Source organism: Polypterus senegalus, chromosome 1 (genome assembly GCF_016835505.1).
Source record: "Polypterus senegalus isolate Bchr_013 chromosome 1, ASM1683550v1, whole genome shotgun sequence".
NCBI lineage: Eukaryota > Metazoa > Chordata > Cladistia > Polypteriformes > Polypteridae > Polypterus > Polypterus senegalus.
In genome coordinates this window covers 222,698,631-222,770,719 of record NC_053154.1, presented here as the reverse complement: position 1 = coordinate 222,770,719, position 72,089 = coordinate 222,698,631, and the positions used below count along the sequence as shown (strand labels likewise).

The 72,089-nt window shown below is 38.2% G+C and overlaps 1 protein-coding gene across 1 annotated transcript; it reads right to left on the bottom strand.

Moving 5' to 3' along the window:
• Positions 1-26,324: 26,324 nt before the first annotated feature.
• LOC120539356 (deleted in malignant brain tumors 1 protein-like) lies at positions 26,325-59,987 on the bottom strand. Its single transcript, XM_039769354.1, has 12 exons — positions 59,917-59,987; positions 58,503-58,535; positions 51,296-51,349; positions 48,813-48,929; positions 41,748-41,792; positions 41,124-41,274; positions 39,182-39,381; positions 36,050-36,237; positions 32,019-32,407; positions 30,722-30,981; positions 28,663-28,692; positions 26,325-28,513 (listed from the first exon to the last, which is right to left on the bottom strand). Exons 1-12 carry the CDS (start codon positions 59,975-59,977, stop codon positions 28,347-28,349), a joined length of 1,695 nt encoding a protein of 564 aa, XP_039625288.1. The 5' UTR covers positions 59,978-59,987; the 3' UTR covers positions 26,325-28,346.
• Positions 59,988-72,089: the final 12,102 nt, after the last annotated feature.

Sequence of the window (72,089 nt, the reverse complement as noted above, 5' to 3'; positions counted from 1 at the left end):
AAAGCATCAAAATTATATGAAAATACTTCCACTAGAAATTCTTACTTTGTATTTTTCTAATTAACAGACTTACTTACTCCACCATGGCTGCCTTTGTCACCCACAGTGTTCATATTTTTTCTAGGTGCAGTCAAGGGGTGAAGAGGGTTCAGTTTAGTGACCTTAGATTTGCATCTTTACTTTTTGCAGTTGATGTGGTCCCATTGGATTCATCGGGTTTTGACTTCAGTTGTGCACAGGGACAGTTTGTGGTGCAGTGTGAAGCATTTGGGATGAGGATCAGCATATCTAAGTCTCATGTCTTGGTTCTTAGCTGGAAAAGAGCGGAGTGCCCTCTCCAGGTTGGGAAGGAGGTTGCATTTCAAGTGCAGGATTTTAAGTATATCAGAGTCTTGTTCACAAGTGTGAGAAAAAGGGGGGCGAGAGATTGACAGCCACTTTGGAGAGGTATCAGCAGTTGTGCAGATGTTGTACCTGCCAGTCGTGGTGAAAATTGAGCTGAGTCTGAAAGGCAATGCTCTTGATATACTAGTTAATCTGTGTTCCTATGCTCAGCTTTAACCTTGAACTTTGGGTAGGGACCAAAAGAACTGCATCGTAATTTTCCTTCGCAAGGTGTCTGGGCTCTGTCTTACAGATAGGGTGAGGACCGCAGACAGGCTACAAAAAGGACATAGCAGCACTTGAAAAGGTCCAGAGAAGAGCGACTAGGCTGATTCCAGGTCTACAGGGGTTGAATTATGAGGAAAGATTAAAAGAGCTGAGTCTTTACAGTTTAAGCAAAAGAAGATTAAGAGGTGACATGATTGAAGTGTTTAAAATTATGAAGGGAATTAGTACAGTGGATCGAGACTTGTATTTTAAAATGAGCTCATCAAGAACACGGGACACAGTTGGAAACTTGTTAAGGGTAAATTTCGCACAAACATTAGGAAGTTTTTCTTTACACAAAGAACGATAGACACTTGGAATAAGCTACCAAGTAGTGTGGTAGACAGTAAGACGTTAGGGACTTTCAAAACTCGACTTGATGTTTTCTTGGAGGAAGCAAGTGGATAGGACTGGCGAGCTTTGTTGGGCTGAATGGCCTGTTCTCGTCTAGATTGTTCTAATTCTAATTCTAATTTGGGAGAAGCTCAAAGTATAGCCGCTGCTCTTCCATATCGAAAAAGCCAGTTAAGATGGTTCGGCAATCTGATTAGGATGACTCCTGGACGACTCCCTACAGAAGGCTTTTGGGTATGTCCAACAAGGATGATACATCTTTGCAAACTAAGGACATGCTGGAGAGATCATATCTCCCAGTTCACCTGGGAATGCTTCAGTATCCCACATATGAGTTGCAGGTATGTTTGCCATTTGCTTGGTATTTTTGCTTAGACTGCTGCCCCTGCGACTCAAACTAGATAAGCAGTAGAAAATGGATGGATGGACTAATGAATAGATGTTGTTCAGTATGCATTGACCCATTTTTCAAATATACAGTAAGACTATTTTTGCATTTTGCTTGACTTCTCATTACATCCATAATGACTAACATGGTAAAACACCCTAGTGCTACAGACTAGCGCTTATGAAATATTTTGAGCATAAACTTTAAAAGTTAAGTCTCTTAAAATATGCCTATCAGTATTTCATAATTAATTATGTGTATAAGTGTACCCAGAAATTAATTTCAGAGGGTGATGGGATAGTATATGAATCATAATTCCATCTATGATCAAACTAGACTTGTCAGAAAGTATATTTTCCTATGATTACAAAGTCTCAAAGAAATGTAAAAAAACCATAACTTCTTTCACCTTTGTGCATGAGAGGTGACTTTCAATTTAAAACTGTGTTTTATTACTACAATTGCTCCTTATTATTCACCCTCCATCTATCCATTTTCCAACCCGTTGAATCCGAACACAGGGTCACGGGGGTCTGCTGGAGCCAATCCCATCTTTCAAAAATGATTTTGTTCCATTTCTTTAAGAAGTGAAGTTTAATCGGCAATATTTATTATCATATTATCTGTTCTGATGTTTACTTTTATCTCGCTAGACATATTATCATCTTTGCCCACTATATTCCTGAACAGGAAATGTGTGTTTGCATACAAGATTTACAACAAATGACAGAGTACATTTTAATTACATCTATGTGTAAAAGAGAGGTTTAGAAAATGAAATGTGTTTATTGTAATTGTAGTGTTTAATATTATGCAGCTATTGTTTTTGATAACACGGGAGTGTAGTAAATTTTACAGTAGTCATTAGAGAAAAGGCACGGCTTTTCTTTAATATTCCAATGGTACAGGAGAGTATAACATATTTCGTTCATTACAAATTGAATTAAAAATAATCATACATTGAATAACTTTGAGTTAAATATCATTACCACTCAATGACATTTGGTTCCACCAAAGTAGAATTTAAAAAGTATTTGTTATACATTCCTACTTACTGAGCTGTTTACATTTACATATTATATTGAATAAAAAATAATATTATTTTAATATATAACCTTAGCCTCATTGTCCTCATTGTCACCAGAGTCCCTTACTCTGCTTTACAGAAGAAACTTACAAACTCTATACATGATCTTCATTTCAAGTGTTTGCATCCACCATATTAATCTTTCAGTAACTACTGACTGCATATGTACAGAGATGAGGGTGAGGATACAGAATAACCAATAAAATAGGGTGGTAATTCAACCAGTGCCCTATTTTGTTGATCCAGTCATCAGTCTCTTTATCATTTTCACTTTGTAACTACCCTCACATTCACTAGTCTTTATTTGGAGATGATCGAAACTTTAATTTGTAGTTGTTTATTCTCAACATGGCTGTTTTAAAATTTGCGATACAATTCTCTATTGAAAACCACTGATCACGATCAGAATGTGCATACCCTCCAACCCCCAGACTGAATGGTCCCCAAGCCTCGGCTGTGCCTTGATACTCTATCCAACATAATCACAAACATTAAAGTAGTTTTATTCCCTCTTCAAATGGCTTCAATTAAATGTCAGTCCGTCATTATCTAACTCGCTTTGTCCTGAACAGGATCATGGGGATGCTGAGCCTATCCCAGGTAGAATGGGGCACAAAGCAGGAACAAACCCTGAACAAGGTGCCAATCCATCTCAGGGTCCAATTAAATGTCAGCTCAAGAAATGCAGGGTCCAAATGGCACACAATTTCAGTGGAAACATCCAAAAGATATGTCAAAGTTAGACTTTCACCACTTTTGCAAACACATTAAGATAAAACTATCAGTCTCATGGTTTGTCCTTTATCTAGGAATGCATTCCATTTCTATTTGTGCAGAAAAGTCCTCATTTTCAAAACGTGGCCTTCTGTCTTCCTTGTTTCTAAACCAAAGTAACATGTTAGTCTTCAGTCCTCCTTGACTGTAAGCTGAATGTTTATTTAAACTCATTTGTGTATACATTGCAAATGTGTGAGAAGCAAGGTGATGAAGATGCTACAGAACCCTGGAGGATCAGCGCCCAAAGTTTAAGATCATTAATGTCATTTTGAACTTAAACTTGAACTTTATTGCTAGGCACCAATTGTTTCTTGGGATTTCTCTTGCTGTAACATCCATATACATAACAAATACACTTAATCAGCACAATGTGCAATACATAATTTTATCACAACATTATATACAGAAGTAATGAAAAATATGTTGCACAAAACGCAAGTATATAAAACAATATAGTAATGGAAAAATTGCAGTCCTTCTCAGTAATATATCAAGTAAGTCCTTATAAATAAACACAAAATAAACATAATTTAGAATTGATGTAAGAGATTAGATGAATCAGAGACAGTGTTTAACCATAGTAACTGAAGTAAGAAAGGAAACCATTTTTGCATCTAGTTGTTCTTGCCTTTAGTGACCAGTGTGAGTGTAGTCCTTGATTGTATTCCCAGCATGTTTTCTGATCCATGTTGTAAACAGGACGTTGATAAGAGTGAATTTTAGGACTACAATCTTTTTGCTGTTCGAATAACATGCCACAGTTTATGTTTCAAATAAGTAGATACAGTGCCATACCAGACTGCTATAGATACTTTTTAAAGACAGTGCTATAAAACCATATTAGAAATTATTGGGACATTTTCAACAAGAGCAGTTATATTTTGGACTGTGAATGATAGTTGTGCCCAGAAATTTAAATGATTCCTCCCTGTTAACAGTGATATATTTTTTAACTAGGGGTGTAGGAGGTGAGGAGCGTCTCTTAAAATCTGCAATCAATTCTGTGTTCAAGGAATTAAATTTGTTTAGGATGCATCAACTGGACAGCTGATCTACCTCCCTCTGATATGACATCTCGTGACCAGGCCAGTCAGGGTCAGCAGTTTAACAGATGAGTCATTGCAGGGGCAGCCATTAGCATACAGAGAGAAAAGGAGAGGACTCAGAACACAGCCCTGAGAGGATCTTGTGTACTGGGTCAGGAGTCGTGAATGATATTCACCCATCTTCACTGTTTGACATCTGCTCCTTCAAAAGTCAGAAATCCAGAAATATGTTGCACAGTCCACATTCATACTAAGAAGTTTGTTATGGAGTAGCTCTGGCATGATTATGTTAAATTAAGAACTGAAATCCACAAATAAGATCATGGCATAAGTAGATGAAATGTTTAAATGCTGCCAGATGTAGTTTAGAGCCATGTTTACTGCACCCTAAAGATACAAAGATGATTAAAATTGATGCAATTCTCATTTAAAACAACTACATTTTATATATAGTATGTGTATTGTGATAACAGCAACAGGTAACCCAAAAAGAGTGTTGGGGAGCCAGTGGGCCTCCATTTAATCCAAAGAGAAATTAAGGGAAAAGTGGGCAAAAAATAAACCAAAAAATGAGGGTACTAAAACAAGAAAAGAAAGTTGAGCTTATGAGCATTTCAGTCTCTGGTAGTCATCAAAACTGAATTGGTTTTGTAGTGCTGATTCTCAGAAGGGGCCTGTTCTAATTACGCAGATCTTGAGGTGATGTCACTTGCCTTCTGTTCAAGGTTTCCCAAAACTGCAGATGGAAAGAGAGATTATGTTAAACAGAGTGCCTCCTTTTGTATATTTATAGTATATTTTAGAATTAATAATTTAAATGAACTATTTTTGATAAATTGTTAAAGGAATGTATAAGCTCAGATAGCACTGTGATTTAGAAATTGGCACTGCTGACTAACACATCCTTCATTTGGTTGCTCTACATGTGAAATTTCCACATTCTCCCTGCATCTGAGTGGGTTTTCCTCAAGATCCTCAATTTGTCATCCCACATCCCCAAAGATGCAAATATCTGGTCAAGTGACAAGTCTAAATTGGCCCTGAGTGGATGTGTATGTGAACTGGATCGAGGCCGTGTCCTGGGTTTTTTCCTTCTTTATGCTCAATAAGGCTAGAAAAGACTCAGGCCTCCAGTGGTCCTGCATTTAAATCAATCAGGTTTAAACATATACAGTATGTTTAATTAACAGCAAGTTACTCACACCACGTAATTCATTCTCTCTGACATAAGTTCTGCGTGTAAATAATAAGTTATCCAACCATTTTCTGCACCCACTGTAGTTAGTCCAAAGACTATTTTTGGTCCTTTTTGTTCTAATGGTGGTTACTCATTTTCAACCCACACTGCATCAGAGTGCACTAAAATCTTTATGTGATAGCCAAAGCACACAAGGCACGTAGATATCACTTAATAAATGAAAAATCAATTTAAATGTGCTGAGGCATAAAATCAAAGCTCAAATTGTAGATCTTTGGTGCCTTACAATTGCAAAATTATTTTATCAGTCACGCAACTAAAGGTTTTTAAGTCTCATTTTCAAGAGTCAGAAGGATTGTTTTTTAGATTAGATAGCTGTTAATGTAAAACCTTCTACAACTAAAATAGAATATTTGCATTTTTAACTATGGCAACTCAGTTCTTGCAAGGCGTATGCAAATAAGTCAGCAGCTTTGAGTTTACTGGAAGTGTAAATGGAAAATCTGATTCTTCCCTGTTAAGCTGTGGACACAACCAACAATGATATGTGCCTAATCTGTGAAGCAGACTGAATTATGATAGCATGAGTGTTTTATTTTATGTTTTGTTTTAAAGTAATAATGCAACAATGGGTAATTGGAAGCCTTATAGGAAACTGGGAAATTGTCTAGTTTTCTTGCTTATTGTGTATAGTCATTTATTAAAACCTTTCATTTTTATGATGAATGGCAGAACGATGCTAGGGTTAGATTCGCTTGATACCAAACTAGCCTGGCATGAGGGTTTGTGTGAGTGTAGTTGGCATTGATGAGTTTGATATGTTTTAGTCCGTAGACCACCAGGGGCTGGCTTCTCCTTATGCTTGATGCTACCATAATTAGTTAAAACTTCTTGTCAACCTCTAATAGAAAAGATTTGACTATAGTCTATATATAGCGTCTGGTTGCCTAACTGTTACAAGGTTTTTTCTAAAACCACTGAAACGATTAGCTGATGTAGAAGGAAAATTTTTTATTAGCATAAGGAATAGTAAATTAGCATATAGAGCCATAAAAAGTAATTGAAAGCTTCTAAAACATTAGATTAAGCATAAATTAGAATATTGAAGCAAATACGATAGGTCTAGCAAATATTTAACTAAAAATCAGTTATATTGCATTATTTTATAGGCTTATATTAAAATTTCCAAAGTAAAGAAAAGAACAGCTAATTGATACACTGAGACCAGTTTTGGACAGGTTAAGAGTTTGAGAACACCTGTGATTCAAGGCTAGGAAGAGATAAAGATGGCTCTGAAACCAACTGGGTAGCTGAATCAGCAGAAAAACCTTTACTGCAAGCAGGGTCACGCTGATCTAATGCATGAAGAGAAAATCTTAGTAAATGTAGGCATTAGCAAAAATACTATAAGAATATATTAGCAATTAACTTTAGTGTAGAAATTAAGACAAATCAAGCATGCCAAGCAATGATCAAATGAAAGAACATACTATACTTCTTTTTAATTAAAGCTTAAGCTTCAGGTCACTATTGTAAAAAGTTTGGAAGGCTTAAGAGAGGAAAACCCATATATGGAATTGGAGCCTTGGCCAGTTAGAGAAAATGAAACAGCATAGAAAGATTACAAATTCCATAAGGGGGCCAGTAATAGGAATAGTAAGGAGATAATAAGGGCTCCCATGGAAACTCAAAGTCTGGTTAGACAAAGGGAGTCAAAGGAGCTAGGCAAACAAGCTCATTAGAGCAAGGTCAGAAAATATAGGAAATTACATAGTAAAGCCCAAAAATGGTGAAAAGGAAGTCTTAGACCAATCAAAATAAGCCAAACAGACACCAAGAGGAACAATGGACAGTAAAACCAGGTGCAGAATAAGCTAATTGAATGAGCCAAAATGATAAGAAATTGTTATAAAAACTTCAATGGCTGTAATGATAGGGGCTCAATCTCATTCGGTCGAATTGGGTTGAGTCCGTGTGGTTGATTTATTGCAATAAAGCCTTAAAACTCTGTCTGTCTATCTCGAGTCTTAATAGCCTTTATTTTTAGGTAAAAAGCCTTCTGATGATGAATGTTTCGCCACGACACTGACTGGATATTTTACACAAGCAGTTTTCAAGTCTGGGTGAAGGTCTTATAATGTATCGGAGCCAGACCTCTCTTTATGAAATGTACCAGAACAGCAAAGAACAGAAAATTCTCAAAGCTACGTATTTCAATTCAGAGTTGCTGGATCATTAGGTTTCATGGCTGGGCTGCAGTCTATTACTGAGTACATTCACATACAACTAACTGAACTTAGTTATAGATAGATAGATAGATAGATAGATAGATAGATAGATAGATACTTTATTAATCCCAAGGGGAAATTCATATACCCCAGCAGCAGCATACTGATAAGGAACAATATTAAATTAAAGAGGGATAACAATGAAGGTATAACAGACAGACAATAACTTTGTATAATGTTAGCGTTTACCCCCCGGGTGGAATTGAAGATTCGTATAGTGTGGGGGAGAAACGATCTCCTCAGTCTGTCAGTGGAGCAGGACAGTGACAGCAGTCTGTCGCTGAAGCTGCTCCTCTGTCTGGAGATGATCCTGTTCAGTGGATGCAGTAGATTCTCTATTTTTGACAGGAGCCTGCTCAGCGCCCATCGCTCTGCCACGGATGTCAAACTGCCCAGCTCTGTGCCTACAATAGAGCCTGCCTTCCTCACCAGTTTGTCCAGGAGTGAGGCGTCCCTCTTCTTTATGCTGCCTTCCTAGCACGCCACTGCATAGAAGAGGGCGCTTGCCACAACCGTCTGATAGATATAAACCGTCTGATAAATATAAAAGGGAATGTTTAAAGGAAAACCAACTCGGGCACAGGGGAAAATGTACAGAAAGAAAGCATGAACAATGGCTTACTTAATGCTGTAGGAGGTCTGTTACTGTTACCGTGTTTTACTTTGTCTGTTATAACTGATTTTGGTCTCCCCAGAGGTATATTTTCTCTTAAGAGTTTTTGTTTTCCTCTCCTTATTTGTCAACTGGCCATATCAAAATTATAGTATTAATGAACCTATCTTGTTAGGATTTGGATTTATTTACTTTAACCAAACTCAAATTACTCTCATTTACTGTTTGTTTAAAGTAATTTCTATTTTTATGTACTGTATGTACATCAGGTAAATTGTATTTTAGCTGTAACTGCGCTACAATACAATGATCCTACACTCAGTGACCAGCACTAAAATTGTTGGATTGACTTGACTGGGCACATGATCCAAACCTAGGATATTAAATCCATAAGGCATCAGGTGTTGATCACTGTGAGACTGTACTGCCCCTTAGAAAATCATAAATCTTTTTTTTTCTACAGCATAAGACAAAGAGACACATCAAGCCAACTACAGATATTTTTACAATCAGCGAATTCACATAAATTGCTCAAAAAGAGTATGCTCCCTCTGAATAAATGAGGTATGGAATAAAACATAGATTTTAAACAAGAATCTAAAACTGGGGATTAAAAATATCCCGATATTAATTCATATGTTCATTTTCTGATCCTATTTTCCAATTCTGGGTTGCAGAAATCCTCAGGCAATCCCAGCAACATTGGTTACAAGACAAGAACCAACCCACACTCGATCACTCTTAGCTGTCAGACTCTCTTCACACACAACTCATTCTACCACTTCAGGAAATACTTGGAATAATGCAGTCTTCCTCCTGCATATGCAATTAAGAAATAAATGACCTGTTACTTCAATGGTTACTCTTAAAGTTTCTACTGTCACTGGAAAACTCACACTGTTTTCTTATTAGTAAACTGCACTTCTACCTTAGAAGCAATTATGAACCATTCCAAAAAAATATCTACTGCATTTGTCTGCACCAAAATTCTCCTGCACAAAAAAAGTGCACTTTATAGATTTTGGTGTGCTGAATCCATTTCTCTACCATTTCCATGAGATATCAGATTCAGTAAAAACATTTTAGAAAAACTGATGATTTTTTAAACATAAGTTACATTTGTTTTTGGCAAAACCTTGCATTTTGGAAGCCTAGAAAGCAAACACTTCCAACTTATTTACAGCTGTATTTTAAAGGGAGAGACTAGAAGTTTTGTTCAGAATCCCCTTAATTTGCTAACATTCTAGAAAAGTAAATTTAGAAATTACAATTGGGGGCACATCCTTAAAGTGTCTGATAGTGCTGCTGCCGCCTCACAACAAGGAGGGCCAGAGTTCATGGAGTTTGCATGTTCTCTCCATGTGTGAGTGGATTTCCAAAGATGTGTAGGTTAGTTTGGATTGGCCTTAGTTTGTGAGCGTGTCTTTATATTTCTCCTGCAATCCTCCTGTCCAAGGATTGTTCCTGCCTTGCTCCCTGTGCTTGCACCCTATTCAAGATACAACAGGTCTAGAAATGGATGTTCTATATACAGTAGATTTACAGTTAAGCAGTATGTCTGCTTCAGTGTAGCTAGGGAAAAAACTTGGATATTACTGGCATTTCACATTCACTTGAAATATCAAAAGTAATTATATGATTTTAAAATTATCCTAAAGCATTTTCCTTCAAAATATTTGCATTACATGAATACATTCTAAGAATTAGGAAGCACTTTCATACTGAGCGCCTCCAGTAAATTAAATAAGTAAGTAAGAGTTCATTTTATCAGATGTAATATGGCCATACTCAAGTATGACTTTGGCCAGCTTATTTTATTTCTTTGCTCTATAGCAGATAAACATTGTTTGGCCATTCCCAATCTTCCACATTTTCAACTCTTCTGGATAAGATGCAGATAACATTTAAGTTGCAGCCCACATTTTCCAGTTTTAACTTACATCCTGATAAAATAGATGGCCTATATAGTAGACTAGCAAAATACCTGCGCTTCGCAGCAGAGAAGTAGTGTGTTAAAGAATTAATGAAAAAGAAAAGGAAAAATTTTAAAAATAACGTAACATGGTTGTCAATGTAATTGTTTTGTCACTGTTATGAGTGTTGCTGTCATATATATTTTGGTGGATTGCCGGCATTTTACTCCGGCCCTCACCCCCAGGCCACCAGGAGGAGCTCTCCCGACAGCATGACCATGCCCCGAGTTCCAGCAGGGCATCATAGACTATGTAGTGTTTATACACAGCCCTGCTGGATACCTTGGGGGCCACCAGGCGTCGCTGTAGGGGGGCTCGTAGGCTCTTATGTGCCCTATGACCCGGGAGTGCGTCACGGTCACGTGACAGGAAGAAACGACGTGCTCCCGGGTTGAAGAAAAGGACTGTTTACCCTGACCCAGAAAGGAATAAGGACTTGTGGACTGTTGGGCAGGAACACCTCCGGGTCAGGGAGTATAAAAAGACCATGGGAACTCCCAGACAATGAGCTGAGCTGGGTGGTAGGAGGGCAACGCGTCTGGGAGTGGAGGATTGTGATTATTGTTATTGGATTATTGGTTATTTATGAGTAGTGTGGAGTGGAGGGTGCTTAGTGCACGTAATTATTATAATAAAAATAATTATTGTGGCACTTTTACCTGGTGTTTGGTGTGGTACCTGAGGGTTCAAGGGAGCGCTAGCGCCCCTAGTGCTACACTGGCGTAGTCGGCAGGATTCTCTGGCAGTCTGTTGCCAGAGGACCTGAATTCAAAACAAATACTGTGTACGCAGACGACCCTAAGAAGGTCCCGCTCAAACACACGGAGGTAAAAAGGCTACCCTCTACAAAGAGCGCTACAACTGAAAGCCTCCATCAATATCGGTACGCCATGGGGAAAAATCTGGGAGGAAGAATGAGGATCGCCCAAGGAAACAGGCCCTAGATGATGCCTGCGAGTACGTGGACCTACCTGACGGGAAGTGAGGAAAAGCGGGCAATGATTGCAGCTGAAAGGGTCTGTGCGTTATGGCAGCAGGAAGGCCGCCAGATATCGGACACGCTGGATTGCCTAAATGAACGAGGAAAACGTCCTGTAAATATAGAGGTATGTGCGGACAAACGGCCGATCGCCGGAAGTTATTATTCCTATTTTTCAGAGGCCTGTCTTTTCGTTTCTGACAACGAGTCGGGAAGTACTTCCCACCTAGGCAAGATGGCGCGATGATGAAGAGGCTAGCCCATCTAGGAGTCAAAACGGGGATCCTATTCGACGAAGAGAGTCATGTGACCTATCCCGGAGCAGGCTGGGAAACTTCTAAAGGACTACAGTCGACCATATGACCATGAGGGTCGCCTTCCATTCGCCGAAAGTGGGCACGTGATTTCGCCAAATGGACTATGGGAAGGAGAAGGTTGACAACAGTCCGGAGGTGAGGTCAGCATTTCCTCGATGGAATCGAGCTCCCTGAAGGGAAGGGGGAGGCAGGCGAAGCAACGGCAGCAATAATTAAAGGTAATGAGGGACGGGACGTGACTGAACGATCCGCCGATAAAATAGAAAAGGCGGATCGCAGTCAGCCAGTGGCGCACCCGCCCTCTAAAAGAAACTCCAAATCCCAAGAGCCTTTGCAAGACCCAGCAGAACACGTGCCGGTGAGGACGTGCTTATTGGCTCCTGGCCGGCAAGTAAGGAGAAGGCGGAAGCAAAATTACCTCTGGCCGAATTAAAGAATATAATAGAACTGCGGGATCTCGAGAAACTGCTCGAGCCCATATATGCTTTATTACAGACTTTAACAAACGTTAAAAACAGGTGGAAGAGTTGGGAGCGACGACCAAAGCACCGCTGAAAAAATATGGGATTATCTACAGCGTTTTGGTCGGGAGGCTCCTGTGATGATCGATGCGGAATACAGGTGAGTCCGCCCGTATCGCATAAATATAAAGGACACAGTGCGAACCGCACCGCGTTAATAAGTAGCAGGTGTCAAAGCACAGTGTGCCCGACAAGAGAGCGTGGCATGGTGACTGACTGGGCGGGGAGGAAGCGATCGAGCCGAGGCATGCGTGTGGCGTGGCCTTCCGGAGCGAAGTCGCCACTCCAGACCCGACCGGTGTAATAAGGCGTTGTCGTTGGTTACTGGAGGGGCGGGGAAGTGCCGATCTCCCGGTACAGCTAAACAGTGCTGTTATCCGGAGCGATGTAATACTAATGACGCCGCCTCGACAACACAGAACAACGGGCGTGCAAACAGCAAAGAGGCTCTCTCTTTACATAGAGAGCCTCACACTGTACACAAGCCCCAGAGAAAGCAGGAGATCCCGAAATAAACCGCGGTCTCCTGACAAAGTAAAGAACGGGCGGAGAGCAGCAAAGCAGCCGTAAAACCCTCCTTAGCGGGGAAAGGGTGGAGCTAACCGAATTCCCGAGATGTTTCAGGTCTCGGGAAGAGAGGCAACCACGAGGACATCGGCGGTGCTGCAACTGTCGGTAACCGGGACACGTGTGGCGAGATTGTTCCCGGAGGAGAGGGGAGCGGTGGGATAGAAGATACACCATTCCCCATGGTTCGCTGGGAGGTCTAGACAACACAGCCAAGGTCCGGATGACGCCTCCTCCTGGAGGAGGATGTCCGTTCGTGATCGACAATCTGCACCAGTTGTCGCCGCTAAGGGGAACTGTGGTGGATTGCCAGCATTTTACTCCGCCCTCACCCCCAGGCCACCAGGAGGAGCTCTCCCAACAGCATGATCATGCCCTGAGTTCCAGCAAGGCATCATGGACTATGTAGTGTTTGTACACAGCCCTGCTGGATACCTTGGGGGCCACCAGGCGTTGCTGTAGGGGGGCTCGTAGGCTCTTATGTGCCCTATGACCCGGGAGTGTGTCACGGTCACGTGACAGGAAGAAACAATGTGCTCCCGGGTTGAAGAAAAGGACTGTTTACCCTGACCCGGAAGGAATAAGGATTTGTGGACTGTTGGGCAGGAACACCTCCGGTCAGGGAGTATAAAAGACCATGGGAACTCCCAGACAATGAGCTGAGCTAGGTGGTAGGAGGGCAACGTGTCTGGGAGTGGAGGAATGTGATTATTGTTATTGGATTATTGGTTATTTATGAGTAGTGTGGAGTGGAGGGTGCTTAGTGCACGTAATTATTATAATAAAAAGAATTATTGTGGCACTTTTACCTGGTGTTTGGCATGGTACCTGAGGGTTCAAGGGAGCGCTAGCGCCTACTGCTACAATATATATATATATATATATATATATATAATATATATATATATATATATATATATATATATATATATATATATACACAGACACACATATACACATATATATATAAACATATATATATATATGCACATATACATATATACATATACATATATATCTACATATATATTGTCACAAAGATGAGACATCCTCAAGATAAAGGTTTGGGGCAGCCACCGTATAATCTCGTATCCCGGCTGCAAAGTCCTTCTTTTTATGAAGATACAGCACTGAAGTGCATACAAACGAGTCCAAGACAAGACTGAGGGAACAGGGAAAAGGGACAGGCTTTTAAAGGGGAAGACAGGAAGTGAGGTCATAAGGATCGGGCACGTGGTTTTCAATCATTGGATCACACCCGGACATGACATCAGAGGGGCCGGAGCTGGTACGGTCTACTTCCATTGGCTCAGTCCCGGAAGTGACATCAAGAGAGCCAGGTGGAATCTCCCAGGAATGGTCTACAGGCAAGAGAGAAAAAGAGTCAGTGCACTCTGCCACATCCCAGCATGCCTCCGAACTGCCTTCACTCAAGCCCTTTAGCTGCCTCCCATGCGCATGTGTGTAACAACACATAAATCCACATATATATACATATATATACATATCTATACATATACACACATGTATATGGTTGAAATAGTTTTTACTGTCAAATAATGCAAAGAGTACGCGACACATGTTTCACCCTAATTCTGGGCTCATCAGGCGTACACACTCACTGCACTCCCTCTCAGGAATCGAACCTCGAGTGTCAGCGCTAAGCCTCTCTTACGCCCACGGTGTGTGGCTCTTTATTTAACAGTATGTAGATCGGGGTAATTACATTCAAGGCATTCATAGTCTGAATCACAATCCGATTGTATGGGTGGTTACCTACCAGGTAACGCTTGTGGTTGGTCAGCAAGTCGACTAACGTCCGCCACAGTGCCCTCTTTCAGTTGCGAGAAGCAGATCATAGAATGCTTGAAATAGTTTTTACTGTCAATTAATGCAAAAGAGTACGCGACACGTGTTTTGCCCTAATTCTGGGCTTATCAGGTGTACACACTCACTGCACTGCCTCTCGGGAATCAAACCTCGGGCATCAGCGTCAGAGGCGAAGCCTCTTACATTCACCGCGTGTGGTTCATTTATTTGACAGTATGTAGATCGGGGTAATTACATTCAAGGCATTCGTAGTCTGAATCACAATCTCACTGTATGGGTGGTTATGTTAAGCCTTATGATAACGTTCCCCCCACGGAGGATTTAGAGAGACGCACTGGGAGAAGTATAATCTGAACCTCTCTACAGTTTAATTTATTTTCGGGTTGTAATGTTCATCAAATTTACGTATCATCTGGTCCAGTGGCGGATGGTGCATTTCACACCTAGGCCTTCAGTAGTGCTCCGTCTGAATCAACCCGCCTCAAAACTAATTTATGGTTATAAAACCGTCTTAATATGCAGAAATACAGTATAAAGAGCCGCTGCATCGCAGATAGATAACTCCTGTAGCCATAATAAATGCCTTCATTGAATAGACAAACCAGGGGTGAACAAGTTCCTTTCTACTGCAGCTACAGCCGGCGAAACACATAAAAAACATCAATAATAACTCATAAACTTGCAATATTATTTAGGAAAATCGCAACATTTTACTCACCAAAAATTCTGATTATTTGTAAACAAAATCCATCCTCCTCTCTTTCCTCAAAAACAGTTCAATTACTCTGTCGCATAGATTATCTGTGCGCTTCAGTTCCATCAAAAGTTCCTTTCTATCGCCATCGGCTAATGCTGAAAGTCGAACCTGCTCTGTCGTATTTCTGGCATAAGTTTTAATTTGCTTTAGGACTGAAAATGTCCGCTCGACAGAAGCAGTGTACACGGGAATGGTCACCGCCAAATATAACAATGTGTACAGCTGCCCCATGTTCTTATTCAGATTTTTCTGATGAAGGAAGTCAAGGAGATCAGTGGGAGATTTTCCTGCAAAATCATCCATGGCATACATTACAGTCAGTTCTGTTTTTAGCCGAGACAGATCAAAAACTGCTGCGTGGCTCTTGTGTTAAACTGGAGAAGGCTGCATGCGGAAATTTTTCTTGTATTCCCGAAACTTCTGGGGTCGAGGAGCGTGACAAACGTCAGTTTTTCGTGGTCATGAAATCTGGTCTGTCTAGCAAATAATATTGTCCAGAATCCTGCCATGGAGTTGGCGTAGTGCGCGCGAGGATCTTGCGCTCGGAGCGCCTGCGGTGCGTTCAGTGGCCTCGTAGAGTTCCTCATATCGGCTTCTATCCAATCAATGGGCCTGAATACAGTGATGTTGCCGTACGCCTGATAGAGGGCCCTACTGACACCAACTCAAAATCTGATTGGTTGAAGCAACAGTTTAACCGACATTTTTCTGTGTTAGAGGGCTGGCAACAAATGATGGCTGAAATGTGATAGGTTAAATGCTTTAATATGAAAATACATGCCTGGAAGCAGCACAACCAATGGATTAAACTTGTATCTCGCGAATATCTTGTGCGATCTTGTGATGTCCACGGCTTTATTTAATTTTAGCTCAAACCCGCACTTAAAAGTTTCTCTCACACTTTCGCTGAGGGAGGGTTTCCGCAGTAGCTGTACTTATGAATATGTTAAGCACAGTCCTTCACCCGCAAATATTTACCTTATATGGGCATGCACTCAATTACGTGGAGGCGTGATGATGCTAGATGCAACTCTGCCTCACACGGCGACCGAGCTGCAGGCTATGGCCGTATACTGTATATGGACAAAATTAGGTTCCAGTTATGATCGTTACACATAGAATTTCAAAATGAAACCTGCCTAACTTTTGTGAGTAAGCTGTAAAGAATGAGCCTGCCAAATTTCAGCCTTCCACCTACACGGAAAGTTGGAGAATTAGTGATGAGTGAGTCAGTGAGTGAATGAGTGAGTGAGTCAGTCAGTCAGTGAGGGCTTTGCCTTTTATTAGTATAGATATTGCATTTGTGGTTGAGTAGCTGTGATGGTAAAATAAGAATTAACAAAAAGTAAATTCAAGAGAAAGGTCAGAGGGGGTAGACATTTCATTAAGTACAACAAATTAGCCTCAATAAGTGATTCTGGTTAGTTTGTACATAAAAAACAAAATGATGACTATGATCATACACATTCTCTGTATCTTTCATGTAATATATATATATATATATATATAAATATATATATATATATATATATATATATATATATATATATATATATATATATATATATATATATGTGACAGATTAGGGCTGTGTCGCTCTCTTGAACCCCTGTTCACGACTCCAGACTCCAGGTAAAAGTCCAAATGTTGACTTTATTTCTACAGCACAGTGCACAAAGCACTCTCTCCTCCACAATACTCATAAATAATCACAATAATCAATCAATAATACTTTCCACCACTTCCAGACACGTTGCCACCCTTCCACCCAGCTCAGCTCTCCGTCTGGGAGCTCCACAGTCCTTTATATACCCTGACCCAGACGTTTTCCCAATCCCCAGTCCATGTGATTCTCTACCACTTCCGGGTCAGGTACAAGTCCTTCTTCTCACCCCAGAAGCACGCCACTCCTGTTGTCGCACTTCCGGGTTATAGGGCACAAATTATTCTTCGGTCCTCCTGCAGCTCCCTCTTGAGGCCCCTGTGAGATCTAGCAGGATCTTGTATAAAAACTACATAGTCAATGACTCCTTGCTGGTCTTCGGGCACCTCCATACTGCAGGGAGGGCTCCATCTGGCGGCCTGGGGTATTGGCCGGGATGACAAAAGCTGATGGTTCTTCTCTCTCGCGCGCCTATCTCTCCCTATCTCTCTCGCAAGCGTCTCTCTCTCTCTCTCTCCTTATCTCTCTTGCTCGCTCGCGCCTCTCTCTCTCTCCTTTGAGGGTAGAAAAAAGCAAATGACACCTTTTATTGGCTAACTAAAAGATTACAATATGCAAGCTTTTGAGGCAACTCAGGCCCTTCTTTAGGCAAGATGTAATCAAAGCTTGCATATTGTAATCTTTTTAGTTAGCCAATAAAAGGTGTCATTTTGCTTGGCTTTTCTCTACATTCATAATGGCTAACACGGTACAACACCCTAGTACTCCTCTTGAGGGCAATCGTCTCCTATTCTCCGTGTGCATGTCCGCGATATTTTTGGATCCACTTATACGGTGAACTGCTACAGCGAAACAATGAAATCACAAGCACACAAACGCGTAGATCCTCACGCTACGGGAGAACAAGGAACATTGAGTGAGCTAACGGGCTGGCAGCGTCAGCTTGGGTGAATCCCTGAGTAGGGAAACGCGTCACACATAACCAGAGCCTTGCTCGTGGTTCGTTACGCGAGCCAATGCTCGTATTTAGATCCGAATTTTTCACTCATACTTTCTTCTTATCTTGAATTTCTCGTATACAGAGGTGATCGTATCTTGAGGTTCCACTGTACATATATATATATATATATATATATATATATATATATATATATATATATATATATATATATATATATATATATATATATACCTTATATGTTCTAATAGTGGCCCCTGGTGTTTATTTGCAAAACTAGCCTTGACTCCCAGTGCTTAATAGAGACTGGCTATTATTAACAAAACCTTCAGAACGCAATATTTTCTCGGGCTTGTCGGTACAGGTAGGTACACAAAAATATCGGCTAATATTTATTACTTTATTTGAATTTGACATGCTGCATAAGACTGTTAAAGATAAATGGCAATGTCTTTCTGTACTTTTCACTGCTATTCGTCGTCCAAAACCGCAATGACAAGAATATTCCATTTTAGTGGATACAAAGACATTAGGTCTTTCTTTGTTACTCCCCTCTCTGCCCAAAGGGTAAATTTCATAATCCAGGGCCTCGCAGGTCCAAAATAAGTAAATGCGTCCCGGGTCCGACAACCTAGGCTAATCTCATTGACAGTGAAAACAATAAGGAATGTGCAGCTGGTTAAAAGTGATGAATCCTCGCGGAGACTCTTCATAGCAAAACACATTTCTACCACTCTCTGTTTATCACTACCGTATGGTATTACAGTATAACGACCATATTTTGGTCAACCTGGCACGAAAATGAAGCAGTTTTAGAAACCGGTATATCCATATTTCTTATTTATGCAACGTGCTGACATGCACATATATTACACACATCTATAAAGATACAGATGCTTACAATGTACTCTAGTTGGCAAATATCAAAGACCCCGCTACTGTTAGAGACTGGCTACTATTTGGCCGCGTCCCTCTGAAGCCCGGTGCTTATTAGAGAACAGCGACAATAAGAGACTTGGTGTTTATTGGAAGATGTACGGTATCTTTATCGAAGACACTTCTGTCTAACATGACAATACATAGGTCACAATCATCATTTCACAATACATATATATACTGTATATATACTAGCAAAATACCCGCTCTTCGCAGCGGCGAAGTACTGCCTTAAAATTTTTATTGAGAAGAAAATTAAACCTTTTTAAACTGAGGGAAAATATACCAATAATTATTTGTTAAGGATCTCTTTGTATACCACATTGTCAGTTCGGCCCACCGGTTGTAATATGAGCGTGCAATGTACAGTTGGCCATGTGAAAAGTAATCTTGTCTCAAATCACACAACTTGGATTGCTGCTGTCATAATCAGTTTTAGTTTCATGGTTTGTTTCAATTACGTTAGTATTTTCAGGACTTGTGTTCAAGTGACATTCGGCATCTGTCAAGCATTATAAGCATACAACCGGTTTCATCGATAACTTCGCATCCAGCTTTTGAGAGTTTAAACATTCATAAACATCAAAGTGTCCACTACTGAAATCATCACCTGTCAATCTAAGATGTTTAAGAGGCATTGGCGGTTGTCAAAAGGTGTAAAATATTTGACCATTTTGGTACACTTGAAGCGACAACCGAACAATTCAGCGGCAGCCATCAACTCACAACCTTAGGTGAAGGGCTTAAGCATTTCACTCTTCTAGTGCTCCTGGTAGTATAATTATCTCCAGTACCGTCATCAGTCCACACCTTGAACCTGCCCCAGTCATTCAAAACATAAGACACAGTGTTCCTCCGGATATCAAGAGTGAGCCTGATATGACTGTGCAATATGTAACAAAGAGAATGGAAAAGGCAGGTATCATCTCTGGGCATGGAAACCACTCGGTAAGTGACAGTTCTTTGATCGATGGTGATCACCTCGAAACCCATGTTAATGGGGGTACAGTTGGAATGATAAAGGAAATGCATACCTGAACAATGTAAAGTAAGTCTAAAATACCTACACAATAACTATAATCGTAATATACGAGCAATAAAACAGCGGAGAAGCCATGGATTAAATAAAAAAGGCTATAGTTATCAGCAGGGAGACGTGAATCCTGTGGCGAAGCAAGGAAGGGAATGTAGAGACCAGAGCTACAGATGGCCTTATATAGGCAGGCAGCCAACAACGTGGGAGGCGTTGGGATGGGGGACCCAACGCCGCCTCACACAGTGACCGATCTTCAGGCTATGGACGATATATGTATGTAAGTAGGATTCAGTTAGCATTGGGATCCCGCGTACCATATTTCTTGAAGATGGGCTCATAAGTAACAAAGACCGTTGGAAAGTTCAATATGGCGGCCGACAGTGGCGTCATACCACCGAAATAAGTATGTACATTGGTTTTGGTTAGCGCAGGGAAGCCGCCTACCAAATTTCGTGAAGATGGGGCCATAAATAAGAAAGATCAACATGTCGACCATTATGACCATTATGTGTAGAATTTCGAAATGAAACCTGCTCAACTTTTGTAAGTAAGCTGTAAGGAATAAGCCTGCCAAATTTCAGCCTTCTACCTACATAGGAAGTTGGAGAATTAGTGATGAGTCAGTCAGTGAGGGCTTTGCCTTTTATTAATATAGATATATAAATATAAATATATATATATATATATATGTATAGAGAGAGAGAGTATATAATATTCCCACTCAATTATTTTATTAATATTGAATTCAATCATTACCTATTATTGCAAGATTTGTGACTATTTCCATAATGGAAGGTCAAAAGAATTTTTTTAACAAGAACCAAAATTAAACCTAGAAATCAAAAGTCAAAAACCTAGAATCAAAATAGATCTTTCATCAAAACCAAAACATGATCAAAAATGCAAAAGCAAGGATTTATAACCAGGAAAAAAAATCAAAAAGAAAGTGTTTGGAAAGCATTCACAGGCTTATCTGTCAAACTTAGATAAAACATGGCTGTTCAAGGTGACCTAATGAGGCCAGTGTCACAACCCATGGGAACATGTCCTCTGCAACAAGAGGATGCATCATAGCAAAGGGATCCACAAAATGGCGGTGCTCAAAAAAAAGACAAAATGGCGTCACAGAAAATATAAATAATTTTTTCACCCTGTTAAGGTACATGAGACTCAAAAGCAAACCTCCAATTTGTAATGTGCCTGTCAAATTTCTATAATTGATATACAGTTAACAGAAATATTCACTACAATTTGCATATTGCATTTTAAAAATCAGTGATCAAAATAAAAAGAAGCAATTCACCAAATTAAAAGACTATTTACAAATAAGCTGGCCTGACTGACTAATAATTAATGTGACTGCTGACCGACTGCCCGAGCTTCCTGTGTTTAAAGCATTTTTATACTCCAACACCGTCTGGTAACATTTGTAACCACTGTACTTCCTGAACTCATACTTTGATTTAAAAAACGCATCCACCAATGGCAGTCTAAAGACTCCTTGTACCCCATAATGGTTTCAGGCAAAGATTTCATTTGTGATAACAGAATTTACAAAGTTTTTCCTAGTAACCAATTATTTGGCATTATAGTTATATGTCAAAAATAAATTTAAAAACAGACATTTCGTAGCCATTAGCAACATTAATAAAGCTTTGGCTATACATTTTTAAATCAGTTTATCTTGATAAATAAGTATCAATTTCTATGAAAAATAAGAACATTTCTAGCCAATTCCAAACTTTTAAAAGCTAGTACATATATCTACTATACAATAAAACATTACTGTCTGTGTATGTCTCTGGTCACTTCTGATTCTGGTTCCTCAGTTTGGCATTGGTCTTCTCGGTCAGTTTCACTATGGTTACTCAGTCAAACGCAATAACAACACGAAGTGCCAGGCAAAAGAGGTTAATACACACACACAAGGATACAGAAGAAAGGCGAAGAAAAACAGTTAGAGTCACTTTCAAACACGGGAAGTATTTGCATGTATATGAATAATGTTTTCACAGTGGGTATTGAGTGGCAGAATCTGAAAACCAAGGTTTACAGAAATGTGATCAAGAGAAGAAGTGCCAGATTAGACAGGCATAGACATTTGGGGATATAAGACGTAGGTCAAATGCTGAAGGTACATGTAAGGCAAGAGATATCAAATATCAAATAGTTTCAAATTTATTCTATTACCTGTCTTTGACAGATAATGTAGCTGGTGTATATACACTGAGAATTGTATTATTTTATGATCACTTGACCCTAGTGGTTCAATCACCTCTACACCCTCAGTTCTATGCTGATTTCAAAATACTATATCTAAACAGGCTTCCCCCATTGTTGGTGCTTTAACATACTGTGTTAAAAAAAATCACCCATTACTTCTAAAATCTCCTAAACTTTGGGCTAGAATTTATGTTATTTTGCACATTTATTTTAACTCTATTGTATGTTCCATCATGTACAGTTCTAAACCTGGTCTGTCCTAAACTCCCTGCCTCCCCAGTCCCTACTTTATACAGTCCTCGACTAAACTACTCATACGAATCCCCAACACATTGGCAGTTCAAATGTAACTCGTCATAGTAGAACAGATCCCATTTGCTCCAAAAGAAGTCCCAAAGCCCCATAAACCTATACCCTTCTATCCTACACCAAGATCTGAGCCACACATTAAGCCTTGTAATTTCCTCATATTTAACCCGGACTGGCATGTGGTTCATGCAGAATTTTGCAGAAAACAACCTTATAAGGCCTTCTCCTTAGCCTGTCACCTAACTCTTTAAATTTGGATTTCAGAATTGACAGCGTTCCCTTATGTACCTCATTTGTTCCAGCATGAACAATGACAACTGGATCCACTTCTGCTCTGCAAGAACCTATCCATCCTTCCAGGAAGGTCTCCCTGTGCAAGACTCTTTTGATTCTGTGCTTCAATCCCCCTAATGATTGAGTCCCATACTGTCACAATCTCTCCCTTTCAGGAGTCTGGTTTTGAGGCAGCCAATTGGGGTTCCTCCTGCCTACCTACCACCTCAGAGTTAATATCCAGCTTCACAAAGAACAGAAAATGGTTTGACACTTCCATTTCTGGGATTGATGTCCCCAAACAGTGTGCACCCTTTGCCTTGTGTTTTCGGCCAACTGAGACCCATCTATCTCTATCTGTCTGGTCTGGAGTCTTCTAAAGGGCCACCTCAAGGTTGTAGATCAAGTGGCATCCCCTGCAAATATAGCCTTCAAGGAGGATTGACTCCTCCAAGCCATGCTCTATAAAGTCCAACATTCAACAGGACTTGCATTGTACTGGCCTTATTTTTAAAATTTGGATTTAAATTACTAAGCTACTCAACTTCATTTTATTAAATGTAAATGATTTAACTTAAATGATTAAAATTAATAATGAGTTAAAGAACTGCTTCATTTTGCCTTCAGGAGTAACAGGAGGAAAATAGTGTATAGGGAATATACAAGTTGAAATAACCTCTCTCAAGCTACATCTGAAAGAGTAAAAACTCTGTTACAGAAGCGACACCCAAACCAAATCTTAAGGTCTTAATATTTGCATTTTTGGGGATGGATGCATATCAGTCTGAATTTCCAATATGAAAGCAAATTGATTCTTAATTGTCTTGGTTATTTTAAAAAAAACATTGATGTCAAAAGAATTTAAATTAAATGAATAGCAAGGATGCTGATGCTGCAATCAATTAAGTACCAGATTGAAGAGACAGTTCATAACAAGAAGTCAGTGCTACTATGAGCAGACATTGAAATGGATCTTTAACCCAGAGAACCGATTTCCTTTTATTTGATTGTAAATTTACCCTTGGGGCTAATAAAGTTTATCTAATGTAATCTAATCTAATCAAAAAACAATGCACAAACACAAGCGGGCAATTGATGAATTAAACGTTTTGAACACAGGCAAAGATACATAAAAATTAAACATTTCTCAACTTCTATCCTTCATAACTATTAAGCACTTAACACCAAATAGAGTATCACCAGGCAGGAAAAATATGTGTGTGCAGTATAAGCAGAACAAATACTACAGAGGGTGCTCAATATATACACAGGCAAAGCAGAGAGAGAAGAAATGATAACTCAGTGTTTGTGGAACTCCCTTTATATGCATGCAGAATAACTTCCCAGCAAGCAAATTGACACTGGGTCAGTGGAAGCCCAACGTGGGCAACTACATCGGCCCTATGTGGACAGCAAACAATGCCCCAATTGGGATTTGCAAATTGGAACAACATTAGATCCAAACACTGGCCCAGTGTTGGCAAACAGTTAGGGGACCCAAATTTGGTCATGATCCTGAAAAAGGGGTTTTACCTAACTTGTCCATCCATCTGTTCTGTGCACCCGCTTATCCAGGGTAGAGTTACGGGGGACCTGAAGCCTATCCCAGAAAGCAATGGGCACAGGCAGGGACAACATACAGCATAGGCCAATTTAGCACCACCAGTCCACTTATCCTTCATGATTTTGGACAATGGGAGGAAATCAACATGGACACATTGGAAAGCATGCAAACTCCATGCTGGGATGACCTGGGATGTGAACCCTGGTTTTCTTCACGCTCAGAACACCTATGTGCATTCATCATGGCTGCCACAGGTTCCCAGTGTTCATTTGAATCGTCTTCTGAGCACACAGTCAGAAATTAACATGATCCATATGCAACTTGCAGTACCAGCAAAGATATGGGTGGTGTGTGTTTTCAAGTTTTGGTACATGAGATCAGCATCATTGTTTACTATCAACATGTGATGGCAGGCTTGCAGCTCAAACAAGATCAATGTTCAAGCTTCGATGTTTGATGAATGGTTCGATGTGGTGAAGCAAATCATCAGACTTAAATACTGACATGCAATTGTCTTCATGGTGCTTTTCTTCGTCCATTTCTCCTATATGCAATATAAGCTTTGTGATACATTTAAAGGTCTCACATACTGTCACGACATCCTGTGTTGCTGCTACCATCTTTATTTATTTTTTGCACCTTAACAACAGCATTCCCTCAACTCACAACACAGCGAAACTGGACGTTGTTTTGTTGTTTTCTTACCGTGATTATTTCTTGTTCTGCTACCTGGTGGAATCCTCCACATTTACTTTAAGTATGCTCGCATGTATAGCCATTACACTACTGATGTAGCAGCAGCGTCCTCAAGCTCACACATTGTGTAGCGTTAAGTATATCTCTGGTCTTACTGTGAGGCAACTATTAATTCTAAAAAAATACAAAATGCCTTTGAATTTACTGGTGTAGCTTTTTTTTTGTGGTATTACAACCCTGAACATGAAAATATAACCAATAATATATAAAAAATACTGCAATAAAGATATAAGGAATTACATTAAAAAGCGTGAAACCATGGTGTAGTGATGACCATCACTGGGTAATGCGGAGCTTATTGATCTTGTACTGCCAGCAATCAACCCATTTTAGGCCACTTCGGGAATTTGTTAAATGGCCCCTTGTACCAGCCTCCACATTGGTCCAGTGCAGTATTTATTTGGGATTTGCCAAACCCACACTGACCATGGTTTTCCACATGGGACCACTGTGTGCATGTTTGCTGTGTTGTAGTTATTGTTATAGTGAACAAACTTTACACTTATGATTTAGTCTGATACTGCCTGGCATTTCCTTTGAGGCTAATACTAGCACAAGCTGTGTTCTTACCACATGTTAGCCGCATTTTGCATCTAATTGGGGTCTTCTTGTATAGCAGTCTTTTACCAGTCTTCTTTGCAATAAAGGTTGCAAGAATGATTTTGTGTACTATAGTTTCTAATATTCATAGTTTGATTTTTAACAAATTATGCTGTCGGTTATAGCTGAAATTCTGACTCATCAACATACGTGGCCTCATATGTACACATAGGCTCCCACCTAATGCAATGCTGAATAAAGAAATGCAATCATAGTTGCTAGAAAGGTGCATTTTAATAAAAATAAAGGTCTGCTTAATTTGCAGTGCTCTGTTTTAAGGGCAGGTGACTTGTAAGAGAAAGTTGTTTAGAACAGGATGAATTTAATTGCCATATTTGTTCATTATTACCATAGTTGTATTAACTGTGATCTTAAAAGATAACGACTCCCTTGCCACCCCTTCAATTCTGCCAATGTTTGAAAGGCATGTGTTTGTTTCCGTGTATCTGATTGCCATCCTTTCATGTAAATATAAATAATTGTAACATCTTATACTATAACTGAAATTTGGTCAAAAAATACTATTTTTTTTCTCTGCATTTGCCTATAAAGCCACCCTGTACCCCTTTCAGTAAGCATGTGTATCTGTAATATAGTTAATAAAGCGGATTCTAAGGAGTTGCACAAGTATGTATAATTACACTCTCATATTGTCACTCATTATTCTTTATTGTTGTTTATTATTGATTATCCATTCGTCTTTTAATTTGCTTTACAAACAAAAAACCTACATAACTTTCCTCTCTTCAAGTAAAATGTTTTACTCAGAAATTGAATTACATCTTGTGATAGTACTGTTTAGTCAGTAGGTTTCTTTAAAAATGTCCTTTTTCTCATTTGAATTCACTATGATGAAAATTTCAGTTATGTTTAGATACTTAAGCAGCATCAGGCTTGTCAACAAGTCATTCTAAAAGAAAACTTCAGATATTAGCCAAACTTATTCTTCATGCATTATACAAAAATTTCATTTTATGTAAGAGCTGTGTATTTTAGGACTTTAAAATTTAATTTATGAGTTGATATATTTAGACAAAAAAAACCAAAACAAAACAAAATTCATCAACTTTGCTGCTCATGTTGAAACATTATCCCTTGAGGCACAACCACTAAACTTCAGGATTTCAGTCCCTGTGTGACATGACATACAGTACTGTTGTTCACAGGCTCACTATTGTCATTATTGTCATAGATGCATATGCTAATCAACATGCCTCCAATCTGAAATTAAACATGTAGTTTCATTTGTTACAATTCTGTATACAGACTCCTTTACAAAGATAAAAGAAAGAATGTGCTTCCCTAATGGCTCTGCTCTCAGAAATTAACCTCCTGAATACTTTTCTCACTTCTGTCCAGCTACTTAATATTATTTTAATAAAAGGTAAATACGATATATTTTTTACATTAAACCATAACTAGAACTACTCAGGTATAGCAAAGTCATGTTTCTGCTAGCCTTTTGATCTTAAAATAAAATAGATATAGATGAAAACAACTTTTAAAGATTCTTATCCTAGAATTCGCAGAATGTTAGGAATATATTAAAGGAAATAATGCAAGGCACTCCTTTGTCTTGCTTACTATATACTACACTTACAGTATGTTTTCCTAGCATTCTTATTTTAGGTGGGTTTGGGCATCCACTGTAGATGCTGATCACTAGGAGACATTTTATTGCACTTATTTTGTGCTTTTGTGTTAAGGAACTAAGGACTGTAACAATTCAAGAGTGAAGCTTAAATGACTTCCTTTTGGAGATCCCTTCGTTCCTATTTTGAACCTTTCATTTGTAATTAACCTATGCATTAATATGCTTTTTACTCCTTTAAATGTTGCTTTTAAGATTTTTCCCATCTATGCCTAACATTTGATCAGATCTCTCTCTATTGATTTTTAATATTTTGTCCCAGAAAATTATGTCATGCAGCCTGTCATGGGACTGGTGTCCCATTCGGGGCTGATGGTGCTTGGCTAGGCTATGATGCCATCTAATGGACCAAATTGGTTATTACAATTGATTTGTGAGTGAAATTTAAATGAGAGGCCAATGAAGCCTAAATTAATATAAGAATAGCATTAGTCTAATCCAACACGGAAACAAACATTTTTATCTGAGTTAAATTAGGATCTAAATGATGGATTTCTTTTTCTATCTAAGACAGTTTAGATATCAATGCACTTATCTGCTGCCATCTTGCTTTTTTTTCTTATACTCAGGTATTTTTTATGGCCATTCCCCTGCTCTGTTGCACATATTTCAGCATTTCATCATTTGCGTTCTTTCTTTCTAAAGAAGGGCTTGCCTGTAATTCTATGTGTGTGCTCACTTTCATGTTCTGCTGTGGGTCTTTCATAGCTTTCCTATGCTTGGACTTTATTCCTAGGGCCAACAGTTAGTTTAGCTGCTTCCAGAGTCGGGTTCAAATATTCCAATCTTGCTTTATCACAGGAGCCCTCATCTTTGTGGACTGACTTTCTATATATTTAAAAAAAAAATTAGAAAAGGAAAGGCAATCTTATTTAAGTTGAAGTTTCAATGATCAAAATATTATTATCAAGTTTTAATTATCAAATTATTATTATGACAGCTACTGAGAGATGTGGAGACAGAGCAAAGAAACCTCCAGAGTCAGAGGAAAAATAGCAAACTATGTTAAAATGTCTTTACTGATGCAAACACTAATTTAAAAGTGTTTCTTCATTCATTTTCTTCTGATTCCTGTACAGCTTCAGGGTGATGCCAACCAAGATAACAATGATGGAAGCAAGAGCCGTGATTGCAATTGTCACTGGCACTTGGGTTGAGGGATTCTCACTAACCGAGTCACCTTTCAGACTGAGTGTCTCTGAAAGGAAAAAAGAAAACAAATGAGTGAGGTTTAGAAGTTTCATTCCTGACTTTTCCATAGTGTATGATTTTCACCATGTGCTATAGAAACTAATTTATATCTATTTAAAATTGGTGTAGCTATGAATAAGAAGGCATAAGACATACCTGATTCCTGTCCATGCATTATCCTTCCCTCTGTAAGCAAATAAATAAATAAATGCTTTAGAAATTCTAGTGTAGGCCATGAAAGCATCCGAGACTGTTTAACAGGAAACTCCCATGTTTGATTATTTCAGCATATTGAATTATTCATTTTTTGAGCTACAAAAAGAGGACTAGAAAGTGTAAGGCCACCATTTGACATATTGGAGGGATTCTGTGTGGATAATTCTAAACTATATTTATGACACAGAATGAACAACCCTTTACAAAGGTGGACATTTTAGTAAGAGAGGGGATTTTGAAACCACCATCACACTGAAGAGCAATAGAGTTAGGAGTTACAGTCTTAAATAATTAGCTGTTCTATGTGTGTGTGTGTGTGTGTGTGTGTGATTTGAATTGGAATGGATTCTAATTCAGGGCTGGTTTTTCTCTTTGCACTTGCTAACAATATAAGCTGAGGCCCCCGTGAAAATTAGCTTGATTAAGGAAGTTGACAGTCAGATTGTATAACAAGCTCACAGCTACACAAAGGTCTGAATGTGTGAGCTGTGGTTCAAACACTTGCTTCAAAACCAGACCAGATAATGGGCCCACCTCCCAACTAAATGAAGAGAAAGCAGGTTATTTAGTTTCTGTTAGGACATTTAACCAAATTAATTTAATGCTCTGCTCATGACTGCTTCTTGCGTTGTACCTGACCCTCTGCAAAACGGTTCGGTTAAGCTGCTGTAATAAATAGTTATTCATTGAACTTAAGAAGTCTCTTGCTGAAATATGCAGGTGTGCAACAGCCTATGGAAATGGTAACCCAATGCGATGTAATTAACTTTAGTGGTGGTTGATCCTCAATAAAGTGTTCTCTCTTTCTCTAGCATAAGAAGAGGTGAACAATACAGAAGCAGCATAGACTAACAAGAAAAAGGACATCAAGATGTCTATTGTCAAGCGCATGCTCTTGGGAGACAACTTCAGAGCTCACCAAATGGTTATGCCACCCCAAGCTGAGGACTGGCATTATTGTCTAATGCTTCTTCTCCCTTCGCTTCAGTGGATCTGACAACTGGCACCAGGGCAACAGCTAACATCATTTCTGGGTCCCAGTCTCCTCAACCCCCAATTCTACCTTGGGTTCCACCACCATCTTGAGTCAGTCTAATTTGGGATTCATGTCTGGAAAGATGTCTCATCAATGATCATGATTTTTTCATCACATATACAGGTGTTTACCTTACTGTGGCTCAACTCACGTTCATCTCTTTTTGTTTTTATTTCTTACAATATGTTCTGTTGAAGACTAGGAAGAACACTGCCATTATATAAGGATTACTGGGTGATGGCAGCCATTCTGTGGTTATGTGCTTGAAAATGGCCCCAAGCAGGCATGTGATGAAATGTCGAATTACATTTCACGTGACAGGAACAGGTGGTGGGGCTACAAAACAGGAGTAGAACTCCTGGCTGAAGATGCTTCACTGCAGGGCCATGGAGTCCAGGCTGCTAAGGCCCAACACCAGCTAATATATGGTGGGCAATAGCCAATAATCAAATAAGAAGTATTTCAAAGCATGCCATGCGTGAGAATAACCATAATATTTACTGCAAAAAAATATTTTCTTCTACTAATAGGTAACATCTTATTAGATTTTCATCCACGAATAAGTACACAATGAATGTTTATTTGTGCTGCTTTCAGCATAGATTTGAAATAACAAATTCTAATGAACTTAACGTCTTCTCTTACTGTATTATGCATTAACCCATTCTAAAGTTTATGTTTAGGTCTTAAATTTTACTTTTAATACTAAATTCAATAAAATTCAAATTTGTGTCTTAGGTTAATTGATAACTATAAATTGCTACCCTGTACATGTGAACTTATGTGTGCCCTGGGATGGACTTGGGCCCTGTCCAGGCCATAGCTGGATGTTCAGGGAATTAGACATTAGCCTTAAACAGCTCTGAAACTGGAAAAAAGCAATTTGAAGGTGGGTGGATAAATGATGTGCTCATAAGAGATTTTTATTGTTCCAAATTTGATAGTGGATGGATGTTGTCTTACCTGCTTGTTTATTGTCTCTCAGCTGTATAGCACCCACTACAACAGAAAACTGCTCATTGGATGAGCTTAAAGCTCTCTTGCGTCTTGGTTGGCACCCTTGGAAACACCGGGAAGAATAATCATTCCTCTGGCACACCACTACTTTACACTTCAAGTAGACACTGGAGGAGTAATCAATAAACCTGAAGGCACGGAATTTGAATCGGGCAAAGTTATATGAGTTATTGGACAGGGAGACATAGGTGGGATCTCTTACACACCTAAAAAGAAAAAGAATATTTCAAAATGAAAATAGTTTACTGACAATACATTTTTATACCTGCGTGTCATTTTAGATGTTTTTGTTTTGTATTCCCTGTTTTACTTATTGTAGCTTGCATTTTTCTTTGCAATTGAAGACTTTATAAATTGCTTTTTCAAAGATTAATCTGACTTAGCGATTGTATGAACATAAGAATTATAAGTGTACTGAATTACTGAACTATACATTTTATTTATGTACAAAATTAAAAGTGGACACTTGGGAAGCACACTGAATGAAAGTAACGCCAAACACAGGTCGGGTGGTGCAATGTGAGCTTCTGATGCTGACAATAATCAGTTCTTTAGAGCAATTAATATAACTGTACTTTAGGGCCACCTAAACACCTTGCATGAACTGAACAGCACTTGACTAAATAAAAAAAAAAGAATTAAATGCTGTTGTGATTGAATTGTGATCAGATCACACAGACCACATTAAGAGGAGGTTGAAAAGGTTGACACCGCATACATCAACCATGAACGCAGCTAATTTGATTTTTGCACAGGGGACGTGATTTCTTTCCAAACACATTTTGTAGGTACGTCTTTAATGCCAGATGTAAATGTAATTTTTCTATATCTGTATTCTTTCGCTTTACAAAATGTATATTAATGCCAGGTGGTTTAATGTAATTTGAAGACTTGCTGATACTGAGCAGACCTGTTCTTCCTCTAGGAAATCAGATATAACAGAGATGCTTTTACAGACTCTGAAAATTTTACATAGCTGTAGGCCCTTGGAGCTTTGCAAAGAGTAATCTCAAATAAATAAAGCTGCTGACACCTTGACTTCTTTTCAGAAATAGATACAATAGGTCAAAGTACCAGTCAGGCATGGTGTTCCTATGCCTTTATAAAGGTTCTATCTTTATGAGCTTCATAACAAATAGTTTAAGAAAGCTATCAATTAACATTCAGGAAGAAAACATACAACTCTTGGCAGCAGGAAACAATGATATTAAAGTAAATTCCCCACGAAGGGAAAAAGTCTTACCCATTCCTGATCAAGTTATAGGAAGGATAGGAGAACTCATTGGGAGATGGAAAGGCAGTGCAGGTATCCACAAAAATGGTTAGCAAAGAATCTGAAGAGTTGAGACTGAGCTGGACAAAGAGCTCTTGATTGAGATCCACAATATATGGACTTTCTGTTACAGGACTGTAAAATCCAGCCGAGTCGTAAAACATCATTGTGATCTTGTAAGTTCCTATGCCAGTTTCATTGGCTGCAATACCACTCCTTGCTTTGTACATGATCTCTGCACTTGCATTTTTTTGCATCCTGCAGCGGACATGGAATTTGAGGTATGTCTGCCTTGTGATCAGTCCACTTATTTGTGAAGATCTGATGTTGTTGGAATAGATTATGTCTCCATTTATGACCTGCATGAAAAAACATATATCCGCCTTAATAAAAGGATGTGTCTCTATGTATATCCAGTTGCTATGTCTCTGTCATTCTATCAAATGGCACATCACAAACATTAACACTACTTTTTTTGAAACACATACCAAATGCCATATAGCAGAGACGCATGCATTGGATGGTTCACTGCAGACATTAATGCTGAGGTCTATGTTGATTAATTGGATTTCAACTCATCTTAGATAGTTAGTGCAGCTAGAACTGTATATATTCAAAAACATTATTATAAATGAATTCAAGAAAAAAATCAGTCCAAGGGTGGAATGGTAGCTCATTGATTATTATTGATACCATAAAAAAATAGGAGTCCATGTCTGCATGAACACTGTCAGTGTGCAGCTTCCATTCTTTTCTTGCAACTGCAATATATGCCTCCAGGTATACTGGAGCACCTCCCATATTATAAAAACTTGTGGGTTAAAGTAATTGGAAGTTCACTTGGGTCCAATGTGGGGATGTATGGATGTGCACATCAGTATACCCTCTGGCAGACTGGTTCCCTAATCCAGATAAGGGCATACAGACCCCCCACATCCTAAGGGTGAATTCAGCAGTATATTGATGGGTAGATGAAACATCATTTTAAAAACTACTATTTGTATATCATAAGAGCATAAGAAAGTTGACAAATGAGAGGAAACCATTCAGCCTCTCAGGATAGTTTCTTTAGCTAACAGCTAAACTGTCTCATCCAGGCACTTCTTGAAGGTTGTCAAAGTTTCTGCTTCAACTACATGCTTCACTAGTTTCTTCCAGATTCCCACAACTCTCTGCATAAAGAAGTGTTTTCTGGCTTTAGTCCTAAATTAAGTTCTCCTTGATTTCCACTGGTGTTCTCAAGTACGTGATTCAGTTAGGTAGAAACAGTTGTATTAGATCTACATTGTCAATGCCTTTAATGCCTCTATGAATTAGGTCTACATTCAGTCACATCTGATTTGGACTAAACAGGTTTAATTCTGTGACTCTTTCAGAATACAGCATGCTCTCTTAAGTCCTTAGATGAACCTGGTTGTTCCTTTCTGTACATCTTTATTTGCTGCTACTGTATGTCTTTCTTGTAGTGTTGCGACCAAAACTGCACACAGTACTTGGTTTCACTAGTGCATTATATTGTCTGAGTATAACATCCCTGGATGTATATTCCATAGTTTTTACAATATCACCTAACATTTTATTTGCCTTTTTAATTGTCTCTGCACATTGCTCTGATGATGAAGCTCCTCCTTTTCAGAGGTTGCATCTTTTATAACAGTGTCTCCCATCTTGCATTTATAACTGACATTTCTTTTACCCATGTATAGCACTTTTCTACATGAAACTTAATTTTCGCCCAACTCTGAAGATTCTCCAAGTCTTTCTGAATTGTTTTTGGTCCATCCTCAAAGTCTGAAATTGCTCCAATTTTAGTCTCATCTGCAAATTTTACTAACTGTACTGAAATGAATGTCATTAATGAAAAAAAAGCAATGTCCCCAGGACAGACCCCTGAGGGACTCCACAGTTGATCTCACTCTACGTAGAGAACTCTTCTCTTCTTTGTACTCTTTGTCTTCTGCCAGCTAACCAACTTGAGATCCAGTTTTGTAGGTTACCTCTGATGCCTACAGCTTCTAGTTTTAGAACTAATCTTCAGACTGTGTCAAAGGCTTTTTGAATGTCTAAGTAAATTATGGTGTATGCTTTGTTTTTGTCAGTTATTGCAGTTGCATGTTTAAAAAAATTCTAAACAGGCTGGGTTGGTAAGACCTTCCTATCATTAACCTATGCTGGCTGTTACTAAGTATGATATGTTCATACAAGTACTTTTAAAATTTATTTCTTATTAAAGTTTCCAAAATTTAGCATGGCACAGAACTTGATACATATTGATCTGTAATTAGCAGGATCCAATCGCCTCCCTTCTTGAAGACTGGATTCACATTTTCAACTTTCCAGTCCTCGGGTACGTTTCCTTTTTCAAGTGACTGCTCACAAATGCTTAATAAAGATTAATTGATGACATCTTTCATTTCTCAAAAATCAGATGGAATCAAATGTTTAATACTAACTTTATGGACACAGTATGGTTTATATACCTCGTTAATTCATAAAACAGACTTATTTTTTAGGAAGACAACAATTATCACATTTTTATGTATTATTTGTCCCTTATCTGGCTGTCCAAAAATGAAATTGATACTTCCTCTTTGAATATTAGGGAGAAAAGAAATATTACCCTCTGTGTACTTGTATGTAATTCTCAGTACAAATGGCCTTTAAAATGAAAACGGTTGAAAGCAAAATGTTGTTTTTCAATTTCTGCATATTGGGAGTCTCTCCATAGTAAAAGAAATTAAAAACACAAGCAGCTTGTTGTTATACAACGGTGATGAATGCCATATCAAAGCACTTTAAATTTGCAGAGCAATGGTATTATCCATTCATTTTCACTTAATGTCGAATGTCTGCATTGATTGCATCCATTGATTCGAACTGATGGGTTACATCAGTCAGATTCTTAATAAGTCATTGGTTCCTGCCTGTTAAAGAGATTGCTTCCTAATTTGCTTTCTTTGTCAACTAGGACTAAATTAGTGGTTGGTTTTCCTCTTCTAATGTATATTATAGATATTTTTAAAACTGAAGTCCTGTTTTCAACCAGTCTGATTTCTATTAAAGAACTAAATATATGACGGCAAAAATGTCTCTGGTAATAGGAGTATATTCTCCTTAATAACATAAGTTACACTGACATTCTCACATGTCACTTGTCCTAAAACGGTGACCCCTTGTTTCTCTCTACATTGTTCTAAATAAGAAACAGGGGTGTTTGACTGTATCAATATAATGAAAATGCAAGAAGATAACAAAAGTTAACTTGGCACAAAATGTTTTGGAAAAGATCAATATTATTGGGAAAATTTAATGGAAGAAGTCGGTCAGGAAATTTGGTTCATGAAGTTATTCATACAAATTAAAAATGAAGTTGAGAATGGTGAACCAGATCAAAAAGATACAGTGGCCCATAACATAAATTATACATTATTGCTTTCCTTTAAAGACACACTTTTCTTGCCCATTTAATTTAATTTGGGACAAACAGTCTGGTAATTGATTTAGGATAATTGAAATAAAACTATTTGAAAGTTTAAACAAAAGAAGATTAATAGGTGACAGGGTTAAAGTGTTCAAAATTATGAAGGGAATTAGTTCAGTGGATTAAGACTATTACTTTAAAATGAGTTCATCAAGAACACAGGGACACAGATGGACATTTGTTAAGGGTACATTTCACACAAACTTTAGAAAATTTTTCTTTACACAGAGAACCACAGACATATGGAATAAGCTACCAAGTAGTGTGGTAGAGAATAGGTCTTTTAGGGACTTTCAAAATTCGACTTGATGTTAATTTGGAAGAATTAAGTGGATAGTACTTGCAAGCTTTATTGGGCTGACTAGCCTGTTCTCATCTAGATTGTTCTAATGGTCTAACCACTGAATAAATGAATATATTGTTTATACAAAACATGGCACAAAGGATTTAAAATGACATGTCGTAATACATGGCAGATTAAACAGACTTTCATAGACCTCATGAAAGAAATCTATCTTACCTCTCGAGAAGTTCCACATTGGTTTAAAAGGAATCTGAAGATAATCTCTGATCCATAGTCTTGTGCTCTACAATACTCATGATTCAAATGCAGCTGACTTGCATTGTGTCCCAGTGACTCAATATATGATCTCAGAAGGGTGACTGACATATCATATGAAGAGCATGAGATTTTCAAATTAGGATGGTCTTGAATAAATAAATAAATAAATACATACATACATAAATTAATTAAGCAATTTAAACAAAATCAGCAGATAACACTTGCTAAAATAAATCAGTGTTCTTAAAGAGAAGGTTTTCTTGTTTTGACTTATGGGCTGGTAAGAATAACAATTAAGAGAATGTTTGACCATCTTAAACCATTTTTATATCCATTACTGGTATAAAAGAAATAATAAAGCATAATCTAGCTTTTTCTCAGCTATCCACAGGAACCCATTCAGTAACACAATCTTATAATGTCTTTCCTGCAGAGCCAGTAACCAGTGTGAACCATGATAAGCCTGGTTCTTGTTTTATTTCCATAAAAGTTTTCTGTACTTTACTAAAACTACCCTTGATCAGGGTTGGATTAAAATGAAATTGGGCCTGATGCTGCAGCGCAAAAACTGCCTATTTTTTTTTTGGCATTGTTGCATGTGCATTCGACACTCATCATACATGCGCACTCAGACTAACCAAGGAGCCTTAATTGCTTGCGATGCAACCAGCCAGCCTTTATTGAACATGAATAATAATAACGGCGTAGTATCGTAACAACTCGAGCTTAACATCAAACTATGTAACATCAACATTCAATAGCAATTGTCTGAAAAGAGCACTTAATGGAGAAAACCTAACAATGAAATACACAAAATTTTGCAATTCTCTAACGAAACAGAGTAAGAAAAAATGGATTTGCTGAGACATTGGGTCAAAGTGACTCAGTTCAGGCTCTTGAGGGTAAAAATTTGTCCACGATTTAAATTTCATAATAGACCAGAATCCTGTCGAGGATTTAAAAAATTCTAAACATCCATGCCGGGCCTGCGGGACGACTTTTAGTTTCACCTTTACAGATAACCATTTAAATTCCCATCGATTTTTACTGTACAACTAACTTTCAAGGTGAAAAATTTACTACGTGGCTCTTACTGAACAATAATAAAGTTTCAAGAATCCCAAAGATATTGCAAAAAAACGCAGCCAAATTACTAAGTAAACTGTTTAATGTAAAATTGATCACATTAACTTGAAATCTTCGGTTAACAATAAACACAACGACGTCATAGTTACATCACAGCACAAAGAACAATAGTAACTGTATAATAAGTAACGCTGTGTCTAGGCGTCCGAAAGTCTGATTCCAAATATCATTCTAAGAATTATTTTGAGGTTAATATAGCAAAGGAAAACTGTTCAGCTTCCGGAAAATTCTCTTCTGTTTTTATCTGGGCCTATTTCAGGAATGGGCCTAATGCTGCAGCATCAATAGCGCCCACCTTAATCCGGCCCTGACCTTGATATTTCATAGCTTAAACTATTCATAAAATCTAAGGTGACCAGAAATGGTTTGAGGCATGTTGTTACCCTAATCACCATTTAATTCAAACTTGGGTTGTCATGTAGATGACAAGACTGCACTTGAAAAATTGTGACTTTGTGTGACATTTTTAACTTTCATTTTGGGTGTTTTAAAGTAGCAGGATGAGATATTCTGATTTTTCAAGTATTTAACCAAATTAGCTTGATGGATTGAAAGGTCTTCTGTAGTCTGTCAAACTTCTTACATTTTGCTTAACTTTGTTATATACAACACACAGCCACAAGCGTATTAGACCACGAACAAAGTGAAAACATTTTTTAACATTGTTTGGCATACCTTAGAAACTTCAGTAGGCAATGCAGTGTAGTAAATGAGTAAAATTCAAAGAAGCTGAGAGAACTGTGTGTCCTAAGTGTGTGATTATCAAACTGGTTGCTTGAGTGGCTTTGGAAACAATGGTTTCTGTTCTTCTTGTGTTGTTTGTGTGCATTGATCAAATGAGTAACATCAAATGAAATTGAATGCACCTGATCTTGTCATGGCAATAAAGTAAAGGTTTCTTGGTGTGCTGCGATTCCCCTTAAACAAGACTAAAAACAGAGGTTGAAGAGAATGTTATGTTATTGAACATGACCATTTGAGGAATTCTAACATGAGGCATCAATATATCCACTATAGTTAAAAAGGAAAACCAGAGGCTGGTTAAAACTAGGTTTTTTTAAAAGTCTCCATCTTTGTATCATCTCTCTATCCCTCCTTTTGCAGATGACGTGATCCTGTTGGCTTTATCAGGAATGTGCTCTCCAGCACACATTGGAGCGGTTTGCGACCAAGGACAAAGCAGCAGGGATGAAGAACAGCACCTCCAAATCTGAGGACATGGTCTTCAGTAGGAAAAAGGTCGACGGTGTTCCCTGAGTAGTATGTGCGCTACTACCTAAACTGGATGAGTTTAAGTACTTCGAGGTCTTGTTCATGATTGAGGGGAATAGGGGCAGTGAGTGCAATTGTGTGGTTGCTATACCAATCCATAGTGTTGAAGAAGTAGCTGAGCCAGAAGGTGAAGCTCTTAATTTACCAGTTGATCTACATCACTACCCTCACCTTATGGTCATGAGTATTGGGCAATGACTGAAAGAATGAGATTGTGGGTACAAGCAGTAGCTGAACTCTGCCTTAGAGACAGGGTGAGAAGCATAGATATTATGGAGAAGCACAGAACAGAGCCATTGACCCTCTGCATCAAGAGGCACCAACTGAGGTGGTTTGAGCAAATAACACAGATGCCTCCCGGGTGACTACCTGTGGAGGTTTTATGGGCAAGATGAGCTGAGAGGGGACTGTGGGGAAACCCCAGGGCTTGATGAGAGAATTATATCTCCCACATTGCTTGGAAATGCCTTGGGATCCCACAGTATGAATTGGCAAGTGTGGTTGGGAAAAGGTATATTTGTGTCTCATTGCCCCCTGTGACTCAGTCTCTGATAAGTGGTGGAAAATGAATGAATGAATCACTGTATCATATGGTGATATCTCTGAGCTAAAATCAATACATGCCATCTTCTCGCAGTCTTTTGTAGAATTATATAGTTCCCTTCTACTTACCTGAAATAGCTGTGTACTCAGCATAAAACCCTGGGAATGAGACAGATCCATCGCTGCGGAATACCACTGTCATTGTGTCTGAAGAAGATTCAAATGTCGTTTTTAAGTTATTGCAGATGGTTGCAATCAGAGGACTGCTAGATGATGGTCCATCATACATAGAAACTGCGTCATATTGACAGTTCGAAGAGCTTTCCAATCTAAGAAAATATTAAATTGTTTCCTTAACTCCATATATACACTGTATATTAGTATATCATATAATGAAATTGCAGAGAAATGATACAAAAATATATAGTGAGAGCACTGCCATCAACAGGATTCCATTCACGATTAGCTACTGCCTTGTGGATGATGAAGCCAATAATGGCTTTGGCCCATCCATTCTTATACTGGATGAATGATGTGGAAATATAGTGACAGCAATCACTGACTGGTCAAGCTCATGACTCTGACCTGAATAAGCAGGATAAGAAAATGAATGGATAAGAATGAGGATGAGTAAAACCCACACACACACGGTAATAAAGTGTAATTAAACACTGTTGATGCAGTGCCACCGAATATGCTTCCAAACTGACCTTAGAGCCAATGTTCCCTTTTACACAAAAAGATTGGAGGCTTCATGAAAGAGTCTTTGTGACAGAACTGTAATATAAACTAAGCAGTAAGGCACTAAAGAAGACTAAGGCCACACAAATTAAAATGGCATCAGCAAGCCATTGTCCTATGGATTGCTGAAATTGGCTATTAAATCAAAATTAGCAAAAATAATAATAATGGCTATATCATTACAATAAGATAGAGCCTGCACTAGAAAATCTGACAGGATACACAGATACATACGCAGCCATAAGCTGTTGGAGGCAACTGAAATAACTGGGGAAAAACCCACAAAATACTATATAGATAGAGAATGCAAACTTCATGCAAACACACACTGATTGGGTCAAAGTTGAGCCCTGTGTTTAGGATGCAGCAGCACTAACCATTGTACCACTGCATGCTTAAAAACACAGAACATAAATTATAAAAATGTATCCAATTTTTACAAGATGTCTTACTGAGAGGGACTATACTGTATGTCTTAGGGATGAACAGTTTGTCTCAACTGATCAGTCAAGAAACTAACTGCCACATTCAATATAGTGGCTTACTATAAATAATACACATTTTTGTGTCTATCAGTATTTTAATTTTCTAAATAAATATCGAGGCAGTACTGTACTGGGCAGTAAGCTGTTACAGATGAATCTGTTTTGAAGTTGACAGTCATAAAGTTTGAAGTTAATATATACAGTAAGTATTGTTTGGGGATGTGCAGATGGTTGCAATGACTGGACTGCTGGAGGAAGGGCCGTCATACAATGAAACTGAGGCAGACTGACAGTATGATGAAAACACCATCCTGAAGAAAAATCATTTGTTAAAAACTATCCTTTTATAATATATATAGTTTAAATATTATATTTATCAGGCCAGCAATTAGCTTGCAGTGCAATGTACCGAACATACATTTTTACAAATTAGCACACTTTTGTTTAGCTGATAGAGAGCCTTTGAATTCGGTCAGTTTAATCATATTTAGTTTATTCTTATATACATGAGTACTATGCAATAATGGCATTGTAACAGAACATTTAAAAAATATGAGGAAAAAATGAAGAAAACTATCATTTTAGATATTTATAGTTTCAAGCCTCCCAATTGCCCACTCACCTCAGTCCCTCTGATTTTATTATAAAAAAGTGCACAACTGTTGACTTTTGTTTTTAAGCACTGCTTCTTATTTAAATATGCCTTATTAATATAAAACACACTACTATATGTAGATTTATAGGTTTTTAGGATCATTATTGTCTCATATAAAGAGTATGGTGAAATTCTTAATTTAAACTTCCCAATACATAATATAGAATTGTATAATATATAATATACCTACCTAAACGATGTAAAATTGAGTTCTATTATACTGCCTCTTTCAACCTGTATATACCATGTGCAAAAAGCATTGTGTGGATAACTATATGGATAGCCAGGACTTGTAAATGTACCGTCTGTTCCACCAAGATGGCTGCCACAGCTACCATTGCCTGTTACAAAAGAATTAATTCACACAATAAACAATAATAATCTAAACAGTGATTGACTTTACAACTTTTATAAAGTATCTGGATGAGATATAGTGATTACTTTAAAATCATCATAAAATAAATGATCTCCTCTTGCTTGTCAAGCTTCTTATGTTCCTACGTAACAAGCAAAATGTTACACAGCATTTCTGAGAAGAGCCAAGGATCTATTAAAGTTAACTTAATTGCTAATTGTTTTAAGAATGTTGCTTAATTTACAGGAAATGAATGATTCCAGATTTAAGGAGAGCTTCTGAATTAGAATAGTAAAAAAGAACATTTTCAAAAATTAACTAGAAATTAAAAAAGTTTAATTTTTTCAAAGAAGAATACTTCTAATTTCTAATAAATGTGCATGCTTCTCAAACTAAGCAGTAGAATAGCTATAATAAATACTTCATTGGAATTATATAGCCAGTAGTAGAAAAACCTACCTGAGATCATGGTGGATTGTTGGGTAGTGGTAAGTGTACAATATTCTAAAAGACACAATATAACATTTAATCAAGGTGACAATAACATAATATGTTTGAATAACTATAAAACATGAAAATGTTACAGAATGTGTAAATTTTCTTACTTGTTTATTATGTGATCTACTTATGATCTATGGTATTAAATAAGGAATTTATGTTGGATATCTAAGCCTTTTTCATGTGTCTGTCTCATCTTTTTCATAGAGACTCACACTCAAACTCACATACTATCATTTTAGGCCAATTTGGACTTGCCAGTCAAAGTACACTACGCATTTTAGGAATATGGGGAAAAAAACAATAGTACACAGAGAAGACCCACACAATCATGGGGAGAAATTTCAGACTCCACACAGAAAATAAGATGAGTTTCAAACAAAAATCCATGGAGCTGTAAGGCTATGTTGCTATTTTCTATGAAATCCTTACTTAATAATAATAGGGGCCAAAAATATCTTAAATGAATTCATTTTTATAACTATTAAAAAAACAACAAAACCTTGTATTATTTCATAGTCTTGCCAGGCCAGATGTGTTTCTCAAGATTCAGAATGCAAGTCTAGGGACAGCTTGTTAAAAAGTCTGTAGTGGATAGCAGAAAATTTGGCACTGCGAAGGCTCCAAATGAAAAGAGCAAAAAAAAAATGAACAAAAGAATTAACAAGGAGGGAAAATTAAAAGCTGAAATTGCTGTTATCCATTCAAGAGCTCAGGAGCAAATGCTATCTGAATCTTGATTATTTATTTATCTTCCTGTAATTTTGTTGTCACTACATGGCAGAACCACAGCTAATAGTGTTTAGAGAAAATTATGTCTATATACAGTACTAGCCATGTGTGCCCAACTATGTTGCGCGTGTTAAAGTTGTCTGTGAAGGGCTCCCTGTTTAAACGCGGCTGCCAGTCGTGAACTGCATTATGATTTTTTATAAGATAAACAAAATGACAAAAGAAAACCCTTGAATATTGATTTGATAGGAACGGCGTAAACGGAATCACTATCCGAATCGTAATTATGTGGTGGTGTAGGAGCATTTCTGTTTCTGTCCGTTCACAGTCTGTCTCGTTTTCATGACGCTATCGTTTCCTCTCACGATGTCTTCTCAACCTTTCTCCAATCTCGCAGGTTGCTTTGTGGCAATCCAAAGAGTAAGGCAATATACACGGAGCAATGGTTATAAAAGGGGGACACATAGGTATCCAGGCTCTTTAAAGCATAAATAGGGATCACTTCACTTACATGTGAGCAAGCCACGGTACAACTGTGAGACGTGCAGCACTCGCCAAGTACAACGTAACAATAATAATTTCTGGAACGTGCTGTTACGTTGTCAATTTTACCCACTGTCTTTCTTTCATTCATATGTTACGTAGGCACGTACCTTTTATCTTTGGTAATCTCATTCTCTAACCAGGCCTCAGGAGCTAACCAGCGTAACACTGTCCACCACCCCTTTCATTATTCCGTTGACATCCGTGAGTAACAACAACGTACTAAACTGGAAGGTGGTCTACGCATGTGTGGAATTCGCGGACAAACAAAGATCAAGATCTAAATGAAGATCTCTTTAGTTAATTTAAAGCACAACAATTTGTTTAGTTTGAATGTCTGTGTTTTGAGGTGTGACTGGCGTACTACAGTCTTCAGTAGTATAAGCCTGGAGGAGATTCTTAATGCAATGCCTATGTTTTAGCTGTCTCTCTACTGCCATCTAGTGCTTCTTCTAATTCATTCGTGGACAAACAAAGATCAAGATCTGGCGCCCTGCCCGGGGTTTGTTTCCTGCCTTGCGTCCTGTGTTGGCTGGGATTGGTTCTAGCAGATCCCCGTGACCCTGTAGTTAGGATATAGTGGATTGGATAATGAATGGATGGATGGATAGTGATGTCTTTGTATACTGAATAAATATCTGGTTTCATAGAATGGTTTTCCCCTTGCAACAGGTTATATTTATTTTTAACACATGTAATATGTTCTCCGCATGCACAACACACATTTATATATTTAACTGGGGTCTTCTTAGGAGAAATGGCAGCTTTAGTGGGTTTATCGATTGCAAGCACAGGTTTGCTGTCGATCGACTTATGTTAACAAGAGTGTAGGTTCTCTTTGCTGTTTAAAATAGTATCTATATATAACCTCACCACCCCTACCTTGAGCTCCTTCTAATGAGGTAATGAGAAATGTGACACTCAGTAAACCATCTAATTGTTCCAACCCACATTTAAGCACAATTCACTCATGGTTTTCTCTAGACATATGGCTCTGCGATAACATTTAGCGGTTATCAACAGCTTACAAAACCATCCTGAAAGTCTTTGCTATCAATTAAAAATCATGATTGGTCTCCCGTAGACTATCTTGTATACTCAGATATGTGGATGGATATTTGAGGAGTAAACTGCAAGACAATGTTTATATTTTTATATTATGTACATTAAAGAACCATCAACAACAAATCAAATCAATTTAGTAATAAATTGAGTAATTATTATAAAAGTAAAGTTGAATGTATCAGATTCTGCAGCTGCATGAATAGAAAAAAACAAGTATGTATTCACTTCCGGTTGATGGATTTGGACCAAAAGTTAATACAGATCTACAATTTTGGTGTAACAACCACATGCCAAATTTCACCCATCTATCTTATATTTTTGAGTTATCGTGTTTACACACACACACAGACACAATTCCAAAAAATATTATTTTCGGACTTAGGGAGGTCTAAAACGTCAAGATTCATCAAAATCTCAAGGTCACATTTTTTCACGCTGTATCAGTGCATGTTCTCTCTGTCTCTATAGGGATCTGTTGATAAAGCATTTATCCTGTGCATGTTATCTTAGGGGTGGCACGGTAGCGCAGTGGCACAGTGGTAGTGCTGCTGCCTCGCAGTTAGGAGACCCGAGTTCGCTTACCAGGTCCTTCATGCGTGGAGTTTGCATGTTCTCCCTGTGTCTGTGTGGGGATACTCTGGTTTCCTCCCACAGTCCAAAGACATGCAGGTTAGGTGGATTGGCGATTCTAAATTGTCCCGGGTGTGTGAGTCCTGCGGTGGGTTGGCGCCCTGCCCGGGATTGGTTCCTGCCTTGGCTCCAGCAGACCCCCGTGACCCTGTGTTTGGAAAATGGATGGATGGATGTTATCTTAGACTGCGGTGGGCTGGCGCCCTGCCCGGGGTTTGTTTCCTGCCTTGTGCCCTGTGTTGGCTGGGATTAGCTCCAGCAGACCCCTGTGACCCTGTAGTTAGGATATAGTGGGTTGGATAATGGTTGGTTATGTTATCTTAGAATAAGACTCTAAGAAACTTTCATCAGTAATGTTCCAGAGAAATTGCTAAGCATGTTGCAGCCCCTCACTGGCAGGATTTACATATTTATTGTGCTTAATCCAATCCCTTTCTCAGTAGATTCAGCATTATTTTTAACGAGTTCCTGTAGATTTATTGGCCATTTTCTTAGCACAGTACTGGTCTCCTTAATGCTTCAGTCCAACGACATACCTCTCAAGACCTGTTCTATACTGGGACATTGGTTCTCTTTTGGCAGGTTTTTATTCCAACCCTTCCAAATAAAACTTTTTCTGTAATTGTTCAATTAGATGCTTTCATTTTTCTTAATAACTGCACAGTCAATAATGCTTTCCTTTCTTGCAAAACCAAACAAACTAAATGTTTCTTCTTGTGGCACAGAAATGCATAGGAATCTAGGTGTGATTTTGTCCTTTTTCCTTTTGTTTGCTTTGGTTGCTCAGTAACATTTTGATCCATTATTAAGTAGTTTTTAAATAAACATACTGACTTCTATGCAATTTGCACAGGCCCCATTACAAATGTGCTTTGTTAAGTTTCCAGATAGGAATGACATCTGATGACAAAGCACGCACATATTTGAAAACTTCTTGTAAAATAATAACAAACAGTATCGAGTAGGTAATTTTATATCCTGAGAAAAGAAATCAGAGAAAGTTTTAACCTGGGAACTTTTTAAGAAATTAGCCCGTGGAAAAATAAGCAACTGTCCATTGGGTCTTATCTGCTTTATCCACTTTTTCATGCATCAATAAATAATTTTATCTGCATGGTCTAAATGCTGGTAGAATTCCTTAAAGGAAATACAGCTTTTGTTTACATGCAATACTACACATATTGTGATAGGAACAGAAGTGTTTCCAAATTGATTCTGCTGTAGTTCTTAACTTTTTGTCTTTTTTTTACGTGTACTCAGTATGCCAGTGTCGTTTCCAAGGGACACCAACTTAAAAGGGCCAAGTGAAGTCTTCTGTTCAGACCAGATGACACAGCCTCAGCAAGCTATTCATGTGAGGGATACAAATAAGAGCCTCTAAACCAGTTATCTAAAACCTTAATTTGTAGTTTCTACCAACACTGCATCTAAAGAAGCATTTACAATCAGCATTTTAAAAAGTCTGCGGTGGCCTGGCGCCCTGCCCGGAGTTTGTTTCCTGCTTTGCACCCTGTGTTGGCTGGGATTGGCTCCAGCACACCCCCGTAACCCTGTGTTAGGATAAAGCGGGTTGGATAATGGATGGATGGATGGATTTTAGTCTAATAATTCACCTCTAGACATCATCTTGTGCTGTCATCCTGACACTTCACACTTAGCATCTATGGTCTGTCAGTTTCATTATTATCCTTTAGAGATGGCACCAATTGCACGGCTGCGCTCGTGTCCTAATTTGGGTTACTGAGGTGGTTTGTTGTGAGGTGGGTATGGCAACATGCTGTATTAGTGTTTGCTCCCAACCCCTCTCTCTATAGAGATCTGCTGATAAAGCATTCATCCTGTACATGTTGTCTTAGAATAAGGCTCAAAGAAACTTTTATCAGCAATGTTCCAGAGAAATTGCTAAGCATGTTGCAGCGGCTCACTGGGATTCATCAGTACTTGTCTCTTTAATGCTTCACTTTCAAATTCATCAACGAAGGAAACCTTCACATACTCATACTGCTGTGCAGTCATGAGTGGTAGATGCTGCATTTATTGTAATACAATGGTGGTATTATTTAGAATACTCTCTGTACATTTGTACACTGTAGCTACGCTGTACTCTAATATCCATGTGGATATTTGTTAGTCAAGGAGTAATTCCTGTGCACGTGCCTTAACTAGATTGTAAAAAATAATCCCTGAAATAGTTTGTTTGCTTTTTTGATCATTTCAATAAATATTTGATCACAAAAAACAAAGTAAGGTAAAGGTGTGTTATGGTTCACCAAGTCAGTTACAGGTAAATTTGACTAAAATGCAACATGCTGAGTACTAACATGTCTACTTTTAAAATTAAGCAGAGATAATGGACTAAATAACAGTATGGTGTAGTTAGAATTATGGACTGTCTTCATAACAAGCAGCTGAAGACTGTTTACCACCATATATCTTTATTCTTTTTTACATCATGTTCTAATTTCTACTTAATTTTTTACATCTCCTCATTATAAAATAACTGATGCATCAGAATACACAATCTGCCAGTTAAAATGTTAACCTTTTCTATTTATTATATTCTAGCTCACCCATTATGTAATACTTATGCAGGTACTTAGTTAATTATGTTTATTTAGTGCTATTCTCACTACACAAAATGCCTTGCATAGACACAGAGGAACCACTTCAACCACTACCAATGTGTAGCAACAACTTGGATGATGCAACAGCAACCATTATTGCACCAGTAAGCTCACCACACATTAGCTATTAGGCAATGAAGTGGTGAGATAGATAGGTCGCCAATTAGAGACAGGGGATGATTAGGAGGCCTGAATGACCAAGCCATGGTGTGCAATTTAGCAAGGACATTGGGATTGAACCTACTCTTTTCAAAAGATGTCTGAGGATATTTAATAATCACAGATATTTAATAATTGGTTTTACGCCTCATTTTTACAGAAGAGTGTGCCTTTCACTGCACTGGGGAATTGGTATGCACACACAGTGCCCCCTGCTGGTCTCACCAACACCTTTTCCAGCAGTAACCCAAGCTTTTCTTAGATGGCCTTCCATCCAAGTACTAGCTTGGCCCAAACATGTTTTGCTTGAGGTTAGTGAACTGTTCATTTGCATTTGCATTTGCATTCTGTCCATATAAACCATACTGTGGCTATTCAGTACATATAGTAGATAAGTTGTTAATATAATCATATGTATATTCACCTTTAATTGAAAAAGTTGTAGTCTTAATTACCCTTTACAGGAATCTCTAAATAAAATATAACCAGGAAATACTGGACCATGTAAAATCTGGTTTTACAATATGTTAAACATCCATAATTAGCAATGCAAACTGACACATTTTAAATGTAAGGGATAAATATATTATTTTTATTACCACGTTTATATTAACTTCACCTGTTTGTTGTCTGGTACAAATCTTGTAATCGATATTTAAACCACTTCCTATTGTCCAAATGACTTGAAATTTTTCACACTTACTCACTTCCGATGACAATACATGAATCAATAATCATTTTCACTTATTGATCAATTAATCCATGTTAATTAAGAAATGAAATTTTTATATGAAGAATAGTTTCACCAATAGATGGCGCTAGTAACGGATAGAAATATCCTTTTTGCATCTTGTAAGAAGATGTGTGCATGTAAACGTCAAAGGAAGTGTTAAAATATTGATTACAAAATTATACTAAATCAAAGACTAAAAATAAAAGTGTGGGCGCTTTTCATCAATCAATATTCAAAAAAAAATCTTAGCAAAAGCACCCATCTTTAATTTTTTTTACGAGTGATGTATGAGAGATTTATTTTTTACTTTTTAGTACACTTTTTAACTTAATATAAGCATGGTTTTTAAAAAGTATTTTTATATATATATATATATTATTTTCAGTTTAATGAAGCAAAGTGTAGAGATGCCTACTTATTCCCATTGCAGTTTCCTGCAGCACTTGAATTGGTTAAAATCTACCCAACAGAATCACAATACTATAAGCTACTGCACACAACAGAATCTATCGTTTGGCATGTAAAGGGCTTAATACTGACCGTAATTCACATAGGAGCAATAATAACAGAAGTCAGAGCAGCAGGTGTTTTCATAAACACAATTTGGGTTACAGGAGCAGTCCCAAGAATATCCGTAACAAAAGCCCCTACAAGATCCTGTACCAAAAAAAAAACATGATGTCCCAGTTATACACAGGATTTGTTGAAACTGCTATTTTTCAATACATTCTCCAAGAAAAATCATTTATACATGAAGTTAAACAGATACTAATATGTAATTGACTGATGGACTAGCTGAGGTTGCTTTGCTTCTATCAGCACAATTTAGTACTACTGCTACTACACAATTCACTAGAATAAGCACCAGCATCCACTGAACTGGATTAAATAGGTGTGATAGCCCGTGTGCCCAAAGACTTGGCGCTGCCCTCTTCCAAGGGCATTGATCTTCATGACTGAGGATGGACCATGGTGAGGGATCAAATAAGGGAGATGCTTACATGTGAAAAGAATAACAGTTTATTCAAAAGATGGAGAATGTAAACTACATTTATAAGGTGAAAACAGTGCATGTGCAAAAACAATAAACATTTCAATAAATAAATAAACCATAAAAACATGGCATGAAATCAAAGCTAGTGTTCCAATGTGTTTAAAATCCAGCATGTAAGCCAATCAACAAGTTTGGTAGTTTGATATCCCCAGTAATTTAGTCATACCAATCTGGGTTAACTTTGTCTAAAGCATAGGGTTAAGCCAGTGTGTATGAGATCTGGCCAATGAGCATTAGACTGGAAGTTCACTGCATACAATGTGAATGCAAGGAAAGATGGAAAACGTCACTTTGGATCACACAAAAAGATGTTTTGTTTTTTGTACCATGACAGAACAGGAAAAGAAAAAAGATGAGCCAAGGCTGAAGCTATGACAAGTTTATATTTAGAATAAATAATGACACAGAAAATGTTTGTTCCAAATTAGAACATATGTAATTTAATAAATATCAATTAGGTTTTCTCTATCCAGTTTTACTCCACAAACTATTCCGTTTTTTGCAGGAACTGGAGCTTTCCACTTTCATACTTTTGACAAGATGCACAGATTGTGGGTAGTAGACTAATGAAAAGCTACAAGAATTATATTATATATCTACATATATATATATATAGTGGTCGAGTGCTGGAATGACAGTTCTGGACAGCCAAGAAAGTTTGGGGCACCAACCGGATCATCCCTTTTATTCACTGAAGATGAGAGAATAATAAAGTAAAAGAACGTTAATAACACAAAAAGCCGTGTGTCTCATCAGCAGGGATTTGAAGTGTAATTTGAGGTGTCATTCTTTAGCATTGGTCCATATTGTGGCTTGCTCGGGCCTAAAGTGACAACTCCTTCCAGGATGCCTGGGTTTTTATGTTAGTGAGACCAGACGGGGCAGAGCTAATTGCCTTCTTGGCACTGTGGGGAAAAAAGGAGAAGAAAGCGTGAGCGGCAGCACCGACTTCACATTTCAGCAGGGTTATTACATATGTCCTCCGACATGCATGCGTGACTATACAAATATATATATTCACATATGCACATCATCCTCTAAGGTATGTGATACCAAGGGGTGCTGTAACGTTTTCTCCTATTCCTTCCACAGCAACGAGAAGATGCCAAGTGAGGGCACCTGACTGCATCCCTTTCAGTCTCCTGCCTATAAGTCACAGGATCGAAGGAAGGAGCAATCACTCTATGAAGAGAGCTGAAGCCCAATTTGGCTACTTTTTCTTTCACTCTCTCCACATCATTGAGCACTGTTACTTTGCTATCGGTTTAAAGTAAAAGGGGGTTGGCACCCCAATATTTAGTGACTGGGACTCGTGATTCCTCATTCAACCACTATTTATATGCTACATTATTTAATCACTTTAATGTAGCAAAATGTCAGAAACAGTTAAATAAATAAGTTTAGCTTAGCCAAGGCAGTGTTGTTATATATGTACAGTATATAATGTGAAGGAGTACCCAGGAGGCAAGTGGTATAAAAATCCAAGGGCATAACTAGGCTAACAAAGAGCTGTGGAATGTTGAACACCAGCCCTCTGGTGAAAAGGAGAAAGACTCCCACAAAGTGTAACAAAAAGATAAGACATCCCAGTGTGGGGTGGCAGCAGACTCTTTAAGGCAAGGTGTACTAGAAGTGCAAAGGACTGCATCACCAGTGCAGAAACTGACCAGCTAGGTGGAAACATTCAGTATTCTCATAGAATGCTGGAAGGCAGAAATTCCAGTGGGGGCTCAAAATGGCTTCTCCTTATAAAGGAGGTTGGAATGTTGTTTGTTTAAGCTGCTAGCAGACTTTTATCTTTTTGTACTTTGTGATTTCTGTTGTGTTTCCTTATCATTGAGGATTTTATTTTTCGAGTATTGCCTCCTGTTGCAAAATATATAGAGATTGTTGTTCAGTTTAGTAATAATTCTGTGTTATATCTGAACTACAGTATACTGTATTTGAGATAAATAAGGCACACAACTACCTGTGGTATTGTAAGGATGGTTTGAAGTGTCTCCAGGGGTGGTTTGAAGAAAATCTGAAAGAGAAAGTATTTCATTAAAATGCAGTACTGGATTAGCAATCCTCCCAGCTGTGTCTTACAAGGTAGCAATATACATAGCAATCAATCAACATTATGGTAAAAAATACATGCAGAATTGTTTTGTATACACAAAGCAGAAAATATCAACTGTAAAGTGAACATTATGCTAAAAGATACTATTTGTCATACACTTGTCTTATTCACCATGCAGGAACATGTCATTTTTTTGTGTTAAACCAGAGTGATAAAAATGAGTACAACATATCAAGCTACAGGGTAGAGATGTGAGTTTTACTGCAAAGCACCTTTTTATGTTAAAATAAGCAGAATTGAATGTAATTATTTAGATTTAGTCAGGGTGGATCAATCTTTGGCAAATTAGGTGGGTGCCTCCAGTAACAAACATGTGAAGTTGTCATAATTGACAAATGTTAATGTAATACTATGCTAGGAAGGATGCCTAAAAGGTATAAAGATATTTACCTTTATACTGATTTACTGTTGGAGGCATAATGGATTGTTAAATTGGGAAAAAAACATTTATTAACTGATTATAAATGTTAAAAAATGCTTCTTTACAATAAGCATTGATGACAAAAATTTAATGTCTCAGAAACTTTATACAACTCTCCCTTATTAGAATCATTTTCTCCTTACTTTACCTTTCTTGTATTAGACTAATTTTCAGCAACAGTCGACCACATACAGTATCACACAGATAATGTAAAACTTTTGACAAGAACAGGCCATTCAGCCCACAGTAGTCTATCAATGCCAATTCTTTTTAAAGTTTCTACTCTATTGCTTGGTGACTTATTCAGTTTTTCTAAAGGTCTCTGTGTAAAGAGTGGGTGTGAAATTTACCATTAACTATTTTCTGTGTCCTTGTCTTGTACTTTTAAACTAACAGCTTATTCAATCAAGTATTGACATCTGTGATTGGAGCATCCTCAAAGCTGGAGCACCTAACAGCGCAATGAAATTTGGACTTGACTTGAAAAATATTTCATTGGTGCAGTAAGTGTTGCGGTCATCAACTGCATTTGTTAAATCTTTCAAATAGTTCTTGTGTATACTCAAGCAAAAATTATTATGGCCAGGTATTTTACTGCCTTTTATTTTTTTCATTCCTACTAAACCTTCTCTCTATCTCTCTCTCTAGCTGTAAACTCCAGATCAATTAATTATTATATTAATATGTCCTAAATCTACTGATTGGATTCCACCATTTTCATATACTGAAGGATTCCACAAACAATCAATCCTCCATGGACAGCGCATGAGTTTCAGGATTCTGAGGTGTTGGATGCATCTTTGTTTGCACCAATTTTAATTTGAGGTTATCTCAATTTTGTCTGCTCTTTTGGTTATATTTGAGTAATTTTTTTTTTTCATCATCAGCATGTGCTCTTTTTTTACTTTGCCATGCCACAGCATCATTGTCATCTGTCTGTAAGCACTAGGTCATGTGTGATATCGTACATGCCTCCTTAGCAGCCATAACACCTGCATTTCAGAACAGGTACCACCTGAAGCTAAGCATGTCTGAGCCTGACCAGGACCTGGATAAGAGACCAACTAAGAAACACTTGGGTTTTCTGCTGGGAGAGGTGTTGGTGAGGCCAACAGGGGGCACTTATCCTTTGGTCTGTGTGTTTAAAATCCAGCGTCTCAGTGTAGTGATGGGACACTATGCTGAAAAGTGGTGCCATCCTTTGGATGAATTGTAAAAATGAGGTTCTGACATTATGTAGTCAGAAAAGATCCCTATGAATCTTTAAAACATGAAGGGTGTAAGATAATATCCTGGTTAAATTGCCCCTCATTACTTTGCATCTATTTTGGCCTCCATCTTTGATTGGCTAACTTTGTCTCAACTCTTTACCACTTGGTAGGTAGTGTGTGTTGAGCATACTGATGCAAAAACAGCTGCCATTGCATTGCATTGATACTCCACATGAAGTGAGTTCCCCTACTCTTTATGTAAGGCTACTTCAATGTGTAGAAAAGTGCTATATAAATGTAACTTACAAATTTATAAAAAAAAAAAGCTACAAGCATACTGTTACGAATTCCCAGTTTTTACCTTCACCTTTCCTATTTTCAATAACAATAAATATTGTCATACACTTAAGGTGCATCTTCAAGGATATTTAATTTGCCTCCAGAGTGCGGGGTGGCGCTGTCGCTAACACTTTTTCCCGTGTTTAGCCTCAGACCAGAGGGCATGCACCCAGAACAGCACGGATATTACTTCTTCCTTTGTTGCAGAACTCTTGCCTCTTCTGTCTGCTATGACCACATATAAGAGCATAAGCAACTGGAAGTCACATTCAATCAAGAATTGCCATCTGGGAGTGGAGTATCTTCACACCAGGAGCAACCTTCAAGCCATGGATGTATTTAGTCCAAAAACTCTTTCTTTCTTTGTTCATTTTTTTAATATGACCTATTGAACAGGGTTCACCATGCTGATGCCCCAACTCATTTTGTACCATTTGGTTGTTTTAGTATAAATTGTATTGTATAGATATTAATATGCTATATATATATTGTACTAGCAAAATACCTGCGCTTTGCAGCGAAGAAGCAGTGTGTTAAAGAAGTTATGAAAAAGAAAAGGACATATTTTAAAAATAACGTAACATGATTCTCAATGTAATTGTTTTGTGACTGTTATGACTGTTGTTGTCATTAAGGATTTGATTATCATTATTTCTTTCAATCAGGTTCGTATTTGGAGGACGTGTTTCGTTCAAGTTACATTCCGTGTTTGTCAACCGTTGTAAAGATAACAGGTTTCATTCATAGAAGTATTCGCTACCCAAATCGCTACTCGTGAATCTAAGATGTTTAACAGGCATTCCCGGTATTAACTTGTGGATTTGCCTGCGAATATTTAGTGGCAGCATGTCTATTAACTTGTGGATTTGCCTGCGAGTATTTGGCGGCAGCATCATGAAGTTGTTTCCGTCTAGCTGCATCATAAAATGTACCACGACGTCTGTCACGCCTCCTTTTTACGGTTTGAGTTTCATGGTTTGTTTCAATTACGTTAGTATCTGCAGGACTTGTGTTGAAGTGACATTCGGCATCTGTCAAGTGTTGTAAGCATACAATCAGCTTCATCGATAACTTTGCATCCAGCTTTTGAGAGTTGAAACATTTCATAAATATCAAAGTGTCCACTACTCAAATCATCACCTGTGAATCTAATATGTTTAAGAGGCATTGGCGGTTCTCCAAAGGTGTAAAATATTTGGCCATTTCGGTACACTTGAAAGCGACAATCAAACAATTCAGCGGAAGCCATCAACTCACATGAAGAACCATAGGTGAAGGGCTTAAGCATTTCACTCTTATAGTGCTCCTGTGTAGTATAATTATCTCCTGTACCGTCATCAGTCCACACCTTGAACCTGTCCCAGTCATTCAATACATGACACAATGTTCCTCCGGATATCAAGATTGAGCCTGATATGGCCGTGCAATATGTAACAAAGAGAATGGAAAAGGTAGGTGGTATCTCCGGGCATGGAAACCACTTCATAAGTGACAGTTCTTTGATCAATGGTGATCACCTCGATAGACATGTTAATGGGGGTACGGTTGCAATGGTAAAAGAAATGGGTACCTGACCAATGTAAACTAAGTCTAAAATACCTACACAATAACTATATGCGTAATAAACAAACAATAAAACAGCGGAGAAGCAGTGGATTAAATAAAAAGGCTGCAGTTATCAGCAGGGAGACGTGAATCCCGTGGCGAAGTAAGGAAGGGAATGAAGAGACCGGAGCAACGGACAGCCTTATATAGGCAGGCAGCCAACAACGTGGGAAGCGTGGGGATGGGGGACCCAATGCCGCCTCACACGGCGACCGAGTTGCAGGCTATGGACATATATATGTACGTAAGCAGGATTCAATTAGCATTGGGAACCCGCGTAACAAATTTCTTGGAGATGGGCCCATAAGTAACAAACCGTTGGAAAATTCAATATGGCGGCCGACAGTGGTGTCATACCACCGAAAAAGTACCAAATTTCATGAAGATAGGACCATACATAAGAAAGTTCAACATGGCGTACATTGTCAACCGTTATGACCGTTACGAGTAGAATTTCGAAGTGAAACCTGCTTAACTTTTGTAAGTAAGCTGTAAGGAATGAGCCTGCCAAATTTCAGCCTTCTACCTACACGGGAAGTTGGAGAATTAGTGATGAGTGAGTGAGTCAGTCAGTGAGGGCTTTGCCTTTTATTAGTATAGATATAAACTGGCAGAGTACTGTCTAAAGCAGTTGGTTCTTAAACTTATTTCTCTCAGGACCCAATTTTGCCTATTACTTGTCTTCGCGACCTGTAACTGTCAATGAACAGCATTGAATCATTGTGCCGTTTCCCAGAACATAGACAGGGAGTTGGATTGGGGTCCTCCTCAGAGAATCACTGCAGATCGTTGCAGTTGTAGTCCACCTTCAAAAACTGCTGCCGCGTGTCATCTGGAGGGGATCATTTCAGCCACACACATGGTAGTCCATCATGGGCTTTCCACAAACCAATCACAACCCTTTCTCAGTCATTTCAATTATAATTCACAACTCAACAAAGCCCAATTACAGTTGTCTCGTGGACCCATACATTAAAAAACACTGATCTAAAGGTCTGATATTTAAATTCTCCAGTAAGCATGGTTTAGTCTTTCATCACCTTCTTGATTAACTTTCTCTGTTGACGAGTGTACCATTAAATCTGTTACCTCAACTCAAGTTTGTTAGAATTTTTCATGGCTGCACATAGTAAAATTCTGTCTGTTTATTATTGACAAGTTCTATGTGTCTTTCAGGACTGGATACAAAATCCTATTGCTAGCATATAGAACGCAAAGTCTTCCATAAAAGATATTTAACATAAAAGATATTTACACCCGCATTCCTTCACAATTTTGAGTACGATTATCCTTGGCCAAGTGCTTACCACTGCCTATATCTGGAAGGGTTTCTGTTAGCTCCCCAGTTTGTAGCGGTTTGCATTTCCTGAGTGAGACAATATCTTATATCTTCTTATATAATACGCTACCGTGGCTGTCTGTCTGTCCAGGATTTTAAATCACCTGTAGCACTCAAGCCATTTGGACTATTTACCTGAAATTTGGTACACATATACTACGTGACGTCTAATATCCACTTTCAGGGTGATGATTGACCTCTAAGGTTATTCCTCTTTTTATTTTATTTTATTGTAGAATCAACTCTCGGCAGTGGCCAGCAGGGTGGCCGTGCGACACATTGGTATGGGCGCTGTTCTCATCCCTACCACCTTCACCATCACTTCCCCTACCTCTTAAAATTTTAAATCATTCTTGAAGCAGATTGAATGCTTAAGTGAAAAATTAAGGAAAAAGTACTAAATAATTGCAGCACAAACACTGACTTAATCAGTTTTACGCAAAAAGATGCAGACGAAAGAAGAGAACAAGAGGGCTGCTAGACTGGAGAAAAAAAAGAGCTGCTCAGGAAGCAGCAAACGCCTCAACCTCTGAGCAAATGAATGCTAAATGTACAGAGAAAGAGTAGGAAAACTAGGAATGCTCAAGTCAAGTGTATTCACTGCACGTTATCATGCAGTGCGCCGCTACTTGTTTATATATATTTCATCATTTAATCATTAAACTACTTTGAGCTACATCATTTACAGTATATGAAAATGTGCTATACAGTATAAGTAAATGTTGCTGTTGTTGTTATTTAACTATATTTTCCTTTTGCTTGTTAATACTGCTACGTATTGTATATTGTACTTGTGAATAATTATACAATGGGGCGTGACAGAGGGACAGTCCCAAACGTTATAGAGGAAAGTTCCAGGGATATGTAGAGATCAGAAGAGATGGTGTCTAAACCCAGCTTACGGTGTTGTGTTAAGCATTTGAGTCAAAACGTTATGACAGAAATTACAATTTAAAAAAAAAACTTAATTTGAGAACTTAGATGTTACATTAAATTCCATAACCAAAGGAACTCTTGAGACAAATTGTGTGTGGTAGTTGGACAGGTAAAAGCCAATACAGGGGGTGAAAGCATCAATGAAGAATGTATGCTTTTCAGTTGGTATAGGAGTTGCTACTGTTATGGGAAATGTGGCATAAGACAAGGGTAGGCCCACATGAGCCCCTAATAAAGAGAAGGGAACACTACAAGATTCCATAGTCCTTTCTCTGTGGGAGATGTAGAAGGATCTTTCAATAAGTGAATGTTCTGAAAGGAGTCAGTTAGATCTTTTACATTTCCAATATTCTTCAAAAAGGCAGTGATTTCTGTACCAAAGGAAACAATGTGGAAAGTCCTAGTGGCACTTCCACTGAGACTTTGACACAGACACACATTTTCAGGAAAATTCCAGATCGTTTAGACCTTTTCAGTTTGCATATCTTCTCAGATGGTCCACAGAAAATGCCATAAATCTTGCCATTTATGCCAACCTGGTAAAACTGGATAATTACAACTGCTATGCTAGAATGATGTTTATAGGCTATAGCATGGCATTTAGCACTGTTACACCATCAAGTGATCACCAAGCTCCAAGTCTTGAGACTTAGTGGCATTATCTGAAGTCAAATAAATCTTTACCTGACTTTGCAGTGCACTACTTCATTAACCTCCAGCAGTGCCACACCCCAGTCTGCCAAATCTGCACCAATGATGCTGCTAATTTTGAACACCTACATTTTTCAGTAAATGCCATAAAGTTATTAAACCAGATGCTGTCATTTACTTTGTTAAAAGTCATCCTCTGAATAATAAGACATTTAGCTTGCACCAACATTCTTTCCCTTACCCAGTCCTTGTTGCTGCATCTCTATGTATGGAGTTTTCTTTTCCATTTAGTTCAATTTCTAGCATTGCACATTTTTAGTCTTCTTTATTGTTATCCTGTACTGACTATAATATTATATTTATATATATTTAATCATTTTATTATACTTTAATATACCTTATTTGCACTGCTAGGTTTTGGACTTTGTTCTTGTGGTTAAATATCCATTATGCACTTTAAACTTGGAAAGACACTCTGCAAATAAAATTAAAATAGATCTCACTCTTAGCCAACATTAGTTTTATCATGAATTAGCAGAAATGAAACCTTACCTGTGGTTTGTTTGAATGAAGTCTGGCAGTAACCTAGAAAGCAAAGTGTCTGTTTAGAGCCTGTAATAAAATCTACAAAGAAGGGAGGCTAGAAGATGAACTTGGCATCTTTGTCATTTTATTAAGAGCTACAGCGCTCAATGTTAAAAAGGAAACACCAGTAGTGCCATGAAGGGGTGATAGTAATATTTTCAGGTAAAATGTGAAGGAATGTATTACTATGTAAATGAAGACTTTTTTGGCATTAAGCATTTTATTAATGGCCAAACTTAACCATTTAGTTTTTTTCAGCTAAATTATAATATTCTTGAAGTTCATGCTAAATATTCTGAGAAAAGATTAGTGCAATACTAAAGTAGTTCCATTTGGACGGCTCAATTGCACATTGATAAATCCATCCATTCATTTTCCAACCCGTTGAATCCAAACACAGGGTCACGGGGGTCTGCTGGAGCCAATCCCAGCCAACACAGAGCACAAGGCAGGAATCAATCCCAGGCAAGGCACCAACCCACCGCAGGACACACACACACCCAGCACACACTAGGGACAATTTAGAATCGCCAATCCACCTAACCTGCATGTCTTTGGACTGTGGGAAGAAACTGGAGTACCCAGAGGAAACCCACACAGACACAGAGAGAACATGCAAACTCAACGCAGGGAGGACCCGGGAAGCAAACCTGGGTCTCCTAACTGCGAGGCAGCAGCGCTACCACTGCGCCACCGTGCCGCCCACATTCCATCCATCCATTTTCTAACCCGCTGAATCCGAATACAGGGTCACGGGGGTCTGCTGGAGCCAATCCCAGCCAACACAGGCACAAGGCAGGAACCAATCCTGGGCAGGGTGCCAACCCACCGCAGGCCGCCCACATTGATAAATGATAATAAAAAATATGATGGGTCCATTAATATCACTTTCCCTACAATATAGCTGTGGTTTTATCAGTTAAATATTGTAGGCCAATCTTTTATTATATGACATAAAACAGGAGATTTTGCAACTTTGAAAAAAATATACACTGTTATTTTATGATTGTGCTGTAGGTAGAGTGCAATAAATTAATATTTGTAAATACTTGAACTGCACTTGAAATGCACTTATGGTGCTAATAACTGTGCCAAGTTCTTTCAGAAAGACTGATATATATTTGAGTTATACACCCAAAGACATCACTCTGATGTGTACACTTCAAAAAAATGTAAACTCTTGGAAAAGTCAAAGTCAAAATTTTACTTTTCACAATGCTACACACATACATACATACAGTATATATATTATATTATATAAAATATATATACCTGCTGTAAAAATGATGCTCACTGTATACAGTACACCAAACTACAACAATCTCAAACACTTAGCAGTGCCAATGCTACCACAGACAATTGCTATAGCTGGCAAACATACCTGGGCAGATGATGGCAAGCATTACTAGCAGACCTGCAGCTGTTTTCATTGTGGTCTCCATGTTTGTCTCGTATAGTCTCTGGCAGTTTACAGTTCTGCATGTTTTATATGGATTGGACACACCCATTCAAATAAAACAAGAATAGGCACCTTTGTTATCTGTCATTGCACAATTAGTTTCATAAAACAGCGGCACTATAATGCACAGATTGAGCAGCAAATCATCTTAACTATATTTTATCATTATTGCAAATTTTGTCAAGCAGATTTGAGGTAATAAAGGAATGATGATTATTTCATTAAGATATTTGTAGACTTTGATCTACTGTTTTTTTTTCAGGTGCTATAATGTTTTACATTTTAGGAGGCCACATAACCTTCTTTGCTTTATCTTAGTAAATGTGATTCATTGCCCTCTGTGTAAGAGTGCAGCAGACTCTACAATTTAACACTTGAATTGTCTGACCATTATTTCCACCTACCTTTTCTGTTAAAGAGGCTGGCTAGCTCAGCAATACTGGGGAAATGGCATGAGCCAACCCAAATGGGGTGTCAGTTTACAGTAGGGTAAAACTGCACACGCATTTTATCATAATGTGCCAATATACAGATTAATGAATGAGCAAACATGCATGTCCTTCGAAATGTGGGAAATAGAGGAAGACTCTGACGGGAAATAAAGACAGAATGTATAAACTCCCTTTAAATAGGGACCAGCCCCAGACATTGAACTGGGGGCACTAATACTTTAAAAAGCACCCCATCTTTTTTTTTTCTTTTTTTTTTTTCTATAAAATTTTTTTGAACAGAATAAAGAAATAAACAAAGAAACAGAATATATGCAATTAAAAGATTAAAAACCAATACAGATAGCTCAATGGGAATCAGGCTTTAGAAAGAAACAATTTAGAGTCAACAGGGAACGAAACAGCATCTTTCCAGTGTGGTGGCAATGGTACCTGGAAAAAACAACCTCTGCTGGATTGGACAAAGAGAACGTGTATGGGGCAGGCAAGTAAGGAATAAGAAACTGTTTTGAAAAAAACAACTAATAGTAAGTGACAAAGGAACAGTCCAAAAACATGCAAAGGAAAATTCTAAGAACATATAGAGACCAAAGGTTACAGTGGATATATCCAGCTTACTATGTTGTGTGTGAAGCATTCCAGCCCAAAGTTTATGATATAAATGATATACATAAACACATATATAAATATTCACGTTAAAAAAGAAAACTTAATTTGAGAACTTTAACATTAAATTCCACACCCATATTGGCTCTTCTGATAAGTAGTGTCTGGAAGCTAGACAGGGCAAAGGTATAATATGAGGGGACAACATCAGTGAACATCTGATCTTTTTCAGTTAGTATGGGAGGTGCCACAGTAAGGACAGGGAGTGCAAGTAGGAAAATGGGGCAAAGGTGTAAGGGTAGGCCCATTGAAGCCCATAATAGTTAGAAGGCAGCATCCCAAGATTCTATCATCTCCTTTTCTAAGATGATGGAAGAAGGATTTTTCAGTAACGCAAAGTTCTTCAAAGAGTCAGAGCAGATGGAGTGTCAAAACCCTTTTTAAAAACCTACAGCTAATTATATAAAGGTATAAAATCTTTTTTATGGACTCAGTAAGAGATTTTACATTTTCCACATTCTTCGAAAAGACTCAGAGCAATTAATGTGGAATGTTCTAGCGATTATTAACTTTTGGAGCTCACTTCCATTGGGATGAACACTGAGATACAAAGTACATTTAGAGGAAAATTCTAGATAATTTAGACCACCTCCAGTTTGCACATCTTCTAAACTGGTCAACAGAGAATGCCATAAAACTTGCCCATTGTATTACCTAGATAATAAAAGCTGCTAGGTTTATGTGATGTTTATAAAGCACAGATTGGCATGTAACACTGTTGTACCACATAGCGTGATCAACAAGCTTCTAGTCTTAAGACTTAGTACCACCACCTGAAAGTGTACTTTGAACGTCCTAACTTGGTGCTGAGAACAACTGCTGTACCGCTCATTCACTCATGATAATGTAGCCAGAGACACAGCTTCAACTTTATCATTGAACTGTTAAGCGCATCACCATTGTAGGCCTCATTACCAATAATGATGTGATGGCTTACCCAGGATTTCAGGGCAGCACTCTCTCCTTCGGTGTCAGTAAAACCAACGAGTTGGCTGTAGATGTCAGGAAGCAGGAGGAATGTGACAATTCATCTACACTGGAGATGATTCTGTAGAGAGGTTTACATTTCTTGGAGTCACCATCACTGATGACCTGAAGTGAGCAGAACACATCTCTTCTGTTTGCCTTTACCTCCTCAGACATCTAAGGAAAACCAGAATGTGTCCACCTATGCTTATAAACATCTGCAGGTGCATAGAGGAGTCCCTCTTCACTGGCTAAATAACTTCCAGGTATGACAACTATCAGCTGAACATCACTAAGCACCACGGAGGGTGGAAAGTCAGTTCAGAATTTTACTGATTCATGGGAAATACATATGATAGTCTTCCTTAGAAAGGCAGACAGTTATTATTAGACCTCCGCCACTATGCACAATCACTTTTTTCCCATTTGTGTTCTGGCAAACATACATGACTGCTAGCACTCACACCAGTAGATTCAGGGACAGCTTTTTATTTATACTATTAATGGTATTACTCAACTAGTTTGTAAATAATTCTGAAACTCACGTTGTACTGTGTAGACATGACAATAAACTCAAACTCAAAGCAAACTTGAAGTTATGACCACGAAGGAGCAAACCCCACACACAACTTCACCAACACAGTTACGGGTTCAAATAAAACTGTTTAATGTTCACAAACACCTTTTACAGGCTTCTTCGCAAATACTCCCAACCCAACTAAACTAGAACAGATACTCACTATTGCTTTAAACTCCTTCTGTTGTCCACCATCGCCTGACTCTGACTTCCCGGGTGAACCAGAGCAGCTTCCTTTATGCAGGACCTGGGAGTATTTCCGGTGTGATTACATTGCATCCAGGAAGCACTTTTGGGTCAAGCAGAAGCTCCCCATGATAGGAGACTCTGCCTCCAGGTACTACCCCTAGTAGCACCGGAGGACCCTAACACGGCACATGGTCCAGGGAAGCAGTCTCTGTCCATTCATTTTAACGGCCTCCCAACCAGGAAAGATACCACTAATCAACCTGGTCAGGATGCCTGTCCACAAACATCCTTCCATTAAAAAGGGAAACCATAAGTCCTGGCTGGGATGCCAGGCAACCCATGTTGTCAATTACAAAGTAGATACTGCCCTAAGAATGGATGCAAATTCAAAACCTATGTCATCCATTTGTTTTTTGAATCCCACACTTTTCTGCCAATCAGTCCCACAAGAGTCACCAGTAAACTGAGATGACTTAATTGCTATGAAATATCTTCAGGTTTCTCCTACTACAACTATTAGCATGAAAAGTTTAATTGTTGATATGTAATTTTAACTTTTAGTTCAATGTTGTTGGGAGGTATTCTGCATGTTTAGAACTTGGAACATCTCCTGGCATATCAGGTAACTGTTCTGGTGAGATTGTCCCATCTTAGCTTCAAGATTGGGAAGGGTATGCGGAAAATTTGTAAAGAAAAGAGAAAGAGAGTAAGTCATTCTTTTTTGTTCTTTTAATTAATGAGTAGTATTACTAGATACAAGACCCTCCAATAACAGAAGTGAAATTGATGAAAACAAAAATTGAATTAATTTTCTTAGTTTGGAAAATGTTTCCTAAAATGCTGGAACATGGGGTGTCAGTTGCAGTGTGCTATGAGCTCAGAATGATCCTGGCCTGATCTGGTCTTAGTTTGTATTTACGGTCACAAGAATAACTTTCAAGTTTAGTGCTATTGCAGTTATGCCTCAGAGCTGCAGACTAGCAGTTGACCAAGACTACGTGAAGCTGCAGTGAGCTTTTTAGAATTGGTGAAGGGAAAAAAAGTTTCATACAAACTTGTGGGCATGTTTAACAGACTTAGTACTGTGGGTATTGTTACAAAATTATTTCCGCACATATTAGACAGACTGTTATTGACATGAACAAACACAAATATGCCATTAAAAAATATGGAAACCATATTTATATTTATTTTTGGGCAGATGTATAGTTTGATAGTGAATGAAATATATTTAACACTAGCAAAATACCCACGCTTCGCAGCAGCGAAGTACTGCCTTAAAATTTTTATTAAGAAGAAAATTAAACCTTTTTAAACTGAGGGAAAATATGCCAATAATTATTTAAGGATCTCTTTGTATACCACATTGTGAGTTCGGCCCTCCGGTTGTAATATGACCAAGCTGTGTACTGAGCTTACTCTTGAGCATGCAATGTACAGTTGGCCATGTGAACAGTAATCTTGTTTCAAATCTCACAGCTTGGATTGCTGCTGTCATAATCGGTTTGAGTTTCATGGTTTGCTTCAATTACGACAGTATTTGCAGGACTTGTGTTGAAGTGACATTCGGCAGCTGTCAAGCGTTGTAAGCATACAACCGGTTTCATTGATAACTTCACATCCAGCTTTTGAGAGTTTAAACATCCATAAACATCAAATTGTCCACTATTGAAATAGTCACCTGTGAATCTAAGATGTTTAAGAGGCATTGGCGGTTGTCAAAAGGTGTAAAATATTTGGCCATTTCGGTACACTTGAAAGCGACAACCGAACAATTTAGCGGAAGCCATCAACTCACATGCAGAACCATAGGTGAAGGGCTTAATGATTTTAACTCTTATAGTGCTCCTGGTAGTATAATTATCTCCAGTACCGTCTTCAGTCCACACTTTGAACCTGTCCCAGTCATTCAATACATAAGACACAATGTTCCTCCGGATATCAAGAGTGAGCCTGATATGGCCGTGCAATATGTAACAAAGAGAATGGAAAAGGTAGGTGCCATCTCCGTGCATGGAAACCATTTGGTAAGTGACAGTTCTTTGATTGATGGTGATCACCTCGATAGCCATGTTAATGGGGGTACGGATGAATAATAAAGGAAATGGGTACCTGAACAATGTAAAGTAAGTCTAAAATACCTACACAATAACTATAATCGTCATAAACGAACAATAAAACAGCGGAGAAGCCATGGATTAAATAAAAAGGCTGTAGTTATCAGCAGGGAGACGTGAATCCCGTGGCGAAACAAGGAAGGGAATGTAGAGACCAGAGCGATGGACGGCCTTATATAGGCAGGCAGCCAACAACGAGGGAGGTGTTGGGATGGGGGACCCAACGCCACCTCACACGGTGACCATGCTGCAGGCTATGGACGTATATATGTACGTAAGTAGGATTCAGTTAGCGTTGGGAACCTGCGTACCAAATTTCTTGAAGATGGGCCCATAAGTAACAAAGACCGTTGAAAAGTTCAATATGGCGGCTGACAGTGGCATCATACCACCGAAATAAGTACGTACATTGTTTTCGGTTAGCGCAGGGAAGCCGCCTACCAAATTTCGTGTAGATGGGGCCATAAATAAAAAAGTTCAATGTGGCAGACGTTGTTGACCATTATGACCGCAACGTGTAAAATTTAGAAATGAAACCTGCTTAACTTTTGTAAGTATCTATAAGGAATGAGCCTGCCAAATTTCAGCCTTCTACCTACACGGGAAGTTGGAGAATTAGCGACGTTGGAAAGTTCAATATGGCGGCTGACAGTGGCGTCATACCACTGAAATAAGTACGAACATTGGTTTCGGTTAGCACAGGGAAACCGCCTACCAAATTTCGTGAAGATGGGGCCATAAATAAGAAAGTTCAACATGGCGAACGTTGTCGACCGTTACGTGTAGAATTTCGAAATGAAACCTGCTTAACTGTAAGTGAGCTGTAAGGAATAAGCCTGCCAAATTTCAGCCTTCTACCTACATGGAAATTTGGAGAATTAGTGATGAGTGAGTGAGTGAGTGAGTGAGTGAGTGAGTCAGTCAGTCAGTCAGTCAGTCAGTCAGTGAGGGCTTTGCCTTTTATTAGTATAGATAATACCACAGAATAAGACAAGTGATACATGGAAATATTATATTGTGTAATATAAGAAATAGAAAAATACAGATCAATGTACATTTAACCATTAATCTTCAGTAAAAAGATGCAGAATCAGGGTTCTCAGGGTGCCCCTAGGATCCGAGCATGATCATGTTTGCATATGAAATCAAAGATTGGGAGGTTGTTTGGCAGGGTGCTGTCCCCCTCTAAGAAATTTTTCATCATTCCGTGATCTGCTTCATACATGTGTGATGTAACCCATTTGGTACTCCAGCCGGATTTGCACACTGAATGTGTATAAACAAACAGTACTGTCAGTATTTTCATTGGAGGGATATAATATTAAATAAATACATATTGATATATGGAAATGTCATTTCTTAGCGGATACATACCAAACTTGATGTACAATCCTGCCAAATGTCAGCTTTAGAAATAAACAGAAAGCAGTCTTTTTGTTGATGAATGAGTGAGAGGAATGAGCCAGTCAGTCAACTTTGCTTTTTATGTACAGTAAACAGATGAAGAACCACTGTAAAATGGAGTTCTCTAGCTCTATGAGTTGGTAGTGGTTGATGGATTGTGTTTGGATAAAATAATTGTATTTGTTGTATTGATTGACTTGGGTGTTTTTAAAATGTGTTTTACTTCTTTAATAAAATAAAATTAAAAAGTTTAAAAAGAGAAGATGTTGGTTGCAGTGATGAAAGAAACATAAAAAGTAGGTATTGAAGAACTGCTGCCAATTCCCACAGATAGAAGAGGACCAGAATATGAAAGAAAGTCCATGAGACTATGGATCCTTTATTCTGAGTGTCAAGAAAGCAGCCTGGAGGGGGTGATGTAATTCTATGGCATACAGTATGTCTTTATGGCACAACAACAAAATCATTCATTTCTGTAACACATTTGCATATACAGTATAGTACAGCTCAAACTGCTGTAAGAGAAAAAGGCAATTACAAAAATAAAAGTAAAAATGGAAAAGTCCTTACCATCCAAGAGGTCAATGTAAAGTATATCTTATTTTAGGCAATTTTGGGGTGTCTCATTAGTGTCTCATTTGAAAAATACAATATATGCTATGGTTAGATGGCTAAGGAGTGAATAATGTCTATGGGTTTCAAGGCCAAAAGACCACCCAAGCTCATATGTGCATTTTGCAGACATTAATGTCTATATACTGTATGATGAAAAATAAAAACCATGTGTTGGGTTCATGTATCTCCAATCAGACGATTCTTATGAGATAAAATACAATGCACAAGGCTATAGTAAAGTCAGCCTAAAGCAGTGATCTTCCCAGTTGCCAGACCACAATCCACACAAACATCTTGGGGAGAGATGCAGTGAATTATTTGGATTACAGATTCAAAACCAGCTAATTTCCACCACCTACAGGACCCAACAGAGTTCACATGGGTCACACCTTTGGCACCTTGCAGAGCTTTTATCTGAAAAATACAGAATGGGATGAACTTGAAATGAATATTCATTGCAAAATGAACTGGTTTGTAGTGCTGCAAAAATACTGAATATTAATCTCTAACAAAATGCAATTTGAAAAGAATTGAAGTGTGTGAAATGACACAAAGCAATTGTAGATATAATACAAAAGACTTCTTTGCTGTGGAAGACTTTCTAGGTGAAATTGATTTTCCACTATTATTATATTTAAATATTATTCAAGCTGTAATTGCACAAAATCATAAAATGGAGGTATTTATTCATTGTTATAACCTTTAGCAAGTGTGTTTCATCTTTGAGTTCAGGTATGGGTAGAGTTTAAGGACAAGGAAGTAAACTACTAAAGAGTGCCAAGGCCAAAAGTAAAACAATGAGTTATGTATTAATAATAAACTATACACTTGTTTCTGTTTATTATTAATTTTACATACAGTAGAGGATGTTGACATTTTTTGTCACTTAAAGATTAAGGATGCCAAAGCTCCACTGGGATTGGAACATTTTTTCTTTATCAATTTATTTGTTTGTCTAACATGATTACCATATAACGTTTCAGTTCACTTTCTATTATAGTCTCAACCACTATCCATTTTCCTGGTACTGGACTAAGTGAAGTTTTATGTACATTATTGTGGTTAGAATACTAACATGACAAAGTGCATCTCATATAGTATGGCACTCTTACCCACTCTTTCTTACTACTCTCTCTTACCATTCTTTCTTACCCACTCTTTCCACTCTTTCTTACCTCTCTCATACCCACTCTTACCCAGTTTTTCTTACCTCTCTCTTGCCACTCTTACCACTCTGTGGTAAGTGAGAGGCTACAAGAACAAATTCTCAGTAACATCTGCCATACTTCAAAAAGCAGATGGGTGCAAAAAAGATTGCTTTCCTACTGACACCTTATTCCTGTTTCTCACGTAACAATAGGTCTATACAATATTATAATAAATATTAAAAATAACAAAGAAATACTCATACATCACGTACATGAACTGAACCCATAGCTTTTCATTTAATGCACAGATATTCTAAACACTACACCACAACTTGGTGCTGAGTTTTTGGAATAGATTTCACCTTTCTACCCTTCTACTACCTGCTTCGAAAATTCAGTTTAAAGTGATTTTTAGACCTCATATATTATCACCAGTTTTACCAGGTTGAACCCTCTCTGACAGAAGTGTAACATTACAGTATTTCCTTCCACCTCAGTGTCTTCATCTTTGCTCAATTAATACACTATGATGTACTGCATCAAGTGAGAAAGAGGTGCTGACCAGTTTTAATGGTAGCATGGTGAATAGCATTCGAGTCTTACATCCAGTTACTCCAAGTTCAATTCCCATAGATGGCCAACAACTATTTCTTTCTTCAATATATTCAAAATATAAACACAAGCTTCTCAATAGTTGACATTATTCCATGACACTCATTTTCAAGTTTCAGGGTCTCATTTGAATAATCCTCGTTTTCCAGTCTCGGCTCAATGAGATGCATCAACACAGAGTGTTTTTCATTACCCCCATAAAGGCTTCCACAATCCACATTTACATGTACACTCATGGGATGCCACCAGAACAAATCCTCAATAACATTTCTCAAAGTTCAAAAAATAAAGAAAATTGCAATATGTTAAGATTTAGCACCTGTGACTTTAAGTTTCAAGCTGATGGTATCCGTGTTTTATTACAGTACAGTTTGGAAACATTTACAGCTTTATTTACTGTAATTGTCATCATTTAGAACATAACATATTACTACAACCTTATCCCATTATTCTATGCATGCTTTTCATTCCTTCAATGGTTTCTTTCACAACTCAAGCTAAAAATCAAACCATTTAAAATAACATAGTGGAAAGGGAGCACAGTTGGTAATTGGGGGGGTCTCAGGTTCAATGTTTTCATTTTTCATAATAAGACAGTAAGCAAGTAAGCTTTTTCCCCAAATTCAAGAGATCATGCAATTTGTTCTCATACACGCTGTCTCACCGGGTCACTTCTACAACTATACAGTTTATCTCCAGTTGGATGACCCCATCCATACCTCATTAATCTTAAGATTAATCATTATTTTAAAAGAGTGTCCTGAAATCATTCCTTCTTTTAACCTTGCTTATCCAGAACAGTGTTGCGGAAAATCTGGAGTCTATCCCAGCAAGTCTCGGTTACAAGAAACAATCCCTAGACTGGGCTCTGGCCATTCCCAGAGAGAACACACAAATCAATTTTACATCAACAATCTAACTATTCTGCACATCTGAGGAGTGTGACAGGAAACTAGAACAACTGGAGACCACCCAAACTGGGAAAATATACAGACTCCACAATGGGCACACCCATCTTGTCACTGATCTGATTCCAAATTCCCATTGATACAAAAAATAGCATGCTAACTCTAATTATCACCACAGTCTCCAATCTATTCAGCAGCAACTAAGAGTTCTGTAAATTGGAAGCGTCTTGAACCAATATCAGATGGAAGACAGTGGTCACAAGACAGGGTCTATTACATTCACGTCATTAGGTTTTTTCAAAGCTCAGATTTATACTTGAATTGATACAATTTCCAGGATGAAATGCATATTAGGCTGACTGCTGAAGCACAGTAACAATGTGGAAACTCATTGGTTGAACCAAGGCTGTTCTTAGCAGTTTGAGAAATGTGCAGGCCCTGGATGTGCAGGCCCCGGAAGGGCTGTGGGGGCGGTGTTCCCCCACAGCTCAGGAAGGTGTTCTAATAAAACGTCCGGAAAAGAACGATTAAATTTAGGATGAGGAGGGTATCGTGACACATGATTTGAGGGACCGGCACAGATGCCTGCAGTGCCAGGGGCATGACAGGGGCCCCAGGCCCACAGCCCGACAACAAAAAAAAAATTGTAAGTCGGGGCTAGGCCAGTGGGCCCCCCTCAATGCGTAGTCCGCATATGCCTAAGAACATCCCTGGTTGAACCCTGTCTGACGTGTGTCTAATTCATCAATTGTGCAGCTTTTCCTCATATACGGTAGATGTATACTCCAAAGATACAATCTGTTGTGATAGTGAGGTGGTAGCAGCAGTAACCTAGTGGTCATAATACTGTAAACAGTTGGCCTGTACATTATGACCTTGGAAGTCATGGGTTCAATCCCATCTTCTGACACTTATGCTCAATTCTATTTTTTAACTTCAGCCTAGTGCCTCTTACTGTAATTGATTGATATTACAAAAATAACTCATCAAAGAGGTTCAAAAAGGGAGAATATGGTGCAAGGTCTACCACAGAGAAGGTTGGGTGTTGCAGAAACCAAGCCTGAATGTCTGCTGCTCCATGAAAACTTACATTGACAGACATGTCTAATTAATCCATTATGTGGCTTTGCCCCATATACATATGAATACTCTGATGGTAGAATCAATTGTGTACTGTGTAATGCGTTAGTGGTAGCTTAGCAGTCAAGGACACACTGGAGATCATGGGTTCAGTTCCACCTTTTGTCACCTTAACAAATGTTTTTCTTCAATTCAGTCTCATGCCTCTAACTGTAAATATGACATAATTTCACATTGGATGGCATTGGTAGAGAAGTGTGGAGAAAAGATTTGTAGTGTTTGCTCTGTGGATCTCTGCTTTAAGGCTGCTGATTTCCAAACGTAACAATTATCTAACTTTGATTTATGAAAAGATTATATGAGAGTTCATCATGCAATTTGTGCTTGGAGATTGACCACTATGTGATGTGTTGAGCAAAGTGTTTCAGGGATTAGTAAAAAGAGCAAACTGCTGGATGTGTGTTAAGGGTTTTGTACCACTGAGCTCTGAGAATTGTGTGCCAATATGCAGTACCAGTGAGTATGTAATTGAGAACAACTACAACATCCAAACAAACAGTTCAGGGAACAACTACAGCCATGTAGACACACGTAATAAATATAGCAAAATATTTTTACAGTTTACTGCTGCAGCTACCAAATAGGAATAACAAACAACCATGTGGATTTTTCGATCCTTTCTATTTGATCAACTGAACAGCACTCTGTTTAATAATACTATTAAAGTGGTGGGCATACATAATTGACACAGCTCACATATAAATATATACAATATTAGGGTTAGGGTTAGGAATCTTCAAGACACAAATACACTGACATTTCCAGTTTTCCTGTGATTGCATGTTTTGCATTTAAATGTTTGTGCACATTTTTCAGTCATTTTTCACATTTTCACATTGTATTTAGTAAACTATTAGGATACTCGAGGGTCTATCCCATCCAACATCAACATTGGCTACTAAACTTCTGTGAAAACACACTGGGGTATTAGGAGATAAAGGTGAGTCTAAACCCAGCACACAGTGAATTCCCAGGAAAATATTCTGTAAACAAGGTCACCAGCAAATAGAGCATATTCACTGGGAGAAACACTTTGGTGAATTTCTCCAATCAACACCAGTGCTTACAAACAGTAATACTAGTCATCTAAGCACTTGCACTGACCATTTATGATTACATGGACAAAGCAAGCTGTTGAGTTTAATTACATATCTAGGACTAGTGATGTTGAAGGAATGCATTTAACTTCTACACCATCTGTCCTAGTGTGGCAACCTCAAATGAATTTTCACAATTTCTCCAACAGATACGGTTTATTGGTCCGACAATGGCACGGAGGATTTGATCCTGGTACCAAACAACAG

Coding starts and splice junctions, on each gene's coding strand:
- LOC120539356 (XM_039769354.1), bottom strand. CDS start 59,977: ATGGAGACCACAATGAAAACAGCTGCAGGTCTGCTAGTAATGCTTGCC. Junction 51,350..58,502: donor TTCATTCAAACAAACCACAG/GTAAGGTTTCAT, acceptor TTTCTCTTTCAG/ATTTTCTTCAAACCACCCCT. Junction 32,408..36,049: donor AATGTGGAACTTCTCGAGAG/GTAAGATAGATT, acceptor TTTTTCATGCAG/GTCATAAATGGAGACATAAT.